The 69,646-nt window shown below is 44.3% G+C and overlaps 2 protein-coding genes and 1 long non-coding RNA gene across 5 annotated transcripts; 1 reads left to right on the top strand and 2 right to left on the bottom strand.

The window, feature by feature from the left end:
- Window positions 1–2,491: 2,491 nt before the first annotated feature.
- On the top strand, window positions 2,492–17,886 carry LOC121135314. 2 transcript variants are annotated; one of them, XR_005872475.1, is made up of 3 exons: window positions 2,492–2,514; window positions 4,222–4,308; window positions 17,680–17,886. It is a non-coding gene; the product is annotated as an uncharacterized LOC121135314 (long non-coding RNA). The 2 variants fall into 2 exon arrangements; XR_005872474.1 differs by lacking the exons at window positions 2,492–2,514; window positions 4,222–4,308 and adding an exon at window positions 7,466–7,714.
- Window positions 17,887–31,055: 13,169 nt separating this feature from the next.
- Kcne3 (potassium voltage-gated channel subfamily E regulatory subunit 3) lies at window positions 31,056–37,912 on the bottom strand. 2 transcript variants are annotated; one of them, XM_040758090.1, is made up of 3 exons: window positions 37,303–37,696; window positions 33,869–34,016; window positions 31,056–31,777 (listed from the first exon to the last, which is right to left on the bottom strand). In XM_040758090.1, the coding sequence occupies exon 3, from the start codon at window positions 31,735–31,737 to the stop codon at window positions 31,426–31,428; it is 312 nt and encodes a 103-aa protein (XP_040614024.1). In that variant the 5' UTR covers window positions 31,738–31,777; window positions 33,869–34,016; window positions 37,303–37,696; the 3' UTR covers window positions 31,056–31,425. The 2 variants fall into 2 exon arrangements, 1 of the variants encoding a protein (XP_040614024.1); XR_005881753.1 differs by lacking the exons at window positions 31,056–31,777; window positions 37,303–37,696 and adding exons at window positions 31,784–33,533; window positions 37,796–37,912.
- A 15,884-nt stretch (window positions 37,913–53,796) lies between these two features.
- On the bottom strand, window positions 53,797–55,441 carry Lipt2 (lipoyl(octanoyl) transferase 2). The gene is made up of 2 exons (XM_005073995.4): window positions 54,936–55,441; window positions 53,797–54,519 (listed from the first exon to the last, which is right to left on the bottom strand). The coding sequence occupies exons 1-2, from the start codon at window positions 55,399–55,401 to the stop codon at window positions 54,290–54,292; spliced, it is 696 nt and encodes a 231-aa protein (XP_005074052.1). The 5' UTR covers window positions 55,402–55,441; the 3' UTR covers window positions 53,797–54,289.
- Window positions 55,442–69,646: the final 14,205 nt, after the last annotated feature.

Genomic DNA, 69,646 nt, shown 5'->3' on the forward strand with positions numbered 1-69,646 from the left:
ATACAGCTCCAAGTGTCTTTAATTGAACATATTTGCGTATGTGCTTGAGAAGACAGGGATAGAGCTAGCTGCAGGCACCGAGTCCTCCATCCTCAGCTGCATTACTCATTTTCCTCCCAGTCTTTCCTACTTAACTTTCAGAATAAGATGTTTACAAATACGTACCTCTCTAGGAAATGCCATCCTAACTAGCAACCATAAAATAAAGAATATCGGCTCTGCTTCCGCAGATGATATTTGCGCTCCCTATTCCTATGGTGATGGGGTGAAGGGCATAGTGTGTGTGACTCATGCTGCAATGCTCACCATAGAATGGAAAGTGAAACAGGAGCCCTTTCACAGGGAGGTTCAGGGTTCTGTTCCTGGAATAAGGAGAAGGGAAAGCAAGCAGACAAAAGACAAAAACAAAATCAGATGCCGTCCATACTGATTTGATTCATCCTCTTGGATCTCTCTCTCTCTCTCTCTCTCTCTCTCTCTCTCTCTCTCTCTCTCTCTCTCTCTCTCTCTCTCTCTCTCTCTCTCTCTCTCTCTCTCTCTCTCTCTCTCTCTGGTTTACCATGTGTCACTTGCCTTTCTCACTTCCTCCTTTTCCAATTCTCCTTTACTTATGCATTCTTTTTATACTGTGTACCTAATCTTGTGCCACACAGCCTTCTGGATCATGCCTTACCAAAGGCTCCCCCATACTCTTGTTGTTTGGAGTATTTGCCCCCTGATGAATGGCATTTGTCAGCTTCATACTGTGACAGTTCTAAATACCACAAGTAAATAAAGTGGTCAGTGATCAGTGACAGAAAATGTTCAAGAAGCCTGATGTATTTGAAAGTTCAAAATTAAGCTTCCTCTTTAAGTTCTGTGCTTGCATTCTTCACCAAGAACATTTTAGTATATCTGTCGTTATTAACTTTAAAAATCCATGAAGTTAATTTTCTAGCCCTAACAATGGTTCCTTTTCTAATGAAATAAAAGATCCACTCCCATTATAACATGTGGACAGTGTAGTGTACATACACAGAGAGAAACTGGATCTATTGGAGACATCTCTTTTTAGAGACTATCATTTTATGTTAGTATTTCCTCAGTCTGATATATCCTGGATAAATGGCTAATTTTCAACAGAAGGAAAAAATAGTATATATTATTGTTAAGGTGAGGAATAAAAGCTAAAATTTCCTGTTGATTTTATTGTTTGAAAATGTCTTTGTAAACCAGTAAGTTATACACATAATTATAAGTTTGTAAAGCTATTAAGTGTATGAGTTTGAACAAGTTATATGCATATATAAAACACATTATTGCTATAAGTACATGCATATTATATAGTATCTGTAATACATATACTTAGGAGTTTGTCTTTTGTGTATGTGCGTTTGTGTGTGTGCATGTGTACAGGTGCATGTGAAGTCCAGAGGTTGACATTAGGTGTCTTCCTCAACCATTCTATACTTTATTTTTGAGTCAGAGTACCTCACTACACCTGGAACTCACTGCTTTAGCTAGACTGGATGGTCAACAAGCTCCAGGGATCCTCCTGCCTCCAACCCCCCCCCCAGCGCTGGGATTACAGTTGTACACCACACACCTGGAACATGAGTACTGGAGACTGAACTCAGGTCCTCATGCCTATGTAACAAGCACCTTACCAACTGAGCCATCTCTCCAGCCTCTTGAGCTTTATCTTTACTTTTTCTGTCCATCCTTTTGTTAAAATCATCAAAGAGTCTAAAAATGTTTATCATCAATAACTGCATTCCATTAAATCAGACAAGAATGAAACAAAACAATACAACCTAAGTGGCTAACCAAAAGAGGTACAATTTTCTTTTCCAAGCCACATAAGAAGTCTCTGGAAAGGCAGACTATATGTAGATGGTAAGAGAAGCCACAAGCAAGCCTGTTTTATTTTCTTATCTTTTTGGCTCTATCTGGCATGTTGTTTTCATCCTCACAGTCAAAACATGACCATCACTGTCCTAGTTTGGGTTTCTGTTTCTGTGAACAGTCATAGGACCAAGGCAACTCTTGTAAGGAAAACATTTGACTGGGACTTGCTTTCAGTTCAGAGATTTAGTCCGTTATCATGGCAGGAAGCAAGACAGCATATAGGCAGACAGGGTGCTAGAGAAGGAGCTGAGAGTTCTTCATCTTGAGTCACAGGCAACAGGAAGTGGTCTGACACACTGAGTAGTATTTTGAGTGTATATGAGACCTCAAAGTCCACCTCCCCAGTGACACACTTCAACAATACCACACCTACTCCAACAAAGCCACACCTCCTAATTATGCCACTCCCTATGAGTTTATGAAAGTCAATTAATTCAACCTACCACAATCACCTTTGGCATTACGTAGACACTGTAGGCAAGAAAATAAAGAGCAAAAGGTTCATATCACATATGCCTGCTGGTCCCCTTTAAGCTGCTTTCCCATGAGTCCTTGAGGCCCTGGAAGAATAGGCTAGGCTACCTAGCCTACTGTTTTCCAGGGAACTCAACTGGCTGAGCCTCTCAGGTCAGGTTGCTTAGCTGATCCATGTTTAATTTTAGTTATCAGTTTTATTCTGGTGCTAATTATCTCTATCGGTTTTGTTTGTTGTAAAATATATAGAAGGTTGATAATTCCTTAGCCATCTAGGAAGAATTTGTTAGGTTGTCTTGGCAACAAATAACAATCTGGACCTCAATGGCTTATACAGGAGTACACAATATTTCCAGAAACAAGTTTTGCATTGAGCTTATAGTTTAGTCAGTGGTGCAGAACTCCTTGTCATCTCTGTCCCCCTAGGTGCAGGAAGTTATATCATTCTCAGGCATCATTTCTGAGCCCAAATATTTGCAAGGGCAGAAAAGAATGGCGTGTGGTTTTTATTAGCCTGAGAAACTTTTCTAGAAGTCCTTGGCAAATGTAGACACCTGTTTAATGACTCCATGGCAAGGTGCATGATTCCCTCATGACAAGCTGGGACTAGGGAGCCTTGGGCAGGAAGATGCAGCCTATGTAAATATGGAGTCCTGCCAGCATGAGAAAAGGAACAAGTGGTGTATGGAGACGCTCCAGCAGTATCTATTAAGAACTGGGAATGGCACAACAGTGGAGAGGCAGAGAGGAGCACGCCAAAGGCAGAGTTAAAGACAGGAAGGCCACAATCCCCTAAGCTCTAGAATGCACAACAATATCAAAATACACTAGAGAAGCCAGGCAGGTAAAATATCTGCAATCCTAGCTATTTTGTAAAGATTGCCAGCTTGGGGAGCATGATAAGATGTAGCCTCAAAATAAAAAGGTGCCATGAATGAAGGGTAACTTACCTGACATGTGCAAAATGGTGGATTCAGTCTCCATTACTGGGAGAGAGAGAGAGAGAGAGAGAGAGAGAGAGAGACAGAGACAGAGACAGAGACAGAGACAGAGACACAGAGAGACAGAGAGACAGAGAGACCCTAGGGGAAGGCATCCAAACATCATACACAATCCTCATAGGAAAATCAAGAGGAAATGAATTAATGAAAAGGGTAACAGGTGCTTTCTTCTTATGGTTGGGTGTGTGGACTCTTACATCAGAGGAAATAATAATTAGACTTCATGAAGTACCTATTCAGATGATTGTTATTAACTTTGCCTACCAAACACTTCGAGAGATTATTTCAATGTTTGATATCAGTCAGAGTAGGGTTAGCCAAGACAGTTCTGTGAAGTACCTACTTTTTTAAAAAGTATTTTCTGTGATCTAGAAATATGATATTATTTGTCTAGAGTGATTGATATTTTCTTTAAATCCTTCACGAGTCATTTTGGAAATATTTTCACTTAATCTTTAAAAACCTGAAGCAAATGACCCTAACAATTGGCAACAAGCCTTTAAAACAGGTTGAGCCAGTTCCCCTCCCCTAGTAAACTAAAGTATTAAGTAGTTAAAACCAACCACAAAGAGTATGGTTTATTTATTATGTGTATTGAAGATGAAAGGGGATATAGTCTCAGCAAGTCGGCTGGGGATAACTCAGACTCTGCAGTCAGCCTTGCTATGTTATTTTTTCCCTTTGTACATGTCTTTTGGTTACCATGGGAACTAGAGGCCTTAGGGAGAAGAAATTGTTTTGAATACTGGACTGAGAGCAAGAGGAAGGTTTGGGTACAGGTGTAGAAACATGGAGAGGTTTTAGGCATGGAACCAGTGAGAGCTAGGATCTATGCTAAGCATTTCACGTTATTTTGTAGAAAAGTAAAAAAGACAACCATTATGCTAAATAACATGATGCAGATCACATGAGCAAGACATGGAGAACCTACTCTCTGGTGGAGTAGGTAAGTTGTGTGTAGCCTCAGTGCCTCTCTCTCTCTCTCTCTCTCTCTCTCTCTCTCTCTCTCTCTCTCTCATACACACACACACACACACACACACACACACACACACTGTTTTAGTGTCCTCAGTTCACTGTATATGATCACTGGGTCTACCCTGCTCCCTATTGTCAGAGTATCTAGAATACAGGAATATGGCTGCACCAGCACTTGCCCTCCTGGAAGTGAAGTTGCAGTCTCCAACTTGCAGAGTAGTCAAGGGATGTTAAACCATCTTAACTCCTACAGCCCTGGAGACAGGCAATAGCTGCAGAGATGAAACCGGCTTAAACGAGGGCTGTGGTCAGGCTGGAGAGATGGATCAGTGGTTAAGAACCCTGGCTGCTGTTCAGTTCCCAGCATCCACATTACAGCTCAATTGTCCCAGGAGACCTGACACTGTCACACAGACATACATACAGACAAACACCCACTTTGCAATTTCTTCTATCCAATTCTGCCCTGGGCACAGCTACCTCCTGGGGTCTGGGTTGGAACATATGCAATTTTCAAATTGATTCTTGTTGGTACCCATCACTGAGAAAGAACTACCTATCATTTTATATTTAGAAGAACATCCTTTATTTTTTATTAAATGTTTTTATGTGTGGAGGTGGAGATCAGTGTGCCACAGCGTGCGTGTGGATGTCAAAGGACAATTATTGGGAGTCAGTTCTCACTGTCTACCATGTGACTCCCAGGGATCTAACTCAGGTTGTCAGCTTGGCAACAGACACCATTACTCACAGAGCCATCTTTCCAGCCTGTAGTTTTCAAAGTATATTTTTGTCATGCGTTATTGATTGCAGTGCCAACTTAAATGGGGGAAAGCAGCATACTTGCACCCTGAAATAAGGACTGGAAATTTTTACTGCTTAAAGCTGATGGTGACTCACTTAAGCTCAATAACCGTTTCCTAAGGAATCACTGACTCGAATTACGTCACTTATTTGTTGTAAATCTGCCCTTTGGTCTTGTTTCCCTAATCTCACATTTGCGGAGAGGGAATGTGGTGATGCGGGACCCTTGGAAAGCACACTCGTTCTTCGGCTCTAGGAGCCGTGTAATTTGAGCATTGTGATGCTTGGCTTCTGTTCTTTTCTACTCGTTCTCGGCTTTCATTTGACTGCTCTGTAAGCTCTCTTTATAATGCTTGAATTGCAAGGATGCACAAAAGAAGCTGCCTTTATGACATACTAAGAGAAGGATGTCCTGTTCCAACTTTACAACAGTAGCCTTGGAGATAAGTATTCTATTTCTGAAAGACTGAATGCGTTCTGCTCAGAAGCAGCTTCCAAAAATTAAATTTAGGGCACCAAAAACCTAATGTGTGATTTTTGACTCAACAGTATTTTTATTCAGCTAATAATTAAGATATGCTTTTATTGTGTTGATTGCTTTGCCTATTAATACTTTGCTTTCATTTAATCAAACAAAAAATGGATATACATATTGGACTGTCTTCATGATATTTAATTTTTTCTTTTTACTATATTATGGCCTATTTAAAATTATTTCATATTTGCTGAGTTAGTAATGATGACTCATTTTTGTTGCAACTAATATGCAAATATTTTAAGTCTTGGATCAGTGCCTGGGTCATCTGCTGCCCTGTCCCCTCCCCCATAGCCCATCTGGTTTATTTTGCAGCAACACTACTGGTTACATATTCTACATGCTGTCTTTCACAGAAGCTCACTTATTGACCAAATATCTCATATGTGCAAGGTAAAGCTGTAGAATATACATTGTAAGACATTTAAAAAATAATATACCATATGATGCTTTATAATTTAAAGCTGTTTTATATCATATGGAGGAAGAGGAGGGAAGTAGTCAGGAAGGAGGTGGACCCTGGAAATAATGGGCAAGCTATCATAAGACAATTTAAAGGAAAGAGACATCTATAAACATGGATGCATTTTAGGTAAGGTTTACCTTTGCCTCTCACATGTTATCTTCCCTTCATCCAAGGCTTTTTCCTATCAAGTTACCCTATTGCTTCCAAATGATTTTGAGTTTCATAATTACCTGTAAAGGTTGGTGCCTCAGGGCTCCTGTCAGCTAGCTCATCCATCTCAAATATTGACCAATTTGTTATCAAATGTTTATTGATGGGGCTAGAGAGATAGCTCAGCTGGTTAAAAGCATGTACTGCTCTTGCAAAGGATCCGAATTCAGTTCCCAACACCCACAATCAAGCAGCTCACAACCACTTAGAACTCTAGCTCCAGGGGTATCAGATGCCTCTGGTCTCTATGGGAACCTGCACTCACTCACTTACCCTCCAGATAGACACACACACACACACGTGCGCGCGCGCGCGTGCGCGATTAGAAATAAACCTTTTTAAAAGTTTTTCATTTTAATTTGTTTTAAAATTTTTAAATGGTTTATTTTTATTTCATGTACATTGGTTTGTTTGTGTGAGGGTTTCGGATCCTTTGGAACTGGGACTACAGACAATTGTGAGCTGCCACGTGGGTGCTGGGAATTGAACCCAGGTCCTCTGGAAGAGCAGTCAGTGCTTTTAACCACTCCCAGCCCCTTAAAATTATTTTTTAAGTTATGAATGAGTCAGAGAAGTGAGGCAAACTACAATTCCAGTAACTTGAAAATCAGAGGCAGGAGAATCATGAGATTGAGACCAGCCTTGGCAATGTGAGAAGAGCTTGCTTTAAAATGTCTCGTGAGGCTACCCTCAGCTGCACGGTGTGCTGTGCTTTGCTGCACGTTTTTTGTTTAGACCAGGAGAAGAGTGGCTTTTCCTTTCTATTTGGCTGCAGTCATCTAAGGGCCTCTCCGTTGGGTCAAGCACTGAAGTAATTGAGCAGAGGCTTCACTGACCATATGTGGTAATGAATATAGTCTACAAAAATAGCTTGAAAATGTCACTGAATGAGCAGGTAGCCAAGGCAAGGCAGCAGAACTGTGCTAATTAATGTAAGTCTGAGCCATAAGCTCCGGAGCTCTGGTCAGGGGTGTAGTTACCATCCCCAGAAGCACCTGGGCTCGCAGTAGGGAAGCAGCTGGGAAGATGATAATGAAAGTCAGGAGACCTGCTAACGGGGAAGGGAATGGATGTGAGGGAGATAACTGTCTTCTGTGGCTTACAGCTACATAAGCCAGCTGGTGATTTCCTGCTTAAACCAGTTACGTCACTTTTTCCTTTTTCTCTAGGAGGATCATGGAACTAATCATAGCTCTGCACTGATTATCTGTGTGAGCCTAAGCATGGACATGGTTCTGGCTACTGGAAGCTATTTTTATGAAACTGAACCCAGTTGCCGTTGAGCTTCTGTAAAATTAGTGCTAGTACCGACAAAATTACTGAGATACCCAAGTGAGATGAGAGACAAGAAAACATTTTGTAAGTCATAAAGAGTAACATAAATGAAAATTCTCCTTTTTTGTTTGTGTGTATGTGTGTGTGTTCATGTGTACGAGGGTGCACATGTGTGCAGGTGCATGTATGGAGGTCAGAGGGAAACCTCTGGTATAGTTCACCAAAGCAGTTCACCTTGCTCTTTGCGACAGGGTCTCCTCTTATTGGCTTGGAGCTCACCAAGTAAGCTAGGTTGGCTGGCCAGGCAACAAATCACAGCAGCCTGCCCAGCTGCGCCTTCCCAGCACTGAGATCACAGACATGACCCAGCACACCCTGCTTCTTTTTAATTGAGGATCTAGGATCATACCTGGCCAGTAAGCACCTTACTGGTTGGACTCTGTCCCCTTGAATGCTCTTTCTAGTGCTCTTATTTTACTGGACTAAGAATACTTTAGATTTTAAGTGTTCAATACAGCATTGTAACCTCTAAGCACAGCAGCATTGTTCTGACCATACTCTAGAGACTGTGTTGTTCCTTTTAGTGACCATATTAAATACTCCCAACTGGTTTGAAAATACTAGACTGTTAACAACATCCCTAAGGTTTTAGCTTCTTTGTTTTTCTTAAGGGATTTTCCTCTGAGCTGCTGAGAGCCAAAGGTACAGTGACTTGAGTTTTTCTCCATTTCCCTGGCAAAGAATCAAAGACACAATCATTCTGATAAAGTTAGTCCAGAAGTACTTGGTGAGACTTTTTGGTTCCAGACACTGTAAACCATAGTGTGAATTATCACAGGGATATTGGAGTTGTATGCAACTAGAGGTGGCATACTCTATCACACTATCACACTATCTTAAAGGCAACATGCACACACCAACCAATGTGAAGGTCTCTATCAGTTGGCTACAGTAAGGACAAAGGTCTTGAAGGAGATCTTAATATTGTAGGAAATTTGGCAAGGTGGGATTTGTAAGTAGACTGCAGGGAGCTTAGGACATGTTTGAATTTTGATGTTACCTGGAGAGGAATACTCTACTTTGAGAAAATGTTAATCGGGATGAATTTAATAAAAAATAAGCTTTCAGCAATCAGAATAATGTGGAAACAAGAACAATGATGCTTCCTTCCCTGTGTCTGTACACAGCTGTGGATTACACTGAATAATTCCGAGTTTAAGACCATGCTGATTCTCTCTGGGACATTTTCCAAATCCTTCTCGCTTAGCCCTGTCCCATTCTGCAGTTGATCAAAGAGTAGAAAGGGACCCAGTCCACGTATTTTGATAAAACACACACACACACACACACACACACACACACACACACACACACACACACACACACACACAGCCATTTTGACCTACTGTCCTAGGTTAGCATGTTTTGAGTACCCAGTGTGCTCCCCTTATTCTTATGCAATTCTTATCCCATAGAATATCCTAATCCATAGAACCAAAGCATTTTAGGGGTAAATATATCTCCATCTACAGCTTCAGAAACAGTCAATAGTCTCGGGTCCTGCTATTCTAAAGAAAGAGCATTTGGCTGGGCGTTGGTGGCGAACGCCTTTAATCCCTGCACTTGGGAGGCAGGGGCAGGTGGATCTCTGTGAATTTGAGGCCAGCCTGGTCTACAAAGTGAGTTCCAGGACAGCCTCCAAGACAATACAGAGAAACCCTGTCTCGAAAAACCAAAAGAAAAAAGAAATAAAGAAAAAAGAAAAAAAAAAGAGTGCTTGTTCTTGCAGAGGACCAGGTTCAGTTCCCAGCATCCATGTGGTGGCTCACAACCATCCTCAACTTTGGGCAAGTTACAGGGCCTTCTTGGCACTACTATCTGCTAAATGGTAATAGAAAATAGATTCTTGTAAGTCAGGTGGTAGTGGTGCACACCTTTAATCCCAGCACTTTGGAGGCAGAGGCAGGCAGATCTCTGAATTTGACGCCAACCTGGTCTATAGAGTGAGTTCCAGGATAGCTAGAGCTACACAGATAAACTCAGTCCAAAGAAGAAGAAGGAGGAGGAGGGGGAGGAGGAGGAGGAGGAGGAGGAGGAAAAGAAAGAAGAAAAAGAATCCTCCACAAAGATTATAGATGAGACAGCACAAGTAAAATTTAGCATAGAGGCTGACAGTTCCTCAAGGCATGAGCACTTTCTAGACTGGGAAAGAAGGGGGCAGAGAATCTAGCCTGTCATAGGGAAGACAATATCCCAAGGTAGCATTCTCTTCTGATGATGACATTTACTTATGGCAAAAGCACACATCTTACAAATATTTAGCAGTGTGAAAAACTTTGTATGGCCTCCAATGACTTTACCTGACTATGGTGGTAAGGGAATGAAGGAAAGACAGACAGATGGATACATGGGCACACAGAAAAGTCAGGGTCAACTGCCAGAGAAGCCGAATCACTTTTAACTGGGGGCAGGGTTTATGATGTACAGCTGAATAAAGGAGGCAGACTTAGCTAATCTCATAGGAGAAGTCTCTACAGGGAACAGTCTTCTGGCCATACATCCTTTAGGAGAGAGTGGTAGTGAATATTTTCTGCAGATACGATCAGCATTCACACTCAGACCACAGGAAGATTTTGCCATTTTCTGGAACTAGACCAGAGCAGGTTTTGCCACTCCCCTCTGAGCCACACTTTGGCAGGGAAAACTTTGCCATTCCTTCATGGGTCTGAGGCTTTGGGGCCTGTAACATGGCAGTGCCCATGTCTACAAGCACACATTCATTCAGGACTTCACTCACTCATGCTTCCTTCTCTCCCCATACTGTAGTATTTTCTTGTCTTTGTGGCAGAAACAGAGAAGGTTCATCATATAGTGCTTTTAGGATTAAAAAGTCTTCAACACTTACATTATATGTTCACCAATAAAGAACTTCACATTTTTTATTGTTATTTGAGTACCACTGTGATCTATTACTGTAAACAGGAGGCAGGGAGTCAAAGACCTTGTCTTTCATTCAACAAATAGTTAGGCAGCTTTTGTCATGTGCTGGACTCTGCTGGGCACTGGAGGAAATAGTGGTAAGAAGACATAGAAATTTCAGATGGGTGAAGAAAAGAGACAAATCAAGTGGGTAGGAGCTGTGAAACATGGAAAGTCTTTTGTTACAGGGAGCATAAGTCACTGTAGGCCTATTTACAGGAAATACTCTTGACCCAAACTGAGGAACCAGACCAAATCAAATATCATTTTCCTCCCAAAATAAAGTACTATAGAATGTCAGAGAAGTAAGTAGGAGTTAGTCAGGATGATGCCCAAAATGACTTTATAAGTCTAGACTGGCTTGTTTAAATAGCAAGCCCTTGCTGAAGGGTAAAGGTGAGAGTTAATGCTGCAGAAGTAGAAGGGGTCTCTGTTTTTGGAATTTCATTCCTGTAAACAGAAAATAAGACAAAGGCTAGTGGACGAGAGGCCTGGAGTTGAATGAATAGTAACATTATGAAATGACCCAGAGACACAAAGGAATGGGAATGTGTGAAGTTAAGGGTTTTTCCCATCCCTCAGTTCATGAAAGTGCAAAAGAACAAAGGGAAGGATAATGGGGAAAGTTCCCTGTAACCCGGCGTCTGATCTTGGCTTAGCCACAAACTCTTTTTTATTATGTGATTTGGAATAAGAGCTTCCCTCTCAATACTGTGGTCTCTCCGACTGTAAGCTGTGTGGGTCTAACTGTTTGAAAGAAGACAAAGGGCTGCTGTGCCTGGGAACCAAAGCAGGCAAATGACAGCATCAGGTAGCCTAGGCCTGCAGTTCAGCAACATTGGCACTTAAGCCACAGATTGACCAAATCCCAGAGGAATGCAGCATCTGACGTTGAACAGAGGAACTCTCTAGCTACCAATCCTAGAACAGAGACTACCTTTTCTAGATGTACAGCTGAAACCTTAGTGGAGACTTACGGAGGACAGCATGGTGTGAATTCACTTGGTTTCCTATCTGCCTTCTGCCCTTTGTCATTGATTGTAAATGGTGGTATTCCAGAACCAGCTGGAGAATGGCCCTCAGAATACGGTAGTGAGCATTAATCATGTCAGCGTAATGCCCATCTATTCTGCTTCGAACAGACCCCACCCTCCTTCACAACACCGATTGCCCCACACTAATCTTGCCACTCCCTCACCCTTAAGCAAGAGGATAAACATTTCAAACCAGGAGGGAGAGAGACTTTTGTCAGTTGGAAATAAAGCAATCAGTCTTTCTCAGGCGGCAAATTTTCTAGACAAAAACAGAAGCTTCTAATGGCCGTGTCCCTTTCTTTGTTGAAGAAGCTGGTCTGCAGCTGTAAGCGAGACTCAGAAGGGCAGGCACGATGGTAGGGGACAGACATGTGGGAAGAAGGGAAGAGTAAGAATCCAATTGTCGAGAGTAGCACCCACCTATAACCCCAGTACTCGGGAATCTGAGGCAGGAAGATCAAGAGTTCAAGCCAACCTTGACTCCGTAGCGAGTTTGAGGCCAGTCCTAGCTATATAAGACTTTATCTCAAAACAACAACAAAAAATTTACCTTGTGAAATTGTTGTGCGCATTTCCAGGTACAACTTTTGCCTCGCTAATGTGAAAAATAAGTTTGTCTTTCACATTTTGACGTTTCTGTCTCTAGAGATTCCCCCTCCCCCAAACAAAACAAAACAACCGTATTTTCTGACCCAGAAGTCCTTTATTTTCGGCTGGAGGTAGCTTATCAGATGGTTACTCTGAGCTACTTCTGAGGTAGACAAGGCAGGGTTGTTTCTATTTTACATTCAGGATACTGGGGACAAGATGGCTCAATAGGTGAAGGACTGTCCCTGCAATCAGAGGACCTGAGTTCCATCCCTGACACTTACGGAGAAGAGGAGGAGAGCAGACTCTCAAAAGTTGTCTCTAACTCCCATGCAGGTGGCATGGCTTGTGAATAGCCCACCCCATCCCCAAAGTAAACAAATAATTGTAAAAAAAAAAAATCTTAAGAATACCGGGACCCAAAGTCACATAGCGGGTAAAGCAAGGTCTTGAACCCAGGATATGGCTATTACTGTTTCCAGGTTGCAGAGTCCTTTGTCCACTCCAGTGCTGCAGTGACTCAGAATATATTGTTCATTTGGTCAATAAATACCATTGTGTCTGTGCTAGGGCCAAATGCCATTTTAGGTGGTGTTGAATGGGATGGTTTTCCCAAAGCTGACAAGCAAGCATGTGTAATAGACTGGTACATGGCAATGTGTGGGAAGTGATGGCGGGAGTCCTTCGGAAGCACCTTTGGGAGGGGAGCATTAGGGTAATGGGCAAGGATCCTCAGCAGGATCCATGCCTCTCCTCACAACCCTTAAGGTCCAACTGTCAAAATTGTTTTTAAAATGTTTGACTATGGGGCTGGAGAGATGGCTCAACAGTTAAGAATGCTGGCTGCTCTTCCAGAGGACTAGGGTTGGGTCCCAGCACCCATATGGTAGCTCACAATCATTATAACTTCAGTTCCAGGGGATCTGATGGCCTCTTCTGGCTTCTGTGCTGCATACATGTGATGCACAGACAGGCATGTGGCAAAACACACATACACATAAAATCTGTAAATGGAAAACTCTATGGCAACTGTGACTTGTTCAGCACATCATCAGAGTGTGCAGCCTGTGGCCAGAACGGCTGTGTGCTTGTTTACTCTCCTTCCTAAGGAAATAACATTCAGATTGAGAGCCAAGAGACAGCGTGAGTTGGCAGACCGCAACCTGTAGGCCCCAGGCATGTGTAAGAACCAGGTGAGCTGCCCAATGTGCCAATATTTATTGATCGGGACACAACCCTGCTGTGGCTGCTCTGGTGGCCTCCACTAACACCACAACCCCTTCTCCCTTCTCTGGTGGCCTCCACTAACACCACAACCCCTTCTCCCTTCTCTGGTGGCCTCCACTAACACCACAACCCCTTCTCCCTTCTCTGGTGGCCTCCACTAACACCACAACCCCTTCTCCCTTCTCTGGTGGCCTCCACTAACACCACAACCCCTTCTCCCTTCTCTGGTGGCCTCCACTAACACCACAACCCCTTCTCCCTTCTCTGGTGGCCTCCACTAACACCACAACCCCTTCTCCCTTCTCTGGTGGCCTCTACTAACACCACAACCCCTTCTCCCTTCTCTGAAGTCTGGTCTCACGCTGCTCCCAGATCGCCCTCTCCCTGCTCTTTCTGTCTCTCTCTCTCCTCTCCTCTGTCTCTGTCTCCGTCTCTGTCTCTCTGTCTCTCTGTCTCTCTGTCTCTCTGTCTCTGTCTCTCTGTCTCTGTCTCTCTGTCTCTGTGTGTGTCTCTCTCTCTGTCTCTTTCTTTCTCTCTGTCTCTCTGTCTCTCTCTGTCTCTCACTCTCTGTCTCTCTCCCTGCTGGTCTCTTGCTCTCCCTGAGGTTTGAGGTTCGTCCATCAGGGACTAGACCAAGAGCTCATGTTTTCATCTGTAACCCTCCACGATGATTAATTTAAAACGGGAAAACCTGATCCACTCTGGGAGGATCTGGCCTGCAAGGCTGAGTATCAGCAACCAAAGGATCAGATAGCCTTCTCATGATTGGTTCCTAATTATTTTATGCCCTTGACTGCCGTTTGTTTTGTGGCTTTTTTTTTCTCAATGGGAAAAATACGTAAGGGAGCATGAACTCCTCTTGTTTTTTAAATCCTAAAATATCAAGCCTGGGGGAAGGCACGCAGGGCATACTTTCCACTCCCAGCATTCTTAGTCGGGTGAGGGTGATCAGTGGATGCAGATTTCCAGAGCAGGAAAGAGCGGTTTCATCTTTAAGAAGCCTTCGTCACGTTGCAGGCACACGTGCTTGTGAGCATCAGAATTCCGAGAACCACCTGTCAAGTGGAATTATTCTCCCTCACATCCGCACCTCTGTATAAAGACAGAACAGAGTCCTGTTTCAAGGCCTGTATATCTTGATCACAAAATGAGTTCCACTCCAGCAATGTTACTGTCCCTGATTCCCAGACTCCACCACCTAACACAATGTCTGTTGGTTAGCAACCTGGTTAGATTAAAACACTGTGCTGAGTGTGTTTATGTTGTGATTGACCTTATAAGACATACTACTCTAGATTTACAGGAAATTCTTTTCATTCCAGTCTCTCTCCCTTCCCCCCTCTTTATCACTCTTTCTTAAGGAAGCTGTTAAATCTTATACTGTTGGTGGGGCATGGGGACACACATCTGTAATCCCACCACCACTCAGGAGGTAGAGGCAGGGAGATCAGGAGTTCAAGGCCAGTCTGGGCTACTCGAGACTCTGTCTCAAAACACACACACACACACACACACACACACACACACACACACACACACCCTACAGCAACAAAACAAAACACACACACACACCCTACAGCAACAAAACAAAACACACACACAAAAAAAAAACCAAAAAACCTAGGCTGTTTGATGGAAGAACCTTAAAGGGGTTTGGTGTGGCGATTCTGCTTATAACCCAGAGGCACAGATGACCCTGAGAGGCATTGAGTGAAATAAGGCAGCCCAGGATCAAGAATGGGCCTTAGAAATCATATACAGGGTTCTTTCTGCCATAAGTATTTTCTTTTGTGCCAGATAATCACTACTGAGTTACTGAGTTTGGGTATGAATCTGGAGAGACGCCCCTCTCGCCTCTTCTATTTACCCCACCCCTTTCCAATTCTTTCCTCTTCCCTCCATTCTCTGCCTCAAAATTTGAATCTAATCCAGGAGCCACAACAGGTATTGAACTTGCCTCCCAGCAAATCCCGAATCTTGACTGGTGGGGCCCTAGAGGTAGAGCATGCTTTTGCATCACTCAGTTGGCTGTCAGAGCAATTTCAAGGTTTGTCTGGTGTCTCCAGGGCCAGTTCTAGTAAATGACTCCTCCTTCTTTGGAGCATCCAGTGGTTGGCACAAAGTCTTTGGAAGTTTGCTCCAAGCTTCTCCAGGCTGAGGGGTATTTAATCCAAAATTACGTCGGGCTTCCTAAGGATTATTTTCTGATTTACTAAACCTGCCATAGCCTGTCTGTCTGTCTGTCTGTCTGTCTGTCTGTCTGTCTGTCTGTCTCTCTCTCTCTCTCTCTCTCTTGTTTTTTGAGACAGGATTTCTCTGCATAACTGCCCTGGCTGTCCTGAAACTCTCCCTGTAGAGCAGACTGGTCTTGAACTCACAGAGATCACCTATCTCTATCTCCCAGAGTGCTGGGATTAAGTGTGCACCACTTCTGCCTGGCCACATAGTTTTAATATACTTGGAAGTCAAGGCAGGCTCAAAAGCCTCTCCTTATTACCTAAAGCCCTCCCAGATGAACTTCACTTTTCCCACTGGAGAAGGGGTAGGGGCAGACTGGTGTAGTACCCAACACAAAACTGATGTGTATTCATAACTTTGTAATAAATATGCATGAGAAGCCTCAGTTTGAGTTGAGCTGTGTCCACCTTTGGGATTCACAGCATGTGGGCATGTGAAATGTGGCAGTGACAGGGAGTGGCTGCTGCGAGGAGTGTGTTAGCCGCAGGCCTCCCGCTGCAGTGCCTTCTGGGATCTGCTGCAGTGTCACCACAGCCCTACCACATCCTCGTTATAGTCTCCTTTGTATGCTGAGCACCGCACACGTGCCCATTGTGGGACTCCTCAAACAGGCAGCCTCCAATCCCTATCACCATCCCTAAGACTTTCTTAGACTGAATGGGAGACTTAGGCCCCCACTACCAAATCATTCTTCCTCCACCTTTTTAAATGGGGTCAATGCTGCATTACCCTGAAGCTCTCCCACCTACCCTGGACACCTCATCCCTGGTCCTGCACAGATCTTTTCCCCCTCAGTAAGACTGCTTGCATTTCTCACTCCATCTGGGTGTCTGCTTCCTGGAGGATCCAAACAGGGACTCAATAGAGTAAGCCCAGTTCACAGAGGATTGTGGGGATCCTCTGCCAGGAGAGAACTCATTCTAAGGCAGGTGAGGAGTTAAGTGATGTGAGTCTAGCAGAATCCTCAGAATCACAGAACGAGTCCAAATTCAGCATTAGGTTTATCACTCGGATTTGGGGTTTCATCATGGCTATAGATGCTTTAAGTCACAGATCACTGGAGCTACAAGGATCTACAGAAATCATCCAATCTGCTGTTTTCCCAACAAAGTTCCATAGAGGCTTTCTTACATGAGCCTGGGGTAGAAGGCTGCATGTGAAACTCAAATGTATGGAAGTTCAAAGAAGGGAGAGAGTGATTAAATTTAATTCAGAGGTGTGGTGATATATTGTTTATGATTTAATAAAGCCACTGGAGATCAAAATGCAAAGCTAGCACAGCCATAGCGCCAGGCAATGGTGATATACACTTTTAATCCCAGCAGCCATACTAGTTAGCCATAGAAGCCAAGCAGTGGTGGCACACACCCTTAATCCCAGGATTTGGGATCATGACTGTAATCCCAGCACTAGGGAGGTGGAGACAGGTGTGGATATGACTGGACTGAGAGAGGAATATAAAGCAGGAAGAGACAGGAACTTGGGAATACAGTCTGAGCCTTGGAGGAGAGCAGTGTAGTCTGTATTGTGCTCTGAGGATTTATGGAGATAGGCTCACCCATTTCAGTCTGAGGTAGTAGTAAGAACTAGTGGCTGGCTGCTTTGCTTTTCTGATCTTCATCTTGAACCCCAATATCTGCCTCTGGGTTTATGTTAATCTTGTTACGCAGTGAGTAAAGGGGTGAGAAGATACATTAATGTCAGACAAATGGCTGATTTTACATGGAGGAACTAAGATGAAAATCCCGATTTTCTGGTTTGTGTAGATCTATTTTGAACTTTAGCTATTACTTCTGTAGTTAGTATGTTGGCTGAGAGCAACCCAGAGTGGAAAGAATCTGGGGGGCATGATGCAAGTTTTGTTTCTGTAGTCTTATTCCTGGGAGAATAGCATATTAAATTTGCTCTTTTGGATGCAACTGGGTGGCTCTAAACAAGTATGCTTTTCCTGGAATCTGGTTTTCATTGTTTTTCTATCCTCAGGCTTACAAGTCAGCTGGGACGAGGATACCAAGAGAACTGCCTGATGGAAGGAATCTGTTTGCTTCTAACTTACGATGTGAACACCCTCAGCACACTGATCAAAGCCCATGGAAACTTCTACAGCCCGAAGGCAGTCTACAGAACAGTGTTTCTGAGAGACATCTAGACATATTTACTCGGCTCCCTAAAAAAATCCTTATTATCAAATCCTTTTGGGCAGTGTTCTCTATTCCCTCTGTCTTTGGGATTCATGCTGCAGAGAGAAAAGTCTCCAAATGCTATTTCACCCACGCAACATTTAGAAACTTGATTGTTGATAGAAAGTTACATTCAAATAATATCGATATCTATAAAACATTTGGAAAATGCCAGGAACAAAGCAGGTCTCAGTGGTGGCCCTGACTCTGCCAAAACTTGCAGTTTCGATTTCCTCTGAACTTCAGTTTACTCATCATCTGCAAAGTAAGAGAATCAATGATCTAGAGAGGGAAAATGATTATACTTTATACATACCTACTCCATGCAAGACATGGTTATGCCATCAGGCTATAGGAACCCTATACTCTATTTGTTCACCAGTTTATCTATTTTATCTGAGTGTGGGGTATTATTCATGTATATTTAGGTGCACTTGACTGCTGTATGCATGTAGACATCAGAGATCAATATCAGGTATTTGTCTCTATTGGTCTCTACCTTCTTTCTGCCCCTCTTTAGAGACAGGGTCCCTCCCTGAGTTTGGGTCTTACCAATTCAGCTATTAAGCCCCAGTGATCCACCTGGCTTTGGCCTCAGTGCCCCATGTGCACACTGCCTCACACGGCAGGTGGGTTCTGGGATCAGAACTAAGGTCTCATGCTTGTGCAGCAAGCATTTTGCCCCTTGACCCATCCATCAGCACTTATTTGTTCTTTTTGAGACAGGGTCTTGCTCTATAACCCAGGATAACCCTAACCTCCATCCTCCTGCTGCCACTTCAGAATGCTGGTCTTATAGACACTCATCAGTACACCCAATTCCCTACTGTTGGCTTAGTACTTTGCTGTTACTATCTTAATGATTTTCAAAAGGGAGCCTCACATTTTTATTTTACAATGGTCATGAAAATTACATAGTTTGTCTATGTAACATTATATCTAATATTTGTATCAATTAATGAGCATATATATGTATATATAATATATATCTTTGGCATGTGGATATGGCAGTTAAGACTCTGACTGGTTAAATAAATTGTTCAGGGTCACATGAGAAGTGATGAGCAGAGCCAGGGTTCTAGTCTGGTCTATCTTCCCTGAAGCCATTGTCCTCCCATTATGCCAGCTGCCAGTGGAAACAATCTACAATTCTAAGAATCTTTTGTTCTGTAAACTACTAGATCTGTCTAGTAGACAAAATAGTTTTATTGATCCCATTTACTGTCAGAGTACTTGATGGTTAAGTGAATTAATGAGTAATAGACTAAAAGTTAGAATGACAGGTCTAGAAGTTGGACATGGAGTCTGGCATGTCTAAGCTACCATTTACTAACATGTGACCTCGGTCAGCTCAGTTAATGTCTTTTCGTCTTGGTGTTTCCTCCTAGGTGTACTGTGAGGAGTAAACAAAACAATGCATAGTCTAATACAAGTTAATCCCTTAATAGACATTACTGTGCTTTTATTGACATAGCCAAGCTAGATTTGCTATTAAGATCTTAGAACATCAACTACTGTAAATCATTTGATTTGTTGGTAACCAGTGTAGAAACATTACATTTTCTTCACTTAAAGAAAAACAAATGGCAACAACAGATTGACTCCAGCCATGGAAGCAGGTAGGCTGACGGCAGATCTTCACCTCTCCCTCCACTCTTCCAAATTCAATTCCCCGGTCTCATCCTCAGTTCTATAGCAGGCTACTGGCTGAGGCCTCTCCTCACTCTGCCACCATTCTCAGGGGACTAAGTAGATCCTGGTGAAACACTCAGCTTTCCTCCCTCTCCTGGACCCTCTCAGCACCTCGCTCCCCCAGACCATCCCCATTCCTAAGTATCAGCTCCCAATACCTCAAAACACATTTTACTTGGAACCTGCAGTGGCCACACCTACCAGGATCTCAGAAAAATTTCCTACCAGACAACTTAAAGTCAAGAGCAGATATCAGTACCTAGAATTACAATCTTCCCAAACCCAGATGCCTAGACACCAGTGTAAAAACACAATAAAAAATAAACCCAGCCAGAACAATATGTCTCCATCAGAGCCCAGCAACCCTACCACAACAGACTCTGAATATTGCAACATAGTTAAAGCACAAGAAAAAGACCTTAAATAGCCTTTATAAATAAGGATAGGTGTCCTTAAAGAGGAAACTAATAATTTCCCTTAAAATAATTAATAATTTTCCCTTAAAGAAATCTATGAAAACACAAATAGTGAAAGAAAAAACGATTAAACAGTCTAACACCTGAAAATGGAAATAGAATCAATAAAGAAAACCCAAACTGAGGGAAATCTGGAAATGAACAATTTAGGAACTTGTACAGGAAACTTAGGTGCAAGCCTCAACAACAGAATGAGAGAAATGTAAAAAAGAATCTCATGTACTAAACACACAATAAAAGAAATGAATACCTTAGTCAAAGAAAATGGTTAATCTAAAAAAAAAACTTCTAGCACAAAACATCCAGAAAATCTGGTACACTATGAAAAGACCAAACCTAAAAATAAAGAGGAAGGAAAAGAAACCCAGGTCAAAGGCACAGAAAATATTTTTGACAAAATCATAGAAGAAAATTTCACTAACCTAAAGAAGGAGATGCCTATCAAAGTACAAGAAGCACACAGAACACCAAATAGATTGGACCAGAAAAGAAAGTTCCTTCAGCACATGATAATTAAAACACTAAACACATAGCATAGTCATTTTAATGTTTGACAAAATAGACTTCAAGCTTTAACTAACAGGAGAGATAAGAGATAGGGAAGGACACTTCATATTCATCAAAGGAAAAATCCACCAACCATTGCACCAAACACAAAGGCACCAAAGTTTGAAAAAGAGACACTACCATTGCTTAAATCACATATTGACCCTTGCATACTGAAAGTTGGAGACTTCAATGCCCCACTTTTACCAACAGGTTATTCAGACGAAACATAAAAAGAGAAATGCTGGAGATAACTGACATTATAAAACAAATGAACCTAACATATTACAGAACACTTCACCCAAACACAAAAGAATATACCTTCTTCTCAGCAGCCCACAGAACTTTCTCCAAAACTGACCACATACTCAAACACAAAACAACAGCTTTGACAATAGCCATAAATAACATAAAATATCTTGTGGTAACTTTAACCAAACAAGTAAAATACTTGTATGATATCATAGGATAGAAGACAGATCAGGCACCAGAGTGACCTCGAGGGATAACACCAATTGGTAAGCTAAGCAGTAGTGGAGAGACCACCTCGAATGCTCATTCCTGATAATGAACTTGATGTCTATAACCATCCGGGAGCCTTCATCCTGTGACTGATGGAAGCAGAGGCAAGCACACAATTAATCACTGAACTGAACCCAAGGAACCCAGTGACAGAGAGAGAGATGAGCAAATTGGCAAAGAATGGACTGGCAAAACCAGCAGAGACAGCTGATCTGAACAGGGGAGAGCTCTTGGACCCCAGACCGACAGTGGGGAGGCCAGCATGGGACTGATCTGGACCCCCCAAATGTGAGTGTCAGCGAGAAGGCCTGGGCAACCTATGGGGCCCTGAGCTGTGGATTAGTGTCTATCCCTGGAATACAAACAGTCATCGTGTGCCTATAGCACAAAGAGGGATGCTCTCTCAGCCCGGACTCTTAGGGGAGTGCCTGGACCCTAAACAGAGTGAAATGACAGACTCTAGATATCCCCTATGTGGAAGGATTTGGCAATAGGGTGGGAGGGTGGGGGGAAGGGGAGTGCGGGAGGAGGGGAGGGAGAGGGAACTGGGATTGACATGTAAAACAAGCTATTTAAAATTAAAATAAAAATGATAAAAAAAACTTTAAGACATTGAAAAAGGTATCAGGAGATGGAAAGGTCTCTCATGCCCATGGATCAGTAGAATTAATATACTGAAAATTGCCATCCTACCAAAAGCAATCTACAGATGAAATACAATCCCCATCAAAATTCCAACACAAATCACAGATTTTTGAAAGGACAATTTTCAGCTTCATATGGAAAAACAAAAACCAGAACCTGAAGAATAAAAGATCTGCTAGAGGTATCACCATTCTCAATTTCAAGTTGTGTTACATAGAGAGATAATAATAAAAACTATGTATGGTGTTGGCACAAAATTAGACACGTTGATAAATGGAATTGAATTAAAGACCCAGACATAAATCCACACATCTAATTTTTGATAAAGAAGCATAAATACACAGTGGAAAAAAGAAAGCATCTTCAACAAATGGTGCTGATCAACTAGATGTCTACATGTAGAAGAATGTAAATAGATCCATATTTATCACCTTTCACAAAATTCAAGTCCAAGTGTATCAAAGACCGCAACATAAAACCAGGCACACTGAACCTGATAGAAGACAAAGTGAGGAATCGCCTTAAAAGCATTGACACAGGAAAAGACTTTCTGAACAGAACACCATTAGCACAGATACTAAGATCAACAATTACTAAATGGGATCTCATGAAACAAAAAAAAAATTTCTGCATGGCAAAGAACGCCATCATTCAAACGAGTTGACATCCTACAGAATGGTAAAAGATTTTTACTGACTACACATCCAATAGAGGGTTAATGTCCAAATATAGAAAGAACCTAAGAAACTAGATATCAAGAAAACAAATAGCCCAATTTTAAAATGGGGTATAGGTCTAAACAGAGAATTATCAGAAAAGGAACTCATATGGCTGAGAAATACTTAAATGTTCAACATCCTTAATAATCATGGGAATGCAAATCAAAACTACTTTGAGATTTCATCTTACACCTGTCAGAATAGCTAAGATCAATAAAACAAGTGACAAGGATGTGGAATATAGGGAACAAGTGGCAAGGATGTGGAATATAGGGAACATTCATCCATTGCTGGTGGGAGTGCAAACTTGTACAGCCACTATGGAAATAAGTGTAGAAGTTCCTCCAGAAGAAGAGAATATGTCAAGATCCAGCTATACCACTCTTGGGCATATCCCCAAAGGATGCTTCATCCTGTCACAGAGATGCTTGCTTAACCACGTTCACTGCTGCTGTATTCATAATAGTCAGAAATTGGAAACAACCTAGATGTCCTCCAACAGAAGAATGAATAAAGAAAATATGGTACATCTACACACTTAGAAATAGAATTCTCAGGTAAATGAATTAAACTAGAAAAAGTGAGTGAGTGAGATAACTATGACCCAGAAAGACACATATGGCATGTATTTGATTATATGTGAACATTAGCTGTTAAGACAATGATAACCAGACTACAATCTGTAGAACCACAGAGATTAACTATAGAATAAGAGACTAGGGGGAAAAGACAGATCTCCCTGGGAAAGGGAAATACAATGGATAGTTATGGATGGAAAGGATGGTGTTGGTGGTTTAGAAGTGGAAAATAACAGGAGAGACAGCTAAAATGAAGGGATATCTGAAAAGTAGTATGCAAACTTAATACACTATAAGCTTCCTAACATGTATATATATGAAGGGCATCTAAATGAAATTACCAAAACAGGGGAGACAGAGCCCAAGCTGCCTATCCCTTGATATCAAATGAAGCTTCCAGGACCAGGATTGAGTCATACCTAACCCAGGCTGTTGCCAAGACTATAGGTTGCTTTCCACAAGCTGCCAGCAAGGCACCATTGTTGAATATAACACCTACACAACTCATTGACCATGGAGAAGTAGAGCTGGTGCCCACATAGAGCCTTCATCACTACATTCTAGCATCTTGGTACAGGGAAGTACTCTGTATGCTACTCAAAGAAAAGTGTGAACACCAACCCAGCCACAAATCACTTGATCTACAATGGTGCCCTGCCTGTAAGATAAGCTAGGGCAATGGTGGCACAAAGTTTGTGGGAGTAACCAATCAATTTATGGTTTGACTTAAGGCCCACTCTAACAGATGGAACTCAAAACCGACACAGCTTGGGTGACCAAGGACCTAAGGCTAGGTAACCCAGAGACCTAGGGGAAAACCAAATACTACTAGTCTAGAAGAACAGAACAAACAAAAGAACAAACTCACAGTGTAAAATGACTCCTTAGTGGTATTATGCTATAGTCATCAATGAGTGCCTTACTTGGCCATCATCAGAGAAGCTTCCTCCTGTAGCAGATGAGAACAAATACATAGACCCTCAGCCAAATATTAAGCAGAGAGTGAGAGACCTTGGAACACTCAGCCCTAAATGTGATGACTCCATCGAATTCCTCCTCTCAAGGCTCAGGGAATCCTTTGGAAGAGAAAGCAGTAAGTGTATAAGAGACAGAGGGAATGGAGGACACCAAGAAACCAAGGTCCTCTAAATCAGCATGATCAAAATTCACATGGACTCAGAGACTGACGCAGCATCCATAGGACTTGCATACCAGTCCTTTGTATATGCTCTGGTTTCCAGTTTAGTGTTTTTATAGGATTCCTGAGTGTTCAAAAGAGTGGGTTTGTTTCTTGTGCCTTATTTTGGGCTGTTTTCCTTCTGTTTACTTGTTTTGTTGAATTCTGATATTATAGCTTTTATTTTGTCTTACTATATTTTATTTTGTTATATTTAATATTATCTTTTAAAAGCCTGTTCTTTTCAAAGAAAGACAGAAAGGGAGAGGATCCAGATGGGAGGGGATGTGGGGAGGAGTAGAGGGAAGAAAAGAATATGTGAAAAAGAAATCTATTTTCAATAAAAAGAGGGAAATATGGTTAATTTTTTTAAATTTAGAGGCGAAATTAAATCTAGCTTCACCTCCATCTACCAGATAGAGTTTCCAGTTTCAGAGTTCCTGGAGAAGCCCTGGGAAACCTGGAGGACTGTCTTTGGTCCACTGAAGTTCCACTGAAGATACTCATTGTCCAAGCAGGTATGGACCAGTCAGAAGTATCTAGCCTCCAGTTGTTCATTTGTTTTGGTGCCCATTCTTCTGGTGACCTTGCAGTCTTCACTGCCAGAGAGACTGGGATGGGACTGGGAGAAGGCCAAGCAAGTCCCCTATTATCCAGCCATCTTCCAAGATTTGTAGAATCCAACGCTCTTCCCTGTAATCCCAGGGACGTTCCTTCCCTAGAAATTTATACAGTGGAAAAAGACCTTCAAGTAATTTCCCCCTGAGGTAAGGAAAGTTCTCCAACCTTCCAAAGACTAAGTGTTTTTCCAAATAGGGAACTTTTCTTTTTATGAACTCCACAACAGAGAACTGATTGATCGACTTGGTTATATAATTTTCTCAAACTCTTCTTCTTCTGTGATGGTTCCCATGACTACTTTCCCTGAGCCACTACATTTCACAACTGAGCCTGTCATGTCAGATCCTCAAGCAACTGGAAAGCAAAGAGGGGTAGAGAAAGAGGGAGGACTCCACATATCATGTTGCCAATTCTCTTCATTTTTAGGTGAGAATTACAGCAACTGTTTGAAATCCCACATGTCCTGCCTTGGCAACAGTGACTGCGGCAGGTGGAGAAACAAAAAAAGAGTTTGGGAATCTTGTATAGAGATCAGTTGAATATATGTAATGGCACAGAGGGCGTGATGTTAAGTTCTAGGACACTCGCGTCTCTAGAATATGAGGAGGAGGAGGAGGAGAAAGAGGAGGAGGAGAAGGAGGAGGAGGAGAGGGGGGAGGGAGAGGGAGAGAAAGGGAGGGAGAGTGGGAGGGAGGAAAGGAGGGTGGGAGGGAGGGAGGGAAGGAGGGAGGGAGAATGAGCCAACATTTCCCCCCTTACTAGAGACAATTACCATATAGTAGACAGTCTTGTCATATTTAAGGCAACAGTCTGTGCTGTGGAAGAGCTGTAGAGTGGTAGTGCTGTGCCATCTAGTGGCTAGTTCTTTCTAGTCACTAGATGCAATGTTGGAATGCTAGAACCAATAACTGCCTCCTCTTTTATCACCCCATTCCTGGTGTCCGTAAGGACAGGGGAATGGGCTCCGTGTTAATGCAGCTAGTTCTTGAAGAGAAACTGACTCCTTAGAAGCAGAGTTAGGTACAGAAGGGTTTTGGGGAGAAGACTCTGAGAAAACAGGGGTTGGGGTAAAGAAGTAAGGAAGCAGGAGTGGGCAGAGAACAAACGCTAACTCATAGTGTGCTGCAATGGAAGCCTCAGCTGGCCCTGGGGCTCTGGAATTGAAATGGTCACTCAGAGTTGTCCTAAGCTGAGGTGACGAGATCAGACCATCTTATTAGTTCATTGTTGGCTGTCAGCATCCCCAGGAAGAGGTGAGACCTTTGACTCATGGCAGAATGTAGCAAAGGGTGCTACATCAAGCAGTAGCTTTCTTTCCCCTTTCTTCCCTGTCGACTAACCTCTAACTCGATTAGCCACAGGGCTCACTCTCTGTTACGGGTTAACCACCGCTACAAATGGGTTCTGATTTCATCGGGAAGATCATGTTCGGGGTTCTCGGTAGCGCTTGAAAGGGGAATCATTCTCTATAGAGGGCTGACTCTGAAAGCCTTGCTTTGTCTGTGTCTCTGGTGCTCACATTGATACGTTAGTATTGCCATCCCAGTGAGAACAGAAACCAGACTCAACGGTGCCATCGGGGGAAAGATCAAGTCACATTCACAAGACACAATTAGCTATTTATGTTCCTATAGTTTTCCTCCTGAGAAGATCCAATTAAAGTAGCAACATTTCTTCCTTCTAGCAGCACTGTGTTTTGATCTTGACCAGTTATGTCAGGAGAGAAAATGTTAGACTCAACACTACCAGCTGTCCACAAAGCTATGTCCCCTCATTCAAAAGTAATAGACGTTGGCTGGGGATGTGAGTCACCAGATAGACCTGGTGCCAGCTTCCCTTGCAGCCTGTTGTGAGCTAAGCCCTCGTGAAGGGACCTGGGCAAATGAAATGTAAGCAGCTTTGCCAAGCGTGCTTACAAGTAAACCTCTGGCCCTGGGCTTCTATTCTCTTTCTCCTCACTAAGTAGAAATGTTTCACCAGAATGACATGTCGGTTGTTGTTGCTGAACAAAATGATGCAGTACCATCAACCTGCTATGGTCACCACCCATGGACCACCTCCTAATCAAATCTTGCTAAACTTCCTCTTCCAGAAACATCCACAAACACTTCCTTTTCCTCCTTTTTTGGTCTGTGGCTTTCATGCTTCTACATGCAGGTACATATGTGTATGGGTACATGTGGAGGCCAGAGGACAGCTTTGGCTGCTGTCTCTCAGATGCCATCCATTTTGTTTAGTGAGACAGGATCTCTCATTGGCCTGGTACTCTCTAAATAGGCTAGATTGGACGGCCACGGAGTCCCAGGGCTCTACCTGCCCCTGCTTCCCCAGTGCTGAGATTGCAAGTACATGTGGGCAAGCCAGCCTCTTTTAGAGGCAAGCATTTCCAACTGAGCTGTTGCCCCAGCTGTGCCCTTTCCTCTTTTTCACATTGTCTGTCCCCTCTGCTTTCTGTTACTAGCTTTTCTGTTTATTACTTGCTTCTATTTAGTGCTAGTATGTCTTTGTTCTTTATTGTTCTTTCCCTCGCCCCTGAGTTTTGAGAACCCCTGTTGGAGTAGCCAAAGCCAGCTTTGAATTCACTACATAGCTGAGGATGGCCTTGAACTCCTGATCCTCCTACATCGTCTCCTAAGTGCTGGGGTTGCAAGCACGTACCATTCTGCCCCATTTCCATCTCGTCTCTTATTGAAGGCTCTCTCAAGATGGAACATTCTGTTCCCATTTCTCAGCCAGCTCAGCTGTGGTAGATGCTAATGAAGTCCTATGTAAAACTCTTCACCTGCGGGGAGTGATGCTATCATTGGCTTAGTGTTGTACCTTCCCCCAGAGACTGGACCTCAAGCAAATGTAAGCATACCTGGGGATGAGAGGGGGTGAGTACCGTTAACCCCCAGCAGGTCTGACATGGTATAAGAAAGGAGACTCACAAAAGGTGGAACCAACTCGGTGGCAAACCTCAGAATCTTCCCCAGGAACCAAACTATTGTTAATTCAACCTTGAGCGTATCCTGGTTCGCTCACTTTCACAGTGCTGACTTCCACAGCTCATGGCCGCTGGTCTTCTCCACAGGACCCCCTCACCTCCTCTTCTGGTCTTCCCATCTGAGCAGGGTTACTTACAATGATGAAATGAGCGGTTTAGGGATGCAAGTTTCCCTTGCTTCAAAGGACTGTATGTTTGCCATATAGTGTACATCTCAGCCACATATGACAGTTCATGTGCATCAGACCAAGGCTGGACGTAACCTGGCACACACTTTGTCTGGCTCTTTTCCTTCCCCATCTACTTCACCTGTCCCTTGCCAAGCATTCCTTACCACTAAACGTTTGTCTTGGGTTCTCTTTCTAGTAAATTCAGCATCACTGGTGCCAAACCTTTCCTCTCATTTTTCCAAATAACTTTCTCATTTAGTTAAAGGGAATTTCAGCTCTGACCTGTGCATTCCACAGGCATGACTGAATAGCTTGTTCCAAAGGCTAGGTCAAAAATAATTATCTTTTTTGAAATAATTATAGGAAATACCCGCTATGTTATCTCATCATGAGGATTTTAAAAGCTGATCCGTAAATCCATAGTCCAGTGCCTGATGTATAGCAAATGTCCTTAGGTGTTGTTTTACTCACCCATGGATGATAATTGTGCCTATGTGATGCTTGCTGTAAAGTATGCACACAACAATATCTGTTGAAGAAATGAGACTGAAATTTCACTTTGAGAATCAAGACTATGTTCTGAGATTTGGCCAGCAGAGGGCAAAGTGGATGCAGAAAAAGATCAGATGGGTTGAGTGATGTCTCGAGATTATGAGACAGCTCCCTCACTGTTGGTCTAGGGTCCATCTGAGAGAGGGCTGAGAGAAATGCCTTCATCACAGGAGATTAGTGTTAAATCTGCTACTTGAAACTCTAGAATCTCTCCTACCAGCCCTCAGTAGTGAAGCACACTGTGAATCCAGACAAGTTCCTGGTCCTGATCCCCTGCCTCAGTCTCTGCAGCTCCAGTTTGAAGCCACAAGCTGTGCTGCACCTTCCCGATCTCCCCTGTGCTCATGTTAATTCACATTGGGTGACTATAACTTTCAAGTAAAGGAATCAGAATTAAGTCTCCCAATGAGTCTACAGGTGAGATGAGCCTCCTCCACAGATGGGGACACTAGAGTCACAGAGCAGCCACACGGGCGGGGGGAGGGGGGGCGGCGGCGGGGGCTCACTTCCAGTTCTCTAAATCCTGCAGATCTAGTTAATTTCATTTCTCAAGAATGCTTCCATCCTTTACCATCTGACCACGCAAAGCTGTACTCAGACACTTTTGCAGAGCTCCAACATAGCTGCTTGTGGAATTCCCTCTTCTGAGCCTCCACTGAAGAAACACAGAAGCATTTATTTTATTGTTTTTAAAGATGCAACTATTTTTATTTTACGTGTCTGGATGTTTGCCTGCATGTCTGTCTGTCTGTGCATCACATGTATGCCTGGTGCTCTCAGATGCCAGAAGAGGTCATTGGATCCCTTAGAACAGGGGTCAGCTGGTTGTGAGCCACATAGCGCTGGGAACCAACCCTGGGTCCCCTGCAAGAGCTGTTAACTGAGAAAGTTTTGGTTTTATTGAGAAAAGCAGCTTTCTTGCCCTTTATAATGTCAGCATCATATGCTGGGTCATTTAAGTCAAGTATCACACACACCGCTGAGGTGGAAAGGGAAAATCACCTATAACCCTATGCCACTGAGATACCTGCTATCAAAAATCCTTAGAGCAGTTGCTGAATACAAACATGTATGTTTCAGTGGGACCTTCTGGGAAACGCATGGGGATCCCTCAATTAGCATCAGACACAGAAATGGGTGGCTTCAGTGTAGGACCTGCAGCAAATAGCTGGTGGAGAATTCACTCTCCATGGTATATAAATTAGGTAAAACCATGTGAAATCACCAATATGCTTTATGTACTTCAGTCTAATGTATGTGAATGTAAGAGCAGAATTGATAAGCCATGTAAACTTTCAAGTCTATTTTATTATACGAAAGAGAAAAGAAGAAAGGGCCAGAAAGAGAAGAAGTACCCTGCTGTTTTAGTTAGGGTTTTTAGTGCTGTGATAAACATCATAACGGAAAGAAACTTGGGGAGGAAAGGGTTTATTTTATCTTACATCTTTCAGGTCATAATCCATCACTGAGCTAAGTTGGAACCTGGAGGCAGGAACCAAAGCAGAGTGTATGTATGTGTGTGTGTGTGTGTGTGTGTGTGTGTATATATATATATATATATATATATATATATATATAGAGAGAGAGAGAGAGAGAGAGAGAGAGAGAGAGAGAGAGAGAGAGAGGCTTCCTCCTCCTGGATTGTTCAGTTACTTTCCTATATACCCCAGGATGGCACTACTCACCTGGGCCCTTTCACACCAATCATCAATCAAGAAAATAACCTACAGGCTTACCTACAGGCCAGTCAGATGGGGGCGTTTTCTGAGCTGAGGTTCCCTCTTCCCAGATGTGTCAAGTTAACAAAAATGAAAAACTTCCAATTGCCACAACTAGCTAAAGTGACACACCACTTTAAATGTAAGATGCTCATCGGTTCTCCCATTGAACCAAGCCTTTTACACACGGTATCATTCAACATGGCCATCTCTTGGGTGTAATAATAATCCCCTAGAAGCAAATTTCACATTGGTATTAGAACATTTCTCACATAATTCAGAGTAGAAGAAGCTATACCCAAAGTAGTAAAGTCCCTGGAACTGGAGACGTGACTGGGAAGGGTCAGGTGACATGACCCATGTCACTAATAAATATAACTCTCAGGACCATGTGCTTTCACAGGCTGTCTTAAGACCCTGGAAGTACTTGAGCAATACATTAACACAGTGGCATGTCTTTGGTAATATTTGTAAAAGTAAGATATTTCTCACTGCCCCCCATAACTCCCTACCAAGATAGAGCCCCCCCAGGCAGGTCTTGAACTCCTAATGATCCTCCCTATTCACCCTCTTGAGCACTAGGATACAGGCGTGAACTATGTGCTTGGCCTCAAGGTCTTTGGGCCAGAATCTTGCCCCATGTGTCATTCAAAAAGACAAAAGGACCAAAGTTCCTGGATTCCGGTCATGGCACTTGTTCTGCTTATTGACAGATGAGACAAAACCCACATGTGTTAAGTTCGTATAAAGAAATAAAACATGAATTAACACAAATAATCAGCATTGCTCTGTTTTACCAATGTTTCTCATGTTTGAAGGTCATACATTAAAAGATCATGTGTCCAGAGTGTCTTCTGTTCCATTTCCCTTCATCTTCCTCTTCTCCTACCCGCCGGTAGTCCATATTTCTATATATTTGTCAATGAACTCCTAGTATATAGTGCCTATCTTTGTCTGGAAAAAATGTCTTATACACAAGGCCAAGCCTACCAGCTCCTCCTCTCTGGTTCCAATTTCTTACCAATTTCTTGTTGATCTTATATAGATAGAGACACTGGGGCTTGAGAGGGTCCAGAGTTGAGTTCTGGAGGCCCAAGAAGACAATCCTTAGGCATCGTAATCTTCCATCATCCTTGGGCACCTCACATCAGATCATAGACACTCGGTTCTTGATGTATACGTGATAGGGGTCGCTACGTTTGTCCACTTTTCGTGAACGGGTGTATCCCAGGATGAGACTGCCCACAGTGACAGCAAACAGGAACATGACAAAGAGAATGTACATATAGGAGTTATCGTTACGTCCAGGAAGGCTAGCCCGACGCTCTTCAGTTTGATTGTCTGATCCTAGCCCTGGTCCAGGCCGGCAGAGCAAGTGACTGTGAAGGGTGGCATTCAGAGCCTTTAGTACAGCATGGAGGCTCTTGTACCAGGCCTCAGTCCCGTTGGAAGTCTCCATAGCAACAGAAATTGAGGTACTAGAGGAACTGGAATGTGATCTGATGGTGAGAGAAAAAAGGGAAGGGGTGGCTCTGTTACCCACAGCTTGAACGACTTCCCCACTTTGCAGACCTAGGCTAGAGCCCCAGTACCATGGCTCTTCTCCACCCTTCCTCGCTGGTCTGTCTTCTCCACTAGGTCTCAGACTCAGTGATGGGAAGGGCTGTCTGCTTTCCTCCCTGCTGTACATAAGCACTCAGGAAAGCATCCTACAGAGCATATGGAATGGAGCCTTTCCTGGCCAGTGAAATCCATGTTACCCTCTCTTTTCTTTGGACTGTATAAATTGACTAGACTAGGCTGAGAGAAACTTAGAGGTTATTTAATCAAATTCCTTCCATTTTATGCACAGGGAAACTGAGGCCCCAAACAAATAAGTAACCTATTCATGATCGGGGAGTAGCAAACACTATTTTTAGGACTCCTTAATAGATCAAATACCCACAATCCAATGGCCAATTCCAAAGCTCTCTTTCATCTAAGCATAACTGTCAACAAACATTATTATTACATATGTATACATATACATATATATATACATATACATATGTATCCCAAACATGATTATTACTTACAAGGTCTTTCCCTAGAAAAGATAGTCTGACCATGATAAATACTCATGACAGCTCTATGCAGAGTTGGAGAGACAGAATCTAAATAACATAACAATATTCTACTGCCTGCCACCCAGGACTGGCTTACATTCCATAAAAGACCTTTTTAGGTTCTCTGCCATCCAGTACTTGTGCTCTTTTCTGGATAAAGGAAGCAGAAGAACTTCCTGAATTAAGATGTTAAGAAACAAGAAATCTAAGTTTGCCTCCACATGGACCAGTGGCAAGCAGGAACACCACAGTGAAATTAATGATTCAATGAGTCACTCAGTCAATCATTATTTTCCTGGACTAGGTTCTGTGCTGGGGCCTTGAGAAAGCTAAAACCCAGTCCTCACCCTCAAGGCCAGCCTAATGTGGTTCAGGTAACAACCCAGGAGCTACATAAAAGAGCTACTTAAAGTGATTAACACTTGCCGGGTGTTGGTGGCACATGCCTTTAATCCCAGCACTCGGGAGGCAGAGGCAGGCGGATCTCTGTGAGTTCGAGGCCAGCCTGGTCTACAGAGCTAGTTCCAGGACAGCCTCCAAAACAATACAGAGAAACCCTGTCTCGAAAAACCAAAAAAAAATGATTAGCACTTGCCAGGGCTTAGAGAAGGCAAGACCTGGAAAGAGACGAACAAAGGTGCATCAACAAGACAGTACATAAGAGGTCTAGAAGAATCGAAGATCACATGAAGAGGTGGGGATGTAAGATGGACAGAAGGAGAAGACAGGGTGTGGGACAGAAGAAACCAATGGGGCCAACAGACTGGAGTGCCATGCTGTGTGTTGGAACTTGATCCTGAAACTGGGCTTTAAAGACACCATTGCATTTTAAGAAGGTAAAATGGGCAGATCTGTGCTTCAAAATAATTGTGTAGCTGCTATGTGACCTGGCAGGGGTGAGGGTTGAGGCAGGGCAGTGACAAGGGTCTTGGGATGTTTGGAAATAGGCTGTTGAGTCCTGGACCAGGGTAGAAGGCATGACAAAGAGGGAACAGGGACAGATGTGAGACTTGAGAGGGATTTGGGGGAGAGAATGATTAACATGAAGTCCAAGGAGGAAAGGTCCCAGACAGACACAGGCAAGCAGCATGGATCTAGACAAGCCCACACAGAGGGAACTTGGTTTCTGTAACAGGCATGGCTTCCTTATCTATCAAAAAAAAAAAAAAAAGGTCATTAGTGGAAGTTGTTGAACAGTGAGTATAAAGTTTCTGTTGCAGAATACAAAGTTCTAAGATTTATACCACAGCAGTGTGAAGACAGGTAACACTACTTAGTTATGCACTCATAGGATTAGAGGGCACATTTGGAGTTATGCCTTTTTAACTATAACTAGTAAGGCTATTATGCTTCCTGAGCTTAGAACGTCCATAGGGCGGAGGTGAAATCTCCCTGTCACTGGTCAGTTTTCTTTGATAACCCTTCTTGGAAACGGGTTTTGACTGGTGGGGCACAGGGAAAGCATAATGGATCTGGAGAACTCACCAAACAGTACAGAAACTCTGCTGGCTCTGAGACATCTCTGAGAATCTCCTTGTGGCTGTCCCACAGCTCCTCAGTTCCTTGGCCTCTCCAGGGTGCATCTGGATACAGCCAGAGTCTTGGTGTTGACAGGAAAGCTGAGAGCTATAAACTGGGGAGGAGGCAGAAAAGAAGGAAGAGAGAAACCAGACACACAAACCTCAGAACCAAGGGTGGATCACCCAAGGTCAGTTCCTAAGGGTTGTGCAATCAACTTTCTGTGGGTTCTGACCCCACCCCTATTCCTCTCCCCTTCCTGCAACAGCTGGCCCAAGCCTGCCTACAGTTGTCGCTACAGGGACAATGCGGTGGCCAAAGGACATCTGATTGTCGTCTCCCAGTCCCAGGTTCACAGCATCTTAACTGGGTGACTTTGTGGGAAGCCTCTGTTTAACCTGTGGCACAACCTAAAACCCTTCTCCTTCACCAAGGTGCTGGCACCTTAGTAGAAGACTTTTGGAAGCCACGAGAGTGAGCTGAGTGGTGAAATGGCTGCAGTTCCACAGAAATAAATGGAGCATTACTAACCAACTCTGTTTGGACAGATAGTGTATGGATGTGTCCCATCCATCATGATGGTTCGGTGAGTAAAGGTACCTGCTGCTAACTCTGTGGCCTGAGTTTGATCCTGGAATCTACATGGTGGAAAGAGAGAACCAACTACTGAAAGTTGTCCTCTGACCTCCACATGTACAACCTCCCTCATAAAATAATTAAAATGAACATGTCCCATAATCAACTGTCTGTAGCATGGCTTTGTCGTAAAAATTAAAGAGCATTCTGTAAGGCATGGCTGTAAATGCCACAGATGGTGGTTTGTGTAGTGCGGGAGCTGGAAGGGCCTCCAGAGTTCACTAAGGCTAAATGTCTTCATTTTACAGTAAAGGAAATGGAAGCCCAGGCAGCTGTCTTGGTCAAGCTGCCACTTGTGTGACTTTAGGCATGTGATTTCCGTGTTTTTTTTTCTTTTTTTTAATCTCAACTTCTATGTGCATCTGTAAAATGAAGGGGTCATGGTCAGCTTAAACATCCTGTGACAGTATGAATCACAGAGCCATATTGTGAGATCCTGAGAGATTGGATTGGCTAGGGGAGGCAGGCTTTGGGAGCCTTCTAGAAGCCTTCAGAACCCAAGATGGAGAAGGCTACAGAGTCTTCCTAGCAGGTTGATCTTCCTGATTGACTTACACCTGACATTCCAGCCTAGGTAAACTGAATACCAACTGCGTGACTTGTCCCCGTTTCCTCCTAGCGTCTTACCTGCCTGGGTGGCTGGCCCTGGGGAAAGAGACAGATTGTGTGGGGAGTGGGAGTAAGAGGCAGGTGAAGGACAGGGTGGAGCAGAGAGCCAAGCAACCTCTCACCCATCAGACCCTCCAGTCAGAGCCTCTCAGGACATTTGGAACTCTGACGGGAGGAACAAAAAGGCTCTATTACAGACTCTTAGGTGCTGGGTTTGGGTGTGGACTAGGGGCAAGGTACTGAGCATGCTTTGGGGTAAGGAGAAACAGAGAGCTGAAGCAGGGGCAGACTGGTTCCCTAGGACCCGCCTCTGGCTTCCATCTCCTGGAGAGTTATTGATTAACAAACTCCTAGGATGAGTTCTTGTCTCAGGGAGGCCTTTGCTTGAAGTAGGTAATGGGCCGGCTTGGAATGAAGACTAACAGCTACTGAGCAAGCTGAAGAAAACTAACAGTTGTCAAACTCCTGTGGATGTGATCCTGCCGCTGGCTCCATCTCCCTATGGCTCTCCCAGAGTCTGTGTCCAGGAGAGTAAGCTCCAAGCCATGAATTCAGCATACGTTTCTTGTGCTTCTATGTCTCTTACTGTTTTCTCTCTCTCTCTCTTTCTTTCTTTCTTTTTTTCTTCCTTCCTTTCTTTCTTTCTTCCTCCCTTCCTCCCTTCCTTCCTTCCTTTTACTCATACTGTTTTCTTAAGCAGGAATTCCTTTGCACTTTCCATCTGCTCAGAAAACTCGTTCATTCATCCTTTCTCAAGACAACTCCCCTCCCCCACTCAATAACTAGTTAGTGAATCAATACCTATTCTACAAGAGAGTCCCCCACCCCTTAACTCTTTCCCCAACAGATTCATGAAAACAGCTTCCAATGCTTTAAGAGAAAAACAGAGTAGGAACAACTCCAAGTTTGATCAAGACAGGCTGCCTTAGGAAAAGGGAGGCTCCTTGATCAGGGGGCATGGTGCAGGGGAGGGAAATTGTGAGCCTCCTTTGGAAGCCAAGACATTTCCTGCATCTGATCTGAACCCATTTATCCAAAGGGCAAACATTCTTGGTCCCCAAATACCAGTAAATGGTTTTGCAACACTCTTCCCTGTGTACCTACTTAAGGTGTGGCCATCCACACCCACAAACTGCACACACACACGGTCCCAGCCTGTGATCTTGCCTTTCAAGGGAGCCTTTCATGATCCTAGTCCTGGCCTGGGTCTGGCTGTGTGACCTTGAACACTGGCTTTATTTCCTCTGAACCACATCTGTAAGATAGAGGCATTACTCATGCCCTGCTTACCTCGTGAGAACTGGGAGAGACAATAGATGAGAACGTGTTTTAGAAATAGCAAACATAAGAGGGCATTACTGGGAAGCCTGCTCACATTGTTCCCCTAGAAGTCTCCACGTCTCAATTCACCCCTTATCATCAAGAACAGTCACCCTATGTGACGCTCCCTGCCATGGCCCTCCTACCCTCCACATAAACCAGGGGGGCCTTATTACTCTTCGAGAATCTCAGAAATGTTGGTCCCCTTTATTGTTTGATGAGCCCTGTCACCTTTGTCATTTAAAAGTGCCATTTTGCAGTATGAGAATGAGGAGGAGACCTGGGTTTCTATCCCCTACTGGACCAGTATGGGTAGACTGGAGGTTCTTGGTCTTGTCTGGCTCTCTCTTTTAAGATACTTCACGCACCCCCACATCACAGATTGAAATGCACCTTGAGAAGGATGAAGTGAAGAAAGTTGCTCACTGATTTTCATCTGAAGGCGTCAACAGACTTTAAAAGCAGTTTTTAATGCCTCCTGCATAGCACCCCTCCATTTGGAATTGACAAGGGGGCTGAGTGCTAGGGAGAATGAGTTTATTCCTTATCTGTAAGTGAAATAGAGTCCTGGGCTTGGGATGAAGAAACACTGGCTCTAATTCAGTTTGGCCCCTTGAGCGACCCTAGATAAAGGCTTCAGTTTCCTCACATGCAAATGAATGAGGAGTAGGAGGCAGGAATCAGAGTTAGGAGGAACTGCTCCCTGGACTGAGATCAGAGACCTCCCAAACATTCCCCTGTGCCTTCAATGGTTTGTGTGGGGCAATTGGAGCAGCGAACCCACCTAAGAAAAGAAAGCACAAGTCACAGAGCCATGGGTGACAGGTTTACATTACCTGAAAACTAGAATCCAAGACGCCTGCCTTCCAAGCTAGACCTGCTACTAGCTGCAGAAGTGCTTTGGGAGTCCCAGACTTTCCTAGGAACTGGCCGCAGAGGGCTAGTCACAGTGGAGAAGAATGAGCATGTCAGTTGTGCAGAGCCCGCAGCTTTCTTTGGTCGAGTAAGACTGACTCCTGGAATGTTATTTCCACGAGTGCCCCCTGTAGACCTGTAGGTGTTCTCGTGCCTATCTGTAGGCGTAGAGGAGCTTTTGCCGCCCGGAGGGAATCCTGGGAGGACATGTGCGAACCTCCCACGATTTCCATGCGTAGCTATGCTCTGGACTCCCTTGTGCTCACTGGGGATAGCTGCTCTTCTCTCTGCGGAGGATCCACTGGGTATTTTAGCAGCACCCCCAAATCGGGTCCTCCCTGTCAAAACACATCCTGGACCCTCACCGGGAGACAGAAATCCCTGCATTTTTCCAATCCTATGGGTGCGCCTTACCTGCCTCTGCGATCCGTCTCCAGTGAGCGCTGCGATGATGACCCGCAGTGCTCCTTGCCCCCACAGCTCTGCACTCCTACTGGCTCTCGGTTCCCTTTTCCCTTCCCTGCATGTCCCCTCCTCTGGCCCCGCCCTGCCCTAGTACACCAGCTTCAGCGCTGGCTAGCTTGGGGCGCCTCCGCCCAGCTTCTTGGCCTTACCCGATTGTGGGAAACCGCCCGCTTCCTGGACCTGAGACCGATTTTTTTTTCTCGTTTGTGTCGCTATGTTTCAGCCAACCTAGCAAAAGGCTGATTTCCAGAAACCCAGACCAAGCGCTATGCGTTGGTGGAGTTGGGTGTAGCACCTGTGTGGCTCCATGGCACTGGTCAGTTCCCTACTGGGCCCTTGGCTTTCTCATAATAGGTACCACCGGCTTATGGTAGGGTCAGAAGTGTTCTCAGAATTCAAAATACTAAGACCGGGATAGCCAGAAAAAAAGCATCTGATTCTAACACAAACCCTGATTTCAGTTTGCAGATGCCCAAACTGGGGAGTCTATACTCACCAAGCAAGTTAGCATCAGAGCTGGGACTCGGAATGCACTAGTCTCCAGGAGGTGCCTCCTCCCTCCGGAGCCACTCACACTCCTAATCAGCTTGTGTCCAGCCACCTCTTAACTGGTGTCTGCTCCAGATCACTCGTTTTCCAGCCACTGGGCCCTCATTCAGCTTATTTCTGATGATATTACAGGCTACGTAAAGGAGAAGAAGCCAAGGGAAGCTGAGAAATGGGAGCCAGGTGGCCATCAACAGGAAAATGCCAGAACCCGGGACCAACCTCTCAGAGGTCACTTATTCAAGCTCTCTTTACAAGTGGAGGGCCATACAAGGCATTCAGACAAGCTCCGGCACACTCTTGCAAAGATCTGCTGCAGTATTTCTGAGGCACCTAATGTCAATCACAGAAATTTAGGACATGATTATCTAAGAAGTGCTTGGTGGGGGGCTGCCATAAGGTAGGCATCTTGTGCATAATTTCTTTTTTTTTAATCAATTTATTTGTTATGCATACAGTGTTCCGCCTGTATGTATGCCCGCTGGCCAGAAGAGGGCACCAGACTTCATTACAGATGGTTGTGAGCCACCATGCGGTTGCTGGGAATTGAACTCAGGACTTCTGGAAGAGCAGCCAGTGCTCTTAACCACCAAGCCATCTCTCCAGCCCTTGTGCATAATTTCTAATCTCCTTCAGAACACATCATTGCTGTGTTGTTTCTGGGCCATACGTTTCTATCCAGCCATTTTTCACTTCGGTGGAGACCACCTGTCAGAGAAGTCATCCTGACCACTGAGGTGTACTCTCTTAGTCTCCAGTCTGCAAACCTGGGGGGTGCTTGTTTCAGTAAAGTAGACTTCAGACTCCTCCCCCAGAGGCTCTGATTTAGAAGATCTAGGGTTCAGAAGTCAGCATATTAAAAAACAAGACTCTCAATGATGCTTAAGACTAGCCTTGAGGGCACAAGGCATACAAGGGGTGCACAGACATACCTGCAGGCAAAACACACACACACACACACCAAACAAACAAACAAACAAAAACCCTGCAAGGGGCAGAAAGATGGTTCAGCAGCTAAGAACACCTGCTGCTCTTGCAGGAGACCCCATTAGATTCCCAGTGACAATATGGTATCTCACAGCCATATGTAAACCCCAATTCTAGGGGATCTAATGTCCTCTTCTGACCTCCACTGGTACCAGGTACACATGTGGCATACAGGTGGGCAAAATAATCATAGACATAAGATAAACAAATCTGAAACAAGAATTTAAAAGACTAGCCTTGGGTAAGCAGCCTTGGTTCAGTCAAGGTACTGCTCCCTCCTCCAGTTTGGGAAAAGCCTCCTGTTCGTGACACAGGACTGTTGTTATAGCTGTTGAGAGTTGGGAAATTAGTTAGATTGTTAGTGCTCTGAGAACACAGAAAAACTTCTGTTCCAATAACATTTTAGTCAGAAATTCTGATTCATACCGTCTTAGAGTTCTAGAATCATTTAGCCATGGAACCTAAGCTGGAAGGACTCAGGTTCCAGGTAGTCTCCTCACCTAGTGAACCCTCTTCTGTTTCGTGTTTGGCAGGGGACTGTCCAGCTTCACTAACGACAGGGAGGAAGCTCATTGCCTCCAAAGCAGGAAAGTGGCTCCAATTCACGTCTCAAGCTGTCCTGTCCTTTGTCTTTGCACCCACGGGAAACACGAAAGCCTAATCTTGCTTTCAGAGAAGGCAGCTGACCAAGGAGCTGTTGGAAAGGGTCTGAGCTGTCTCATTCCCTCCCACTGTGCTGTGCAGGTTTCCTATGAGGCTAATGTGCACAAGGTGCCCAGAGCTTGGCTTTCCGGATGTGCGCAGTAAAGGCATAGGCCCTTGGATGAGAAAGGGCAGGAATAAACAGAGTTTCTGTCCTCAAGAAGCCTTGAGAAGAGCTCCTTCATCCACAGAGGCAAGGTGTCCCATTAAGATTGGGCAGAGAATGGAGACTGAGTCTAGGATGAGCTAACTTTAGCATGGGGAAGGACTCTCCTAGAGATATACCACCTTCAAGTCTTAGCTTAGATGCCACCTTCTTGTAGCGTCCTTTCTTAACCACCTATTTCCAAAGTCAAATCCCTTCCTTCTCTTACTCCCTAATACCCTTCTCTATTGTGCTTGCCAATAGCACTTTCTATCATGTGGTTCTGGGCATTGAACCTAAGTCGTCAGATTTGGTGATGAGTGGTCCTACCTGCTGAGACATCTCTCTGACCCTCTTGCTGACTCTCCATTCCTATAATCACCCCTTTCTCATTTCCATCAGGCCTAAGGGTGGCAATGATACCCGAGTGTTTCAAGCCCCAGGATTCTCTAACCCCACTTGTGGCTGCCCACTCCCTTGACCATCTCTAAACAGAGACTTCTCCATTACTGGGATTAAATCTGACTTCTTCTGATCAGTACCCATCCCAAGTATACACACGGACTTTGGACTCCCATAGAACAATGTGAGGTCACTCTCACCCTGAACTCTTGGGGAAGGGTCTAGGACCTGCCCTATATGAAATGACAGTCTATGGACACCCCCATGGAGGGCCTCACCCTCCCTGGGGGAATGAGGGGATAAGGGGGGGGGGTTGGGGGGAGGGCACGGGAGGAGGGGAGGGAATGGGAGCGGGACCTGGAACTGACTTGTGAAGCAACCTCGTTTCTTATCTAAATTTAAACTGGAAAAAAAGAAAGTTATTTGAATGCATGTTAAACATTAATGTAATTTTTGAAAGGTTATATCTGATTTTTTTTTACCAAAATAAATCTGGAGAAAAAAAATCTGACTGCTTCTGAGGTCCATTTTGGTGCTTCTACAGCATTTCCCTTTAACCCAGAACTTTCCTTTCTGGGTTACCATTATCTACTTTATTTGTTGACTCCAATCCTGGGACAGAACTCTTGGAGGGTACCAAGTCATTCCCAGAGTAGACGGTAAGATGAAATTGTTGAGCAAATGAATGAATGAATAAAGGAATGATGGTTATGGCCATGAAAATCACTTGGCATTGTGTTCTCAAGGAAAACTCTTCAAGAAAAGACTGAACTGGAGAAAGCCTGGAGGGACAACAGGGTGCTTTTTAACCTTTAGGCTAAATCCTCTCAGAATCAGACTCCCAAGTCTAACAACTCATGCATCCTAAGGCATCCCTAAGTGACACACACTCCTGAACTCTGGCTCCCCCAATGTTAGTAAAGACACCATTATCCTTCTGGGTCTCTTTCTTCATGCCCCTCAATCCACCTTTCCATCTAACTATGTGCTGATTTGGGATCTGCCTTCCCCGTCAGACTATAAATTTTCAGAGCAAAATCCACATATGTACTTTTATCATGGTGTTCCCAGAATGGCTACTGGTAGGAGAGAAGCTGGAGAGGTAGGGTGAGCATGGATGGGGCCTGTCAACAGATTAGAAGCCTGGAGCTCCTGGTCAGGGGAAATGGAGAATGAATCAGAGATTTAGTGAACGAACCAAGTGGACCTACCTCTAGCTACAGTCAACCGCTAATGTCTGTGGAGGACTCGATCCAGGAGCCCTGTGAACACTGCAAACCAAGAGACTGTCAAGTCTTTTCTAGTAAGATGGTATAGCATTTGTATATAGTCTGTGCACATCCTCCTACATACAATAAATCATCTCTAGATAGTTGGCAATACATAATACAATATAAATGTTATGTAAAGTGCCTTTGTACTGTATTATTTAAAGAATATGACAAAAAGAGTTTGTGTATTGTCGGGACAAATGGGATGTAGCTCAGTTGGGAAAATGCTTTTATAGCATGCACAAAGCCCTGCATTCATTCCCAGCATCACATAAACTGTGCGTGGCAGTATACACCTATAATCCTGCACTGGAAAGCTAGGGGCAGGAGGACCAGAAGTTCAAGGTCATTCTTGCCTATATAGCGAATTTGAGGTCAGACTAGAATACATGAGATCTTGCTTGGAGAGAGAGAGAGAGAGAAAGAGAGAGAGAGAGAGAGAGAGAGAGAGAGAGAGAGAGAGAGAGAGAGAGAGAGAAGAGAGAGAAAGAGAGAGACAGAGAGAGAGACAGAGAGAGAGACAGAGAGAGAGAGAGAGAGAGGAAAAATATAAAAGAAAAAAATCAGGATGAAGCCCCCCCAAATATTTTCAATCTATGACTACAACCAACTAGAAACAGAATAGAGATTAGGTATCTTGGATATCCTGGGCCCTGATGTTTGGGGCTGGGAAAAGTTTATGAACAGTTAATGAAATGATCTGAAGATCAACAACTCCTGACACTTGCCCAGCATTCCACAGGGCTCCGTCCATTCCCTGACTATGAATTAGGGCCATGTGTCACATAGGGTCCCAGCAGGAAACTGGTGACACCTGACACTGGGCAGTTTGAAGAAAGTGTGATGAGGGCTTAGTAAAGCAGCAAGGAGCAGGGCAGTGTACACACCCAGTTAGCAGAGGCAGGAAGGGAAGCCAGCCTGAGAATGGAAGGTGGAGGGGATGGGGAGTTCCAAGAATCTGGTGAAGGACAGTGGTGGGGAGGGCAGGGCATCCAGGCTGGAGCGACAACCAACCTTGATGCGATAAATACCTGCTTCTCTGTCCCTCCTGCCATTGGTCTTCTACCACTGCCCAGATGCAGGCTCCAGAGCAACGAGGTGGGTGCTGGGCAGACAATACTGGCATTGAGGGACAAGCAGAAGGGTCTAGCATTGGCAGTGACAACAGGCTGGGTCTGGGGGGGTGAGGGAATGCAGCAGTGAGGAGTAAGAGAACTAAGGCATGTGGGAGGAGGGGCTGAATCACCTCCTGTGTGTGTAGAAAGCAACAGTCTTCAGTTTCAAAGAGCCATGTGCCCTCTCTCCATTCCTCCAGGCCTTTGGCTGTGCTATTCTCTCTGCCTGGACACACTTCCTCTCAGAAAGGTCTCCTGAATTAAGTCACATGTCCCCCTCTATCTCTCTAGACTCCATTCCCATCTATTTTCCCTTTCCTTGCAATATCACTCCGATTAAAATCCCTGTTCTTAGGGACAGTGCTCTCTGATGTGGGAAGGATTGCCCTGACCTCTCAAGTCTCCAAGCATGCCTAGCTGGGGGGCGGGAGGGGGGCTCCAGTCTAAGGCTGGTGATGTGGGAGCCCCTGGATAGTAAGTGCAGTTTGTTTTATTTAGGTGCTTCAAGTCATCCACCTCAAGAGTCATCGGATATTTGGAAGACAAGCAACAGATGTGGCTGTCTTTTCTGGAGCACGTCTGGACAGAGTCAGAATCTTCTCTTTCCTAGTCTAGAAGCCACCTAGACAGTGAAGACTGGTGCAGTGGAGGGGGAAAGCCACCTGAGGACATCATTGACTCTGGGCCCCGGCCAGGTTACCTTAAGCTTTAGGATCATTCATTCCCTGCCAAACAGGGATCCTGGCTGAGGGTTCTGAGAAGCAAGGGAAGGCATGGCTGGCAAAGCACCCCAAAGGCTGTCATCTTAGTTAGGGTCATTGTTGCTGTGATGACCAAAGCAACTTGGGGAAGAAAGGATTTATTTGGCTTAAGTGTCCACATCACTGTTCATCACTGAAGGAAGTCAGGACAGAAACTCAAGCAGGCAGGAACCTGGAGGCAGCTGCTAACGCAGAAGTCATGGAGGGCTCTTGTAGACCAGACTGGTCTTGAACTCACAGAGATCTGCTTGCCTGCCTCTGCCTCCCGAGTTCTGGGATTAAAGGCATGAGCCACCACCACCACCCGGCTCAATCTGAGGATCCACCTCAATCTCTGGTCCAGCTCACTGTGAATCCACCCACAGTGAGCTGGACCCTCCCCCCATCAACCACTAATTAAGAAAATGTCTTACAGCCTTGCCTACAACCAATCATATGTAGAGATTTTCTCAACTGAGACTTCCCCCACTCAGATGATTCTAGCTGATGTCAAGTTGACATAAAACTAGACAATATGATTATGGAGGAATTATTATAGGTTTCCATACCAGACCAGCAGCTTCTGGAAGGAGGGGCAGTGCCTTGGAGTTTTTCAATATTTGTAAATCCACACAAGGCCACTAAAAACCAAAGCACTGGTCCTGACTGAGGTTCTCTTACTTGATGGATGTGTCAGAAGTAAATTTGGGTCTCCCAGAAAAAGGCTCTCAGACAAGAACTTGATCACAAATGGGTCATGCATGAGGAGATGCATTCAGAAAGTGGGGGCTCAAATATAAGGTGTACCCTTAGCAGGATGGAGTGAAGCCATTCCAAGGTAAGCTAAGCTGAGAGTAGAAGGAAGAGTTAGTCTTGATGCTATTATTTGAGACCCTGATAATTATCCCTAACACCTAGCCCAAACTTTACTTTTTTATTTAAGATATAGTTTCACTATTTTCCTTTCCTCTCCCCTTTCTTCCTTCCTACCCTTATTTCTCCTCCCTCTATCTCTCCCCCCACCCAATCTCTCTGCGTCTCAATTCACTATGTAGATCAGGTTGGCCTTGAACTCACCGAGATCCACCTACCTCTACTTCCTGAGTGCTGATATTAAAGGTGTGTTCCATGCTTGACCATAGACTCAGTGTTTAACCGTGGCTAGGCTGGAACTCACTTTGTAGAGTAGGCAAACTCATAGCAATGCTCTTGCCCCTGCCTCTTGATGCTGAGTCAACACATGTGGCTTAAAATATTCTCTTGGATTGGCGCTATTGTGAGTGTTTGTTTCTAATTTAGGACCCAGAATTCTAATCCATTCTGTCTCACCTGGAGGCTGTCTCACCCACTTCTTACAGATTTATCACTTCATCTGCACTCTGGCAGTTCCTGTTCACATTACTTGCAGTCCACTTGACACTGGATTGCTCATTTGTCTCCAGATGTCTCTCTGCTACAAAGCCGTGACTCCTGGAGAGAGCTGGAACTGACCCATCTCTGCACCCTCGGTGTACAGGAGAGGCCGGCAGACTTCATTATCGTCAGTTGCAGGCAGCACAGATGGAGAATACATTGACCAATGGAAGCCTGCTGAGGGGTGTTGTGGGGTCTAGATACCATCTTAGATGAAAATAGAGGAGTCAGGAGTGTTTTGCTTGAAGAGAAGCCATCTGAGAACCACTCCACTTGCTGATCTTGCAGAACATTTCTGGGCATCTCCTCTGCATAAGCTCTGGGCTAGGAACGAGGAAGCCACGGGCGCACAGCTGCCATGCCGGCAGCATGGCTAGTGTTGGACACACCACGATCACCAGGAAGCCTGAGGGTATGCCCAGGGAAGGCCTCTGAGGAGACACTGTAGGAGGGCCCAATTATGACAATGTTGGTTGACAGATTTCAGTTTAGGTTTAAAAAATGACTTTTTATAAAAAGATTTATTACTTTTTAAATTTATGTGTTTGTCTGGGCATGGTGGTTTGCAGCTTTAATCCCAGAACTCAGGAGGCCAATTTTATGAGTTGGAGGCAACTCTGGTCTACATAGCAAGCTCCAGACCAGCCAAGGCTACATAATGAGACTCTGTCTCGGAAAAAAAAAAACACCAATAACACAACAGCAACAATAGTAATAATATAAATGTATGTATATGTGTGTGAGCCTGCATGGATATATACACATGTAGGAGCCCTCAGAGCCAGAAGAGGGCATCAGACTCCCTGGAACTAGAGTTACAGGTAGTCTTGAGCATTATGTGGATGCTGGGAACCAAACGTGGGTCCTTTGAAAGAGCAGAAATTGCTCTTAACTGCTAAGCCATCTCTCCAGCTCCAAAGACTAACTTTCTAACAATCAGACCATGCAACAATGATTTGGTCTGGTGGTACAGGCCCTTAATCCTAGCCACTCAGAAGACCAAACTCAGAAAATCCAAGTTCAAAGCCAGTTTGAGCTCTAAAATGAAAGCCAGAATGGGCAGCTTAGAGAAGACAAAAAAAAAAAAAAAAAAAAGAAAGAAGGAAGGAAGGAAGGAAGGAAGGAAAGGAAGGGAAAAAAGAGACGGAGGAAGAGCTGGGCATAATTGTGTCAGCATGTAACCCAGCACCTAGGACATGGAGGCAAGAGGATGAATTCAAGGTGTGGTCCTGGACTGCATGAGACCCTGTCTCAAACAGAATGACACAAGCGAAAGGGGAACGGGTTGCTGGGTTGAGCTTCGTGTAGCGTGCTTGCTTACCGTGCATAAGGCCCTAGACCCCATGGCAGTGCTATCAGAAGTGGGCAAAGGGCTGGCTCAGGAGGAAGTGCTCTGCGTCTGGAGGTTCATAAGGCTCCCATTTCACAGACTGAACACTGAGGCATATCAGCAAAAGGACAAATGTGACAGCTCATCGTGCAAGCTATGAAACCACCATTGCCTCCTCTGGGCTAGCAATATGGACATAAAACATCAACAGAAGGCAGTGGCATGGTGGCACATCCCTTTAATCTCAGCACTCAGGAGGCAAAGGTAGGCAGAGCTACATAGTAAGACTATTCAAACAAACAAACAAAAAACAAGTAACAAGCCACCAGAGTCAGTCTCTCATCTAGAAGTTCATAGTTCTGGGAATCTGAAAAAAATTAAATACTATGACCTTAGTCTAGTGTCTCTTTGTTGTTCTTTTGAGACAGGGTCCTTGTATCCCAGGATAGCCTTGAACTTGATATACATTGAAAGATAATATTGAACTTCTGATTCTCCTGCCTCCACCTCTTGAATGCCAGGATTGCAAGCAGGCTCCACCATACCTGGTTCCCTGCAGTGGTGGGTAATAGTGAACACAGAGCTTCATGCACTCCAGGGAAACACTCTACCATCTGAGTGATACCCCCAGCCCCACAGCTTTGTTTTTAAAAGCAAAAGATTAGTAATGATCCTAATGTCTCCACTAGAAACTAGCTAAATAAACAAGGACATGGAAAATCGTTCAATGGAATAATAAATGATCCCTTAAAAGAGCGAAATGTTCTTTATGCACTGTTCTGAGGCATCGGCCAAAGCAGAGAACTGGTACATGATGTGCTACTGTGTGAGAAAGAGTGTGCATGAGCACACGCATGCATTCATTTACACACACACACACATACACACATGTTTACTCTTGTATAAACACTCTAAAACATGTAAGTAAGACATACTGTCCTGTAAGCTCTCAGGGAAGGGAGCTCAGTCTACAGGGGTGGGGGACTGGAACACTACCTACATTTCTACATGCCGTGCCCTTAAACTTTTATTCTGTGTACATTCAATATTAAAATTTTTATTCTGTGTACATGCATTATTAAAAAGCTGATGAGGGCCAGTCCTGGTGGTAGACTCCTATAATCCGAGCACTTGAAGGTGCAGGCAGGAGGATCAGAAGTTTGTCTGCTGCTACATAGCAAACTTGGGCAAACAAAGAATACAAATTTTTAGTAAAACAAATTAAATCATTAAAAACCACAATCATATGCCAAGTATGGTTTACACACTCATAATCCCAATACTTGGGTGGCTAGAGAAGGAGAATTGCATTGAACTTAAGACAGGCCTGGGCTGCATATTGAGATCTTCTTGGGCTGTGGAAACCAAACAAAAATATATGTAATTATAAAGACAATATAACACCATGGAAAACTGATATTAAACTTTAAGAGAGACTTTTTGTATGGAGCAAGATACACCTGGTCATGCTCCCAGAGCTGGTTCTGTCTGGTTTCCTGGTCATCCTCACTGAAGGGACAAGATCCTAGACCAATAACTGCAGCCAGTCATGTCCGTACCCTCAGCACTGGCCCACCAGACCCTGGACAACCTGTTTACACATGAGGAAAAGCTTCTGAACAAACAAGAGGGGGCTTTCTCCAGGGGAAGCCAGGGTGCTACATATTTTCCTCTTGCTCAGCTTCCTTCCTGGAGGAAGGTCCCCAGTGAGAAACCGGAGCTGAGGTCTGTTCTGGCAGGAAGGACAGTCAGGAATCTGCTCGAGTGGCCTGACATGATGCTACAGATCCAAGCACTGCTAAGCTTTAGTGTTCTGCTCCCCATCCTCCCTGGTTCTGCCCATCCGCCGTGGGAGGCTCCTCTTCTTCAGGATGCCAGCCCCAACCCCTACACCGACCAGCCTTCTGCCCCTGACCAACTGTATGATCTCATTCAGATACATCATTTAGCCTCTCGGAGGCATTTTTAAAAGGGCTACTTGTTTTATTTTATGTGTATAAGTATTTTGCCTGCGTGTATGTATGCGTGCACATCCGTGCAGTGCCCAAGGAGCTCAGAAGAGGGTCCCCTGAACTGGAGTTACAGACGGTTGTGAACCACCATACGAGTGTTGGCAACTGAACCTAGGTTTTCTACAAGAGCAGCACAAGCTCTTAACTACTGAGCCATCTCTCCAGGCCCACCCTACCTTTGTTTTCCACCCATAAAATTGTCCTATCTTGACCGGCTGCTGGGCAAGCGAGAGAAGCACTCTCTCTTTCTACACCCTGTACCATTTCCAGGCCACAGCTTGCCAGTCTCCTCGGCCTACTCCTCCTTAGCCCATGGCTCATCTCTAACAGCCTTCCTATCTCTCCTGGGGCTCACAGACCTAGACTATCACTCACCAGACCCATGCATCAGATCCATATATCCAGCTGTCTCTGAACTTTCTCCATAGTCATCTCCGTGTCTCAAACTCGATCCATCAACAACTTAACTTAGTTACAGAGTCCAGGGTCCCTGGCAGTGAACAGTACCACCTATGGCACATATTCAGTTCAATATGTTCTCCTGAATTATTCTAGATCCTGTCTAGTTGGTAATTAACACTGTCCTAGGTCTCCACAGGTGTGATCTAGTGGTCGAGTATTTCAATTAACTCATGGTTTTCCTGCCAAAATATTCTAGGTTTGCATTAACTGAACTGAAAATTACAGGATTGTTGTAAGGATTAAATGAAATAATTTATAACACAGGAAAAATATGGCCATACCCATGTTCAGTATGTTTCTACCACAAATTAACCTTAATTCATATAGAAATAGTGTAATCAGTCAGTCTCACCAATAATTGATATTTACCCACTAGATGACGAGTTGAGCAGCAGTATTATTCATTATTTTCTGCTTCCTGATTACAGGTGTGATATGAACAGCTGTATTACACTTCTGCCACCTTGACTAATCCATCATGGTGAAACCATGTTGCACTTTGAGCCACAGTAAACCTTCTCAATGAAAAAAAAATCAAAACAAAACAAGCCCAACAACAACCTTAACTTAGCATTTTCCTCTCTGAATGTGGTTCTCACTCACTGCATTCTGCCCCGTCCATATCTCTAGAACCTTGAAGTCTGCCACCCACTGACCTGCTCAGTCCATGACTCCAACCCAGTATTCACACACCCTGCAACACTCCAACCTCTACACATCATGGATATTTAATAAGTTGTCCGACCTCTGCAGACATGGCTTCTTTCGGGGAATTTTCGTTCACAACGCCTTCCTGTTCCGCTCTGGCCCTGCTCTTGGGCTTCGCTGCTGCACTAATGTTAGACTGTCAAGATTCCAGAACCTTTTTCAATAACGTCTCACCTTTTGTTTTTGTTTTGAGACAAAGTCTCACTATGAAGCCCTGATTGGCCTAGAACTCACTATGTAGACCAGGCTGGCCTTGCACTCACAAAGAGTCCTCTGCCCTCTGAGTACTGTGAATAAATGTGTATACCACTGTGTCCAGATGTTTTGTTTTTGCTTAAGTTACAGTAGGTTCCTATACTTGCAGATGCAAGTGCCCCAAGTAACATAAACCTATCACGGTAGTCAGGGTAGATGAGTTACCACCCCCCTTTGAGGTGAGCCTTCTGTGCTCAGCATCGGATGAAGCTCTGCTTCCTGCAGTCCCCCAGGAAGCAGCCATCCTCTTTAATGTCACTGATCCTCTTTAACATCACTGGTTCCTGTTCTATACAGAAAGAACCTTGAAGTCTGGCATCAGCTACTCAGTGCTCCAGCTGAGAAGTGAGATGCAACCCCTATTCATAACTCACTTATTAGAACAAATTACCTGACTCTGCCCAACTCGAGGGTGTCAGGAAGTGCATTCCTATCCTGTGTCCAGAGGGCAGGGAGCCAAAAATACGGGTGAGTATTAATAATTATCACACAACTTCCTGAAATCTATTCTGTACCAGGCCCTGAGCTAGGGATCAGAGATAAGTAAATCATGGTCGTTTTATTTTATTAAGTTTACTTATTTATTTATTGAAACAGTGTCTTACTATGTAGACCAGATTGACCTTGAACTCATAGGGCTCTGCCTGCATCTGCCTCCCAGTTGCTGGAACTAAAAGTATATGATATATATCACATAAATACTTTATGTGATATATATAGATATACATAAGTTTTATATTTGATGAAAACAATTGTACCTCTTTATGGGATACAATGCGACACTGATATATATATATATGTATATAGTATACTGATCAGATTAGAGTAAAAAACATTAATTACCTTGAATATTATTTCTCTATTTCTCTGTGATAAGAACACCCAAAATCCTCTCCTATCAATTTTGAAACATATACTACATTAACCGTTATCACTCTACCATGCAAAAACAGAGCACCAGAACCTACTCTGCCCCCACCTAGAGACTAGCCTTAACTTCCCTTCTGCCATCTTCCCTTGCCTCTGATAGCCATTATTTTAGTCTCAACCTCTATGAGATTGGCTTTAAGATTCCACATTGTGTGGTTTGAATGAGATGTCTCCCATATTCTTGGGCATTTGAATGCTTTGTCCCTAGTTGGAGCTGTCTGGGCAGGCATAGGAGGTGTGGTCTTGGAGGCAGGTTTTCAGAGTTTAAAGACTTATGCCACTTTGATTGGCTTTCTGCTTCCTGTTTTCAGTTGGAGGTGTGAGCTCTCACCTATTCCTGCCGCCATGTCTGGTGCTTGCTGCAACAGCCCCACCATATTGGTGATGGACTCCAATTCCTCAGGAACCCCTTATTTCTATAAGTTGCCTTGGTCATGGTGTTTTAGTACTGCAATAGAATCATAGCTAAGACAAATATAAGCAAGACCACAAGGCATTTGACTTTCTGAATCTGCTTTGTTTCACTCATGGATGTCCTTCACATTCATTTTATAAGGCTCAATAGTATTTCATTGTACATGTATCACTTTAGATGCTCCCATTTCCAGTCCTGGCTATTGTGAATAGTGCTGGTGTGAGCATGAGAGTGATCATCTCTATGACATACTAATGTCATGTATTTTGCATACATACATGTGGTGGTTTGAATCAGAAAAGTCATCATAGGCTCCAGTATTTAAAGACACTTAGTCCCCATTTGGTGGAGTTATTTGGGCCATGAGACAGGAAGTATGTCTCTGGGGATGGGCTTTCAGATTAAAAGCCTTAAGCCATTTCCAGTTCTAGCTCTCTGTTTTCTATTTATGGTTGAGAGGGGGATCTCTCAGCTTCTTGCTCCTGCTGCTTGCTGCCGTGCTTCCTGTCACGATGGACTCTTATGCCTGTGGAAGCATAAGCCCAAATAAGCTCCTCTATTAGCTGGTTTTGCTCATGGTGTTTTATCACAGCAACAGAAAAGCAACTAATACAATAATTAATAGTGAGATTGCTGAGTCAGGTGGAAATGTTTTTTAACTTCCACTCTCTATTTTGTATAATGGATATCCTAATCTACATTCTCATCAACAGCATCTAAGGGTCCCTTTGCTTTACATTCTCTATAGCACTTAAGGATCCCTTTTCTCTGGCTGGGCTGAGGTGGCACACGCCTTTAATCCCAGCACTCGGGAGGCAGAGGCAGGAGGATCTCTGTGAGTTCGAGGCCAGCCTGATCTACAAGAGCTAGTTCCAGGACAACTTCCAAAGCCACAGAGAAACCCTGCCTCAAAGAAAAAAAAAAGGAACCCTTTCCTCTACACCCTCACAACTCTCATTACCCTTTGTCCTTTCGACACTAGCCACGCAGCTGGACTGTAGATGTGTCTCACTGTAGTTCTGCTTTGCATTTCACTGATGACTAGTGACAGTAAGTGTTTTTCTATATACACATGGACATCCTGGTCCCTCTTACAAGGCCTCTTCACGGCTGCAGCACAGAACTGGTGCTGTGACCTCAGGGTTTACACCCTGCTGCATCTCAGAACACTGGACTAACAGACTAGGCTTCACCAACTCAGAAAGCCTATGTTAGCACATGGACTGGATGAGAAATCCTGTCTTGAAAAACTCAAAAATAAATAAATGAAAGAAAGAAGGAAAGAGAGGAAGAAAGAGAAAACCAATGGAGAACAGAATGAAACAATCATAATGAGACGAATTATTGAGAATTTGGACAGCTACTTTACCTGTCATTGAACCAAGCAACTCCTCTCAGGCCTAGGCAGATGCCTTCACAGTGTTTCACATTGTGAAAGCACAGCTGAGGAAGGTCAACTCGATCCATCACAAAGCTATTCTCTACGGCCCAGAACAGTGCAGACTCTCAGAGAGGATCAGAAGTTCAAAGTCAACCTTGGCTACATAGCAAGTTCTAGATCACCATGGGCCATGAGACCATTGTTAAAAATCAAGTAAACAGAGGCAAGAATGGTTTCAGGAACATACTTACAATCTCTACTGTAGAGGTCTTGCAGTGAACTTGTACCAGTGGCCACTGTGAGTTCGAGATCAGCCTGGTTTACAAAGTGAGTTCCAGGACAGCCATGGCTGTTACACAGCCTGTCTCAAAGAAAACAAACAAACAAACACAAGCCCTTTTAATGAGGCTCCTAGAAAATGTCAAATTACAACGCAACTCTTATTGCATTTCTAGTGAACAGCAGCACCGAAGCCTAGAGAGAGGAAACAGAAGCAATAACTTCCAGTGTCAAGTGTTGCACCAGGGTCTCAATCAAGGATCTGTCTACTTCCCACCAGTCTCCAAGATGGCTCCTAAAGAGCTTCATCTTTCCAAGTTTGTGGGATGTCCCTTCCACTCCAAAGAAGGCCCACTTGTGGGAGTATGGAAAGGCCTGTGTGACATCCAGTTAGGTCACGAAAGACATGGGAGCTCCTAAATTACCTCTTTCTACCATCACGCCTGCTGCCCTGCAATAGAGCCCACACAGTAAGGAACTGAGGCCTCTGTCAACAACTAGAAGCAACCAAGCAAGCACAATGGAAACCCATCTTGGGAACTGACCTCCAGCACCAGCTAAACATTCCAATGACTGTCACCTTTAATGCAAGGTCTGGTAAAACTCCAACCAACCTAGGTACATTTCTTCAATCCCTGACCCATAAAATATGAGGTAATGTGTTCCTTGTTGTCTTGAATCACCAAGTTTCTGTTTCCATACTTTGCAAGAACTGACATTCTTGCAGACCCAGGGATCCCAGGTAGGAAAATCTTCTCTCTACAGCATCTGTGTACAAGGAAGAATTACCTTTGTCTTTCCCATAGCTTCTAGCCCATCTCTGTTGACCCCAAGCAAAAACAGGTAAACTATCAAACTTAAGGGATTCAACCTAAAAAGGCAAAAATCTCATTTTATTTATCTTTTTGAAGGGGCTTTTCAATTTATTGAAGACACAGCCAGGTCTTTTGAGAATAACTTTATCGCATCCCTTTCCCCTGAGTCATAGAGATTTGATTCTCACAGAACTCCAAAGATGTACAGACCAAAACCGCTGTTAGATACAGCAAACACTGAAGAAGGAGCAAGAAGTTAAAAGGACACTTTAAACACTGGAGTGTCTCCAAGCCAAGGAACATGTGTGAACAGTCCCGGGAAGCTTTATGTAGCATGTGACTTCTCATAGTGTTTTCATAGTGACCCCTGAGGTAGGTGGGGAGATACAGGAAGCAAAAGCTCAGGATCTGTCCTCAGTTGCAGTCAGTAAATCACAGAGCAGTTCTAGAATCGGGTTCTGAGGACTCAAGTCAGACTAGGAGCTTTCTACCGCCCGGCCAAGGCCCCTGGGCTAAGATGAATGAGTGCCCGTTGTCAGCTGGGGCTGTCCTCAGAGATTAACGTGCACTTGAAAGTCTCCTGGAAGGCCACAAGGAAAGATGGCATTACTTCATCCACAGTGACGAGTCTCTGGAGTGCCTCACTCAGGGAAGTGACTCCTGTCCCGACCAGTCCACAGGGCACAATGTGCTCAAACCAAGTGAGGTCTGTAGAACAGTTCAGAGCCAGGCCGTGGGATGTGATGTGCCTTCCACAGCGGACTCCTGCAAGGCAAGTCAAAATATCTTAGAATAGCTACACTTCCCTCCCCTTGGGGCCTTGGGAAAGGTAGGTGGGCCTGGATTGGGTCCCTTGGAGCCTGGGTGGAACAGACCGGGTCAGGGGGCTAATTCTACGGGGTGGGGGCTGTGGTTACACATCAGCTGCCCTTACTGTCGAGATTCCTTTAATACAGGGATTTCATTGCTTTGGAAGTTTGACATTTGGCATTCTGTCCTCCCGTTGTGAGTCACGGGAAGTAACTTGGCAATTCATGCCTGGTATTTCTCCATCCATGAGTGTTGAACTAGAAGACTCTTCTGCCTTGAAATTCTAAAATATCCGTGAGGCAGGTCAGGAGCATTCGGAGCCCAGAGTTCCCCGGGTTGACCCTGCCCCGGCTCCACCCCGGTGCGCTCACCGATCGCGCAGATCTTGCGCTCGCCCAGCCAGACACCGGTGTAGGGCGGCGGCCGCGCGCGGGTTCCCTGCAGGCCCCGGAGCTCACACAGGCGCACCGCACATGCCTCCAGCGCCGCCACGTGGGTGCGCAGGCGCAGACCTAGACGTCGCAGGTCAAGCACAGGGTGGCAGAGCAGCTGGCCCGGGCCGTGGAAAGTGGCCAGGCCGCCGCGGCCGGTGGCGCGCACTTCGGCTCCCAAGGCCCTCAGCCGCGTAGCTTCCTCGGGCGTGAGGCCGCCGCGTAGCCCGCCCGTGTACACGGGCCCTGCTGGCTCGCAGAGCAAAAGCGCGCCCGCCTCGGTCTCCGATGGGGCCCCCGGGCGAGGGTCAGCCTGTAGCCGTCGCAGCCATTGCTCCTGCAGTGCCAGCAGCTCGGAGTAATGAGCCCGGCCGAGCCATATTAGCCGGACCGCGGGCAGCTGCATTGCAAGGGCTGCAGCGTGCGTGGGCCCCGCCTCCGGTGGGTTCTCGGGGCGGAGACTCAAGGCCACGCCCATGAGCTGCAACACCGCCGCCCCCCAGTGGATTCCGGTTCCCGCCTACCAGTGTGACAGAGACCCAGCGTGATCGGCCTTAGCTTCCCATTCATTCCAATAGTCAGTCTTTAGTTTGTGATGTGTTCTGCAGGCCCAGTCCTAGGAGCGTGACCCCGCAATGCACAGTGTGTAAGACACAAAGATCCAGCCCTAGGAGCTTAGGTGGTCACAGCTAGTATTAAGTTTTATAGTGTGTGTGTGGGGGGGGAGGAAACAGATCTCAATAATACGCTGAATTCCTCAAAAACTGAAAAGGAGACTAGTGTGCAAGGAGGTTTATTGTGGGTTGCTGTGGGATGTAGGAGTTACTATAAGGTTTGTCAAATGAGCTAGGTGGTGGTGGCACAGGCTTTTAATCTCAGCACTCGGAAGGCGGAGACAGGCAGATCTCTGAGTTCAGGGATTCGAGGCGAGCTTGATCTACAGAGTGAGTTCCAGGACAGCCAGAACTTTAAAAAAAAATCTTTGAGATGTAAGGGAAGCAGGTAGAGGCTGTAGATGAGTAGAAAAACAGTTGCATAGAGTTCTTTCTTAGCTATTCCCCAGGAATGCTCTGACCCTCGTCTGACCCATTACAACTATTCCAGATTAAAGCAAACGGGCAGAAATGCACGTCCTGTGCTGATGAATTGAAGAAACAGGCTACCCCTAGGAAAGAATTATTACCTTTGTAGAGGCTGCTTCCATTATGGAGGGCTGATCTCAAGTGTGAGTCATCAGCTACAAGTTCCTAGAAGCTGAGGGAAGGACAGGGGCTGGAGGCCAGAGCATCAAGATTAGTTTGTGAAAGAAGCCAGTTGACCCAGAAACCCTTCCCCATCTGAGCTTCATACAACAGCACGTGCTAGAAAAGACTCCAGAACTACAATTTGGAGAGGCGGCTGTCATGTAACAGTACTATAAAAAGTATCGAGGGCTGGAGAGAGGGCTGGAGAGAGGTTAAGAGACTGGCTGTTCTTCCAGAGGTCCTGAGTTCAATTCCCAGCAACCACATGGTGGCTCACAACCATCTATAATGAGATCTGATGTCTTCTTCTGGTGTGCAGGCAGAACACCGTATTCATAATAAATAAATTGTGGTGATATTTAAAAAGTAAAAGTCTCGAGCCTCACCCCCTTTGTACTTAGCTCTCTCACCCACTCCCATTCTTTGGGAGTGTTTTTCTTCCCTTAATAGCCAGTCCCTGTTTCTAACCATGCCGTGTCTCCTGTGCAACCCTTTGACCTGAGACATAAGAACTCAGCTCTGCACTAGCCACTAAGCGTATTTTTCCCTTTTCTTTATTTCCTTTCAGATATTGACTAAAGCCTAAGCCTGTTTTTCTGGCACTCTGGGCTTTCTCACTTTCCAGGCAGCCTCTGCCATGTAAGCACCCACCCCCACTGCAAAAGGAGTTAAGGAGAGCTTCAGTCTGCTTGTTTGATTGTTTTTCTCCCAAGTTCTAATACAATTCTACTCAATTTGTCTTGTTAACAAGACTAACAATCCAAAAGAAGGAACCCCAATTCCCTGGTAACACCAAGGAAAGGCCAAGAGCACAGCAGACGCTGTGAACTTGAGCTAAGATGCCCCTGACAAAGGCGAGGGGTCTGAGGTTTTTCTGGGCTCTTGAAAAGCTTGCCACCTCCAGATACTGGGTCTGATGGCTGCAAGAGCTCTGTGAGTGGTGAGAGGAGAGAGAGAGAGAGAGAGAGAGAGAGAGAGAGAGAGAGAGAGAGAGAGAGAGGAAAAAGACTGGTCTGATTGCCTTTCTTGAAAAAGAAGCAGCGTCGTACACAGTGTGGTTGGAGTCTGTACACAATCTGTGGGGCTAGGGGTGTAGTCTCTCAAGTATAAATATGAATCCTTGTGTAGCTGGCAAATAGTCCTGGTGTAACTACCCCGGCAGGAGTGAAAATATACTAAAGAGACACTTACACCTTCCCTTCAGTTATCAGACTACTGAAATAGTGGACCCCAAGAAATAGATTTTCTCGAAGAGTCTCATGCTGGGAGAAGGAAAAGGCTGATGGGGGAGTTTATCGGTCTGCAAGAGATTTCACACAGTCTGACTTTTGTCAGACCACCTTGCAGGAGAAATTATAGTTCAAATAATGATAGGTCAATGATGGGTGGGACTACACCCTGCCCAGGACTGGCTTAGAGCAGGGATGTTCAAGCCTAACTTATTAGAATTGTCAGGTCCTATGGAAGAAGAAAGAACAGAATGAGGCTCAGTGCCAAGAATTAACAAGGTGGACAGACTGGCATGGGCAAACATAAAGAGTAGGTTTCAGAGACGATGACAAAAGTTATTATGAATAATCAATGGTAGGGATGTGGTTTAAAAATAAACATGACATTTAGATAGCCCCAGGTTGTGAGAAGAGAAGTTGGGAAATGGGATTATATAAGGCCCTGTTCCAGAGCACCTGAATAATTAATTACCTGTAGGGTAGGGAAAGTAATTGCAGTGATTTGATTCCTGTAGAAGATGAACCCAGTGGTCCTGCCAAATACATGTCCTGATGTAAAGTAGAATAAGCAGAGAAACCAGGATCTGTGTTCATCTTCTGTCTCTGTCAGTTGTGGGATAATCTTTTGGTACACGGTAAAGAGTGTCTCTGCCTAAGGTGCCTTCTGATTGGTTTAATAACAAGCTGAATGGTCAATAGCTAGGCAGGAGAGAATAGGTGGGACTTCCAGAGAAAGAGAGAAACTGGAGATGAATCTAGGCTCACAAAAAATGCCAGCAAGACATGGTAGGAGTCAGAGAATGGGGGGAGGTAAAAGCCACATAGCTGAATGTAGATTAATAAAAACAGGTTAATTTGAGTTATAAGAGCTAGTTGGGAACAAGTCTAAGCTAAGGCCAATCTTTCATAATTAATAATAAGTCTGTGTCATTATTTGGGGACTGGTGGTCCCTAAGAAAAAGTCCAACAAGAGAGTCTGACTACATCAATCACTATGTATTTGTGTTCCTTTGGGGTAGGTTATGCAGAGTTTGATTCTTGGGTCCTCATCTACTCTAAAGTCTGGCACCTATAGGTCTTAGTGATATTTGCAGAATGGAGGAACAATTGGTTAAATAATTTGTTGTGCATGTCATTGAACTGAGAACTTTCACCAGGGTCATGGCAGCCTCCACGCCCCTAACTGATCCCAAAGTTTCGAGATTTAAGGTTATTGTCTCTGTAAAAAAGTGTTCACACAGTAGCATGCTAAATCCAATCCACACCCACCCGGCTCAGCTCAGAGTCTGCCTCCTCCATCATGCCTCCCTTGGTTTTCCCCTCAAAACTTTGTGTTAACCTTTATTGACTCTCTAATCCAACTAGAGTTATCCTGAGTTGGAGTAATCACTACCTGCCCCCTTGCCAGTTCCGTGGCCCTAGAGCACAGTAATAACTAGCACTTAAGTGTATTTGTCCTGTGTTAGACACTCTAAAAACTTTAAAATCATCAATGTACTTAATATCTGTCATGAGCATGCTACATCAAAAAATATAGATTGACAGATACGTTTATATATTTCTACACGTCAGAATTTATTGAGTAACAAATTCACATACTACACTGGTTTCGTTGGCTGCTGTTCAGATAGCTGGCCAAGGCAAACACAGGTTCTTTCATTTCTATCTTCACTAGTCCTAGCCCTCAGCTCACACATCACATATCACTCAGTAAATAAATGTGTAAGTATGTAAACATATAGGTTGCTGAATGGCTACAAAGGATTCAGGTAGCCATAGTGGAGTCCAAGAGGTTCCAAAGAAGTCAGATACAAAGAGTCACTGAGGGTAGTTAGATAAGATATTAATGAACCCAACTGAAAACACTGGTCACTAGCCGAGCGTTGGTGGTGCAAGCCTTTAATCCCAGCACTCGGGAGGCAGAGGCAGGCAGATCTCTGTGAGTTCGAGGCCAGCCTGGTCTATAGAGTGAGTTCCAGGACAGCCTCCAAAACAATACAGTGAAACCCTGTCTCAAAAAAACAAAAAAGAAAGAAAGAGAGAGAGAGAGAGAGAGAGAGAGAGAGAGAGAGAGAGAGAGAGAGAGAGAAAACACTGTTCACTGAAACACTGTTGCTGGCTCAAGTCAAACCTCGGGGTCAGGTTGAGCCACACACCCAGGTGTAGGACTGTGGAGGTCATGGAGGTAATGTGTAGGGCCAAGTCAAGAGAGATTAATGGGCAGAACAGAACTAACCCTCAGTGGGGACCAACTCAAGCTGAAGTTCCAAGGACAGTTGGGAGTTCTCTGCCTGTGGTATTTTGATGTACACACCAGGTGCTTAGAGAACATGTTGCCATCACAGTGTTAGGTACCTTCCTTTTTGGGAGAGTACAGGAAAAAGTGTTGCACCCTTTCCTCTATTTGGTGTGTTTGATATGTTCTTGGGTTGGGTTTTCCTGATATGATTTTAATATGCTGTGTTCTCCAATAGCCCTGACTTACTGTGGTAAGTTTACAGGATGGCACCCTTTTTACTTTTAGGAGTAAATTATTTATCTGTCTGTGACTGATACTATTGTTATCCTTATATAACAGTTGGGGAAACTGAGTTTTCTTGTGTAGTCGGAAGTTTCTTTCCTGCCTGGTCCTGCAGCTTGTTAGCCCCAAATGAACACACAGAAGCTGTATTAATTAGAAACTTACTGCTAGCTCTCTCTTAATGGTTAACCCATAACTACAAATCTATGTATTTCTACATGACCTTATCTTACCAGAGAATGCCTGGTGTGTCCTATCTTCCCGATCTCTACCTGGTGTCTCCCATGGGCAGCTTCTTTCTGCTTTCCCCTCCCCAGCATTCTCCCAGTCTGGTAGCCCTGCCTATACTTTCTGCCTGGCTACTGGCCAATCAGTGTTTTATTCACCAACCAATAAGAGAAAAGTATGTACGAAAGGACATTCCCCCATCATTCTGGTTTCTGATTTACTCATTTATTATTGACTGCTAGAAGGTAGCAAGGAAAAGATTCAAATCTCGATGGCCAGGTGCCTTAACTATCTCTGACTGATCTTTAAATATCCTATCACACAATCCCTGGCTGAGCACGTATTAGGTAAACAATATTTGCTTTGTAAGTAAATAATTAGATAACTATAGGAAGCTGAGTGTCTGAAGGGAATGGATTTACTCTGTGTTCCTTTATACCTATTGAGCCCCAGTCTTTCCCGTTATCATGTTGGTGCATCCATCCAATGAAATAATGTCCTGTTCCATAGTTCACCATCCCATAATAAGTGACAGGGATTCAAAATACTATTTTGCTAGATATGGTGACTATCTGTAACCTTAGCACTTGGGAAATGTAGGTAGTAAAGTCAGGAACTCAAGGTCAATTGGGGCTATATAACTAGTTTGATGAGGCCAGCCTGAGCTACATGAAAACCTACCTCAAAAAGAAAAGAAATGAAATGAAAAGAAAAAAAACCCCACAAAATAAAATAATGGACAGTGTGCCTTTTGTCCTTGTCTTTGAGAAGTTGCCAGTCTCAGGGCAGAGATGTTCACAGACAATGACAATACAATACACAGAAGAGGGAGCCATGAACTTTGCCGAAGAGGATCAGGAAACATCTTCATCAACAAGACAGAGTCGTGAATGTAACAGTCTCTGTCTCTCTGGCTAAGTCAGGCAGTTCATTGATCTGTTGGGACAGTGATAGGAAAATGAGAGAATATTCTGAGACAATGTCCACAGAAAGATCTCTCTGAGGAGGCTGAAGGTCAAACTGGTGATGGCCAAGATATATTCCAGGCAGGGAGAAGAGCCTTCGTGAAGGGTTGGAGGCTTTGATTGGCTGAAGAAATAAAGAAAAGGTGAATACAGTTGTTGTGAAATGACCAGACCATGGAAAGTCCCAGAGGTCACTTAAAGGTCTTTGCTGGGAGGTGGTGGCCCACTCCTTTAACCCCAGCACTTGAGAGGCAGAGGCCAGTCTGGTCTACAGAGTGAGTTCCAGGACAGGCTCCAAAGCTACACTGAGAAACCCTGTCTCAAAAAACAAACAAACAAACAAACAAACAAACCAAAAGATTATTGGTCATTACTTTTGGATCATCTTTTACTCAAAGCCATGCCATCGTCTTAAAACTATTCAATCTTTCCTCCCCAAGTCTTTGTTTTATCACAGCAACAGAAACCCTAAGGCAAAATGATAGTTATTTACATGGTGAAACAAAACTATAATTTATTATCTGTGTTTTTTGTTTTCAAAAAATATATTTCAATTTATCATATTACCATGTGTTCTATAGTTTGTTGTAGTGTATATCCATAAGTAACACTCAGTTATGGGGCTGCATTCTCCTCTTCCCTTCTAGATTTCTCTCCTACTGGGTTCCAGGACCGCGACTGAGAAGCAGGGTGAGGGAAAGCTGGCAGGGGTTGGGAGCAGAAGTGATTAAATGTTGAACGAGGGCCTGGTGGTTGTGAATCCAGGATGGCCCACTAGGAAGGCCAGACTTGAAAAGGCCAGCTGCCTCCCTGTCTGGAAGGAAGAAGGATGTCCGGGGTCAGAGATGACACTAGTGTTTTTGGCCACAGGAGAGAAGTGAGGTGTCTATATTAGGGAGGTTAGGTGGGTGGGGGTTTCAGGATGTCCCTTTTAGCCCATGTTGCAAAAATAAATGTTTCTAGAAATAAATATATACGTAAATAAGTAAAGTTTTTATTCTTTTTTCCCCTAACTGTACCTTTCTGCTGTACTTTACCAAGGACAAAAGGCAGTATTTATAAGCTGAGAATGGAAACAAAGAGATTTTTAGATCCCAGCTGCTCTGGGGAAATTACAAATGAGGGCTGACGCTGTCTTTGTTTCTTTTCAGTATGAAAAATACCTTGCCTGACGTGGGCACCCTGCCACCATTGGGAGAACCGTGAGAATCCAGTTTGTTCTCAAAACAGTGCCACAGGGAGGTGAGGTCATAGGGAGCATTGCTTTTCCCTATGGCAGTGCTGACCAAAAACATCCAAACGAAAAGTAACGGATAATGTCCTGGAAGAAACAGAAGTAGCTATCACACAGCTTGCTGGGTTGATGCAATTATATCTGACCTGGGCTCCCTGAGGCAAGTGATTTTCCTTGTTTTCATCTCTGCTTGTTCAAGGGCAAAATGGGGGAACTTTTATCACCCATGCAGAGCCAGGCTATGAGATGCTCTTTTCAAGCCTTTGCACAGACCAAAATGGGAGTTGGAGAGAGGAAAGAATGCTGAACTGGACGGTGGAGTTGAATATTCTAGAGGGACACCTAGCTCACTTATTCATTCACTCCTTCATTCATTCCTATTCCTTCTTGAGCCTACCCCTGCACAGGGAAGTGAGGGCCTGGAAATGAACAGACTCAGACCCTGCTTTCCCGGAGCTTGCAGTCTAGGGTACAGAGGAGACGTGGGTCTAGTCAGGAAGTGAAACAATCACTCCTCAGAACTGGGGGCTCAGTAGGTCATGCAGATAGGGGTGCAGAGGAGGTTAAAACCTGCTCGACTTGTGGGAGCCAAACCGTTTCCAGAAAAATCTACTCAAAGGTAAGGAGAAGTTTGCCAGCAATGGGGAAACAGAGGCACAGCATACGCATTTGTTTCTGTGTGGCCGTCACTCTACTCCCACAGCACCAGGGTCCTGCTTTGTAGTTTTTCAGGTAGACAGCCCACGGTTTTGGAATGATTAGACCAGAGTTTTTCGAAGCCTGGCTTATGGAAACTCCTGTGGGGATCTGAACTTATCCCAAAAATGTTTTAATGTTCTCTTCCATTTTGATAATAATACCAACGGAAAGCTCACATGCCACTGGGAAAATGCTCACCTACCGTGGCACTTTGACGCTGCCTTCGTGTTTGTGAACATTTGGGTGCCAGATAACAGATAATTTTGGTGCCCAACTGGAACAGCATCAGGAGGTAGGCATGACTGGTATGATGCTTCTATGCCAAGTGAAAGTCAAACAGCTGTCATGCGGTTAGAGTAAAGATTTTTTAGCCATCTGGCCAGGGAAGCATGGTGGAACTTCCTGCTCTACACAGGGCTGTGAGTATGTTAACTTCGAAATCCTCAGATCAAAGCAGTCTGTATTCAGAAAATTTTATTTCAGCAAAACAATGCCTTCTTGGGCTCAAGTGATGCATGAGTGGTTAAGAGCATGTACTGTTCCAGCCAAGGATCCAAGTTCAGTTTCCAGCACCCATGTTGGGCAGCTCATAACTGCCTGCTGCTCCAGCTCCAGGATATTTGGCCCCATCTTCTGGCTTCCATGGTCACTGCATGCATGTGCACAAAGCCATTATGCCCCTTCTGTATACGTCTATTTAAAAATGAAATTATCTTTTTTTTTCTTTTCAAGACAGGCTTTGGAGCCTATCCCGGAACTAGCTCTTGTAGACCAGACTGGTCTCAGACTCACAGAGATCCACCTGTCTCTGCCTCCCAAGTGCTGGGACTAAAGGCATGCGCCACCACCACCCATCGAAATAATCTTTTCAAAATGATGCGTTTTGATGCATGGCACTGAAAATGTTCGTTTTATAAGGTCAATGAGTTTATTTGCCACTTGTCTTGCTGTAGGTCCCAAAGAACGTAGACTGGGTGCAATGAGCGCAGGCACACAGCTTAGCTCCAGTGAGGATGTCCCTATTAAGAATGAGCATGGCCGCCGAGTGGTGGTGGTGCACGCCTTTAATCCCAGCACTCTGGAGGCAGAGGCAGGAGGATCTCTGTGAGTTCGAGGCCGGGCTGGACTGACAGCCTCGAAAACAATACAGAGAAACCCTGTCTCGTAAAACCGGAAAAAAAAAAAAGAAAGAATGAGCATGGCCTCCTGGATGACAAAAATTATCAGCTTTGCAACACTCAGTCATTTTACTCAGGACACACCCACCAGGAGTGGGGACAGCTTCTCAGCTATCTAAGGAACAATCAACTGTTCCCTGACTGTGGGTTCCCACCCAATGAAGTCACCCACACCTTCTCCCTGGCTGGGTCCCCAGGGCCTCCCTTAGGCTTTTGTTACATTAAATGGAGTTGAATAAAGCGGAGGGACTTAGACTCTATCTAACTCTTGTCCTGTAACTAGGCTGTTTGATTTGACAAGTCACTTCCACTCTCTGGGCCACAATCTGCAAAATGGATGTTTGAAGAAGTCTTAACCTTTAATATTCTACACTTTTATTTATTGTTTGTTGTTTGTTTGTTGTTTCAAGACGGGATTTTTTTTGAGTATCCCTGGCTGTCCTGGAATTCACTTTGTAGACCAGGCTGGTTTCCAACTCAGAGATCCACCTGCCTCTGCCATTTAAGTGCTGGGATTAAAGGCGTGCGCCACCCCTGCCTGACTAATATTTTACACTTGTGAAGCTGTAGCCATAGTGACAACATGAGTCTTGTGGCAAGAATAGGCTTCTGGCAATAGGGCGCCCCTGAGATTACCTTTGCTGTAGTACACGATCACAAATTATAACAAACAGGGACGTGGATAGTGAAAACAAAAAACTTCCACAAGAATGATAATTTCTGCCTAGGAAAATACCCTAGCCAGCTTTTTTATGTGAAAGGTGAGTCTCCTTCCCTTGTTTTTTGTATAGTTAAATGTCTTATTATTCTTTTTATTGCCTTTACTAACTTATGACCTATAACACTTTGTCTTGCTCATTGGTAATGTTTTAGAGTTTTTATTTGTCTGTTTGTTTTGTCTCTTTTGCACTTTCCATGTTTCTACTTTGGGGACACAGTATGCAGTTATAATAATTTATAATATATGTCTCTGTTCATTCTAATTTCTGTATCCATTTTGGATTAATTTCCATTCCATTCTCCTTACTACGAGTCATTTTCTCCTGCCTCTTGCATGTCAGCTTTGATTTGTTCTCAGCCACTGGGATTTCTTTCTCTTTCAGGTGTTTGTTGAGACAGGGCCTAACTCTGTAGTGCAAGGCTCCCTTGAACTGGCAGTGATCCTCCTGCCTCAACCTCTCAAGTGCTGGGATTACAAGTGTGAACCACCACATACATAAAATAAAATAAAATTTAAAATTAAAAAAATATTTTTTGCATATGTTTTTATTTTGTTTTGTTTTGTTGAGACAGGGTTTCTCTATGAAGCTTTGAATCCTGTCCTAGAACTCTCTGCAGTCCAGGCTGGCCTTCAATTCACAGAGATCCACCTTCCTCTGCCTCCTGAGTGCTGGAATCAGAGTGTGCCATCACTACCTGGCTAAAGTTAGCTTTTAATAACTGTCAAATCCATCTAGGTCTTTTCACTTCCCTTTTATTTCTTTTTTTGCATTTTTAAGATTTATTTATCTATTTATTCATTTACTATATATACAATATTCTGCCTCTGTGTATGCTTGCAGGCCAGAAGAGGGCACCAGCTCTCGTTATAAATGGTTGTGAGCCACCATGTGGTTGCTGGGAATTGAACTCAGGACCTCTAGAAAAGCAGCCAGTGAGCTTAACCTTTAAGACATCTCTCCAGCCCTCCCCCCACCACTTTTATTTCATGAGCATACTTTTAAAATTAGTTGTGTAGGCTCTTTTATGCCCTTACTGTTTTCTGAGACGACCGGAGGTTGGTTCCCAGCTCCTGTGTGGGATAACTCGCAACAGCCTATAATTTTAATTCCAAGAGATCAAATGCCCTCTTCTGGCCTCCTTGGGCACCTGCACACATGTGGCATACACCCATACAAACAAATACTCATAAATAAAAATACAACTTTAAAATATTAAAAGCATAATATATTCTTTTAATAGGTCAAACACAAAGTTAGCTCACTAAACATGTTAGCTGTTTTCCTTTTTTCAATCCTCTCGCCTCGTTAGCCACTGTTCCCATTTTCTCCCCAACTAAGTAGTGTGAGCACTGTGTTTTGTGACTTGCCACACTTTTACAAATACAGAACCATAAACCCAGAAAGGGTTTTCTTTGTCATTGCTGAATTAAGAACTCTGGTCTGCAGATCACATTACCAGGCAATTTGCTTTCACCTATCACAGGATTACAGCTATGTGATGGAGGATGTCCTTCTGCATGCTGTGAATACATGTTTGTCTTACTGGTTGTTTTGACCAATGGATGAGCAGGATGTAGCTAGGCAAGGAGTGTAGGTGGGGCTACCAGACTAGGAGAATTCTGGGAAGAGGAAGGGAGGTAGAGAGAGAGAGAGAGAGAGAGAGAGAGAGAGAGAGAGAGAGAGAGAGAGAGAGAGAGAGAGAGAGAGAGAGAGAGAGAGAGAGAGAGAGAGACCATGTAGCTACCTAGGAAGCAAGAGGTCTGGGCATTACCGGTAAGCCAAGACCACATGGAGACACATACATTAACAGAAATGGGTTAATAATTTTAAGAGAGAGCTAGCTAATAAGAAGCCTGAGCCAAACAGTTTATGATTAATATAAGCCTCTGTGTATTTTTTTATTTGGGACTAAATGGCTGAGGGACTGGGTGGGACAGAAACTTCCGTCTACAGCTATGACTCCTAGATTCCACATAGTTAGCTTGTTTAAGACACACTGAAGATTTGATTTGCCTTTTGAATAGCTATGTCATAGTCCATGGTGTAAAACAGATGCATAAAAGTCTGTTCAAATGTGACCCTATTAGAAGCTCAGGTCATTTCCAGTTTTGTCACCATAAGCAATGTTCTCATAAATATACTTGTATCTTACTTTTAGATAATGATACTTTTATTCTAGTAATAAATAGTCTTAAAGGAGATATACCTGATCCAATGGGGCTTACATTTTAAAACTTAACCAATTGTTCCGGAATACCTTCTAGACAATTATAGTGTGACACTATGTCTTTACCCACAGTGGGAATGTTGTTCACTTCTTTACGTAACAATAGTGGGGTTCAAAACATGCTGCCCCTAAACAGCACCTTGCATTTGAAAAGACAGCAGCAACAGGACAGTCTCCCTCACATTCTTCCTGGACATCTTCTCAGAATCAGGCCATGAAACCTAGGAAAGAGCTTCTGATCTAGGTTCTAAAGCATGGAAGTTCTGACCTCACTCTAAGGCAGGGGGAGTCTCTAACCTCACTCTAAGGCAGGGGGAGTCTCTGACCTCTCTCTAAGGCAGGGGGAGTCTCTGACCTCACTCTGAGGCAGGTCTTGAGATTCTTGCTTGAAAGGAGCCCCTCCCTACAGCATCTAAGGGAGAAGAGGACAGATGGCCTTATCTCGGGACAAATGGCCGAGGAGGAGAGTCTGAACTAATGGGTCTTGCCACATTACCCTGCCCCAGCATACTACCATGGATGATTCTTTCACACACCACCACTTCTCTATGAATGTGTGCTTCTTCATTAGCATCAGAAACACACGGGTTTACCTACGAGGTGAGTAGGTATTAATTCCCAAAGGAAGACTCTGATACAGTGGCTCTCAACCTGTGTGTCATGACCCTTTAGGGGGTCAAACAACCCTTTCACAGGGGTCACATTTCAGATATTCTGCATATCAGATGTTTACATTATGATTCATAAAGGTAGCAAAATTACAGGTATGAAGTAACAACAAAATAGCTTTGTGGTTGGAGGAGTCATCACAACAGGAGAAATTGTATTAAAGGGTCACAGTACTAGGAAAATTGAGAACCACTGCTCTGATATCGCATAAAAATTACATGTATACTTTTTCTCTTATTAACTTGGGGCTACAGTTATGTGCAACCACACTTGGTGGAGGGTCACTTTTAAAAATTTATTTATTTATTTTTACATCCCGAACACAGTTTCCCCTCCCTCCTCTCCCTTGCCTCCTTTCTTCATGTCCCCCACCCAATACCAATCCACTCCTCCTCTGTTTCTGTTCAGAAAGGGACAGGCCTCCCAAAGTATAAGCAAAGCATGGTATATCAAGTTACAGTAGGATTAAGCATGTTGTGGGCAATCACTTTGAAGACTGTAGGTCAATTTCTTTCATCCAGGTCCACACTAGTCCCTAGAAAACACCCATTATTCCTCAGCTCCAGGAGAAGAGTTTGCTCTTGGCACAACTAGCTCACCCATTGTCCTAGAAATTCCATCCAGTCTCTCATCTTTAAATTCCTCAAGCACATGCTCAAATCACTACCTTGTAGCTTGTGATTCCTAGGCAGTATCCTCAGATGCCAAGCTCTCTGGGGGGTTCATGGACGTTTCCTGACTCTGTTAGCTGAGAGAAGAAGACCTCTTTTTCTCAGCATGGATCATCATCCAGTACGAGGAACACAGGTGCAGGATTTAGGCACTATGGACTCCTGTGATAGTTAATACAACAGCATCAGGACTCACCTAGGAGGCAAGCCCCTGGGCATGCCTGTGAGGGTTCTATAGATTAGGGTAACTGAGGTGCGAAGACCCATATAGACTGTGGGTGGCACCATTCCTTAGGCTGGAGTCCTAGACTGAATAAAAAGGTAAAGGCAAGCTGAACTCTGGTATTCATCTCTCTCTGCTCTGACCGTGTACTCAGTGTGACCAGATGCTTCATGCTGCTGCCGTGACTTCCCTGCCATGAGGGACTGTCACCTCTGACTAAGAGTCAAAATAAACCCTTCCTTCCATCCTCAACTTGATTTTGTCAGGCATTTTGTTACACCAATGAAAGCAATAATAAGTGCAGTTCTCACATGGGTTCTGACACTAATTCATTGTGTGTCTTTCTGAAACTTTTTCAGTCTGGGCCAATCTCCCCCATTTCAGTGAAGTGCCAGGGTTATGCCGAATCACCACCCACTTATTTAGAAGCTTATTGAGCTCCTGTTATGTGCCAGGGACTATTATAGGCAGTGGAACTCATAAGCTGATAATCTCTAAAACTTCTGAGGCAGCAGTGGTTAGCTTCCTCTTGCAAGGACCTTTGATGGGACCTGGGGGCCTTTTCCTCTGAGACATGCATTGCTGTCCGTTACTGCCTACCAACCTGGCCTGTCTGGCCTGGAAGTATGGCCTTACCAACAACAACGGAAAGGCTTATTTGTAGAGGCCAGGAAGTCCCATGACCCCTCTGCAACCACCTCTGAGACAGGAAGCTCTAGGAGGAAAAAACAAAAGATGGAACACTGGCTGACTTCCCAGCTCTAAGCACCCAGCCATGGTCTGGCCTGGAGCATCCCTTCTATCCGAAGACAGTGACCTTCTCCAGAAGCTCCTCCCTTGC

Source organism: Mesocricetus auratus, unplaced genomic scaffold, assembly GCF_017639785.1.
Source record: "Mesocricetus auratus isolate SY011 unplaced genomic scaffold, BCM_Maur_2.0 Super-Scaffold_4256, whole genome shotgun sequence".
In the NCBI taxonomy this organism is placed as follows: domain Eukaryota; kingdom Metazoa; phylum Chordata; class Mammalia; order Rodentia; family Cricetidae; genus Mesocricetus; species Mesocricetus auratus.

Bases quoted from the DNA above. Each gene is read 5' to 3' on its own strand.
- Lipt2 (XM_005073995.4), bottom strand. From the start codon at position 55,401: ATGCAGCTGCCCGCGGTCCGGCTAATATGGCTCGGCCGGGCTCATTAC. The intron at 54,520-54,935 runs GTGAGCGCACCG...CTTGCCTTGCAG, and splicing joins GCGCAAGATCTGCGCGATCG to GAGTCCGCTGTGGAAGGCAC.
- Kcne3 (XM_040758090.1), bottom strand. From the start codon at position 31,737: ATGGAGACTTCCAACGGGACTGAGGCCTGGTACAAGAGCCTCCATGCT.